This window comes from Populus alba, chromosome 13 (assembly GCF_005239225.2).
Source record: "Populus alba chromosome 13, ASM523922v2, whole genome shotgun sequence".
In the NCBI taxonomy this organism is placed as follows: Eukaryota; Viridiplantae; Streptophyta; class Magnoliopsida; order Malpighiales; family Salicaceae; genus Populus; species Populus alba.
The window spans coordinates 6,727,648-6,799,736 of record NC_133296.1 but is presented as its reverse complement, the minus strand read 5'-3'; the positions used below and the strand labels follow the sequence as shown (position 1 = coordinate 6,799,736).

General features: G+C 31.9%; 4 protein-coding genes across 5 annotated transcripts; all 4 read right to left on the bottom strand.

The window, feature by feature from the left end:
- Window positions 1-2,714: 2,714 nt before the first annotated feature.
- Window positions 2,715-11,419, bottom strand: LOC118047244 (mechanosensitive ion channel protein 10). Its single transcript, XM_035056487.2, has 5 exons — window positions 9,994-11,419; window positions 4,478-4,601; window positions 3,804-4,097; window positions 3,457-3,659; window positions 2,715-3,197 (listed from the first exon to the last, which is right to left on the bottom strand). Exons 1-5 carry the CDS (start codon window positions 11,250-11,252, stop codon window positions 2,930-2,932), a joined length of 2,148 nt encoding a protein of 715 aa, XP_034912378.1. The 5' UTR covers window positions 11,253-11,419; the 3' UTR covers window positions 2,715-2,929.
- Window positions 11,420-24,463: 13,044 nt separating this feature from the next.
- Window positions 24,464-28,852, bottom strand: LOC118047240 (uncharacterized). 2 transcript variants are annotated; one of them, XM_035056484.2, is made up of 6 exons: window positions 28,597-28,852; window positions 28,413-28,462; window positions 28,134-28,239; window positions 27,993-28,051; window positions 24,793-24,848; window positions 24,464-24,638 (listed from the first exon to the last, which is right to left on the bottom strand). In XM_035056484.2, the coding sequence occupies exons 1-5, from the start codon at window positions 28,717-28,719 to the stop codon at window positions 24,797-24,799; spliced, it is 390 nt and encodes a 129-aa protein (XP_034912375.1). In that variant the 5' UTR covers window positions 28,720-28,852; the 3' UTR covers window positions 24,464-24,638; window positions 24,793-24,796. The 2 variants fall into 2 exon arrangements, with proteins under 2 accessions (XP_034912375.1, XP_073259917.1); XM_073403816.1 differs by having other exon boundaries at window positions 24,464-24,848.
- A 7,564-nt stretch (window positions 28,853-36,416) lies between these two features.
- On the bottom strand, window positions 36,417-42,306 carry LOC118047239 (uncharacterized). Its single transcript, XM_035056483.2, has 10 exons — window positions 41,935-42,306; window positions 41,451-41,838; window positions 40,639-40,836; window positions 40,267-40,488; window positions 39,824-39,890; window positions 39,483-39,689; window positions 38,295-38,386; window positions 37,634-37,816; window positions 37,419-37,555; window positions 36,417-36,769 (listed from the first exon to the last, which is right to left on the bottom strand). Exons 1-10 carry the CDS (start codon window positions 42,069-42,071, stop codon window positions 36,538-36,540), a joined length of 1,863 nt encoding a protein of 620 aa, XP_034912374.1. The 5' UTR covers window positions 42,072-42,306; the 3' UTR covers window positions 36,417-36,537.
- Window positions 42,307-46,897: 4,591 nt separating this feature from the next.
- Window positions 46,898-49,246, bottom strand: LOC118047241 (flavonoid 3'-monooxygenase). The gene is made up of 3 exons (XM_035056485.2): window positions 48,745-49,246; window positions 47,943-48,413; window positions 46,898-47,706 (listed from the first exon to the last, which is right to left on the bottom strand). Exons 1-3 carry the CDS (start codon window positions 49,189-49,191, stop codon window positions 47,059-47,061), a joined length of 1,566 nt encoding a protein of 521 aa, XP_034912376.1. The 5' UTR covers window positions 49,192-49,246; the 3' UTR covers window positions 46,898-47,058.
- Window positions 49,247-72,089: the final 22,843 nt, after the last annotated feature.

Below are 72,089 nucleotides of genomic sequence, written 5' to 3'. Positions count from 1 at the left end.
TGATTTTTTCTTAGGTCATACTCTTAGTCATATCGGGATTCTCGACATTGTCCATTTCTGAATTAGATCAAGAGACCCTTTTTGATCAACCAGATTACTGCCAGATTCTGTTCTCTAAAATGATTTTATCTCACTTCAACTCCTTCATCAAAGCTGTTGTCCTGGACGCGTAGATAAATTTAGGATTTTTGAATCCCTTGATTTAGATATCAGAAGCTCTAGATATTCCTGTTTGAATATCTAACATGAAAGAAGAGAATTCTACTGCGAGAAGGATCCTGACCCGAGTTTTGCACTAAAAACTCTATTTCTGTCACAAATTTTATTGATTTGTTCTTAGGTCATACTCTCATTCATATCGTGATTCTCGGAATTGTCAGTTTCTGAATTAGATCGAAAGACCCTTTTTGATCAACCACATTCTATTCTCTAAAATGATTTTATCTCACTTGGACTCCTTCATCAAAGTTATAGTCCTGGATGCGTAGATAAATTTGGAATTTTTGAATCGCTTGATTTCGATATCAAAAGCTCAAGATATTCATGTTTGAATATCTAACATGAAAGAAGAGAATTCTACTACGAGAAGGATCCTGACCCGAGTTTTGCACTAAAAACTCTATTTCTGTCACAAATTTTATTGATTTGTTCTTAGGTCATACTCTCATTCATATCGTGATTCTCGGCATTGTCAGTTTCTGAATTAGATCGAAAGACCCTTTTTGATCAACTAGATTACTGCCAGATTCTGTTCTCTAAAACGATTTTATCTCACTTCGACTCCTGCATCAAAGTTATAGTCCTGGATGCGGAGATAAATTTGAAATTTTTGAATCACTTAATTTTGATATCAAAAGCTCAAGATATTCTCGTTTGAATATCCAACGTGAAAGTAGAGAATTCTGCCGCGAGAAGAATCCTGACCCGAGTTTTGCACTAAAAACTCTATTTCCATCACAAATTTTGTTGAGTTATTCTTAGGTCATACTCTCAGTCATATCGGGATTCTCGGCATTATCAGTTTCTGAATTAGATCAGGAGACCTTTTTTGATCAACCATATAACTGCCATATTTTGTTCTCTAAAAGGATTTTATCTCAGTTCGACTCCTTCATCAAAGCTATAGTCCTGGACGTGTAGATAAATTTGGGATTTTTGAATTGCTTGATTTTGATATTAGAAGCTCAAGATATTCCTATTTGAATATCTAACGTGAAAGTAGAGAATTTTACCGTGAGAAGGATCCTGACCTGAGCTTTGCACTAAAAACACTATTTCCGTCATAAATTTTGTTGATTTGTTCTTAGGTCATACTCTCATTCATATCGCGATATTCAACATTGTCAGTTTTTGAATTAGATCTGAAGACCCTTTTTCATCAACCAGATTAATGCTAGAATCTTTTATCTGAAACGATTTTATCTTGCTTCGACTCCTTCATCAAAGTTGTAGTCCTGGACGCGTAGATAAATTTAAGCTTTTGAATTGCTTGATTTTGATATCAAGAGCTCAAGATATTCCTGTTTGAATATCTAATGTGAAAGCAGAGATTCCTACCATGTGAAGGATTTTGTTTTTTGCCCGAGTTTGCAGGGACACAATTGCATGATGTTTAAAATTTAAAGACCAATTCTAGGCCAATTTGAAGCCCTTTTTTGGACCAAGTACCAATTGGAAAAGGTACTAAAATAAGAAAGTTCATAGAAGATAAAATTAGAAGTAATTTTACCGAAGGAAGATGTTGGCCATGTTTTTTTTTTGTCTGATTTCAAAGAGAGCAGCTAGTGCTTCATGGTCACAGCTATGGAAGGAAAGAAAGGAGCTATACCACTATTTGATCAATGGAAACTAATTGCTAAAATCAGAATAGGAATAAGAATATTTCAGTTTTTTTTGTGTGTTTTTGTTACTGCAAATTTGTAGGGATTTGCTTCCTAGAATTAATGCATTGAATCTTTTTTAAATAGAGATATATTAGACTATATATAAGCCGATAGAAAAAACGCGTCTTTGCTCCATTTTTCTGCAATTAAAATCTGCAGAAACAGGGAGATGAAAGTGCAGAAATCAGTAGAGAAAGTGACGAAGATGCAGAGGAAAGAAAGTGGCAAGAAGCAGATGCAAATACAGAATAGAATGAGCATAAATTACATTATCTTGTTGGTTGCTGATCTGAGGAGAGTTTGTTGCTACTAAAGTTTTGATTGTTGTTTATGGGATTTTGTCAGGCTCCAGCGTCTCTCCATAAATTACGTGCTGTTGTAGGTTGCTGAGCTGAGCAGGATTTGTTGCTCCTAGAATGTCATATATTGCTCGCTGTTGTAGGTTGCTGAGCTGAGCAGGATTTGTTGCTCCTAGAATGTCATATATTGCTCCTGCAATTTTGTCAGAGGCCAACATCTTGCCACAAATAATGTTGTCCTGGTTGTTGTGGTGGATGATGAACTCATCAGGTTTGCTGATAAAGCTCCTCTAGCTGAGCTGGTCTGAGCCGGGAAGAATGCTATATAGAACAATTATTCCAAGCGTCCCCTGCAAGCCAGACCGACTCGCTCGCAAACTTCTTTGATTCTCCCGTCTGAAAAGACTGACTATATCACGGTCAGAGAACGAAGTTTTCCCTACGCGAAATCATATTACCCTCGCAGAGCCAATTAACATGATCGATATATTCATATATAGTATTCACTACAAGGCTACTAATGTGATCGATATGAAATGAGAAAAGAATTTTATTAACTATAAAAGCACTCCCTATATATAATTTTTTCTTTTCCATCATTAATTCTCGCAGTAATTTAAGCTACAAAAAAGAAGTTAACAAAAGGAAAAGAAAACACATGCAATTAAGAGAATGGCTGGTATATGGCCATATTGAATGTGTGATAATTTTCTTTTCTCACTCCAAATAATTGCATTTGTATCAGGATTACATTGACATTCCCCCATTGCCGATCACATCTACATGTATAAGATGTACTTGTTGTGGAAGGAGATGGTACTTAATGCCAAGGTTGTCAAAAATCTTCTTTAGTTCAAAAACAAGCTCCGATCTTCGAGCGCTCTTTTCCCCGTAGTTTTGATGGTTCATGGTGTGTTGAACACATAGAGTAAGCTTCATCTTGTTTAGATTTTCTATCTCCTTCACCAGCAATGTATGCTTTGGGTTCCAGTGCTTTGGTTTGCTCTCAATGTATCTGCAGTATTCCATAATGGTATTTTCTTGAAAACTAATACTACTAATTATCAATTGACCAATCTCTAAAGCTTTTGCATTTTATCAGCATATTACCAATATATGTGTTACATAATATGCTAGATATATAGAGAAAAATTGTTAATAATTATTGATTTTTATTAGCAAAAAAAGTGTGATTTGGGCAAGCTAATTACTTTAAGAATTAATTATGTCTAACACTAGAAATATTTTAAATGCAAATGAGATTAATAACTTACAGTTGTATAGCTTTCTTGAGAGCATTGAAGTCATCAACAGAAGTGGAGACATCAATGGTGATGTCAATAGCATCCCCCATGTCTGGACTTCTTCTGAAATTACTGATAGGCTTTGTAAGAAGAACAGAATTGGGATAATATATCTTCTCCGCATCATACCGTAAGAACACAGTTGTCAAAATGTTCATCTCTTCCACAATCATCTGCAATATAATATATATATATATATATATATATATATATATATATATATATATATATATATATATATATATATTAAATTAGGTTCAACTATGTTGTGACTAGCTAGCTAGTTAGGGGCTTAATAATAATAAAAAAAAGTTTACCTGTACGCCATCGATAACACAACGATCGCCAACATCAAAAGGATGCATAACAAAGACGAAAATGATGGACTCAAAGATAGTTTTGCAAGTGTTTTGGAACATGAACCCCACGAGTAGCAGTTGAGATGTGAAAACAACCAAAACCTTGGTCGTCGCTAATCCCGTTACCAAAAGGGAGATCACAATTATAATTACAGTCACTATTGCACTTGCTAACTTGTGGAGTTGCTGGACAGCAGTCTTGGTATCATTCAAGGAATGTGCCAATGCTTTTCTCTCAACATAGGCATGCACCTAGCAATTGAAAACATAAACATAGCAAAGAAGAACATTATTTGTCTTTGAAAAGATTGTTGATGTTCTTTCCCATAATAAATATAGGAAAAAGTAAATGCCATTTTAGTCCTTAATTAGAGGGCTTAAAGGAGAGAAAATGGTACTATGTATGGAATCATGGAATCGAATCCACACCATATAGACTTGATCAGTTGGTGATGATGTAATAATTAATTAAGCATTAAATCTCTTTTTCAACTACACAATAAATTATTAATCCTAATTTGAAAGCAAGCATCTTTTGACGTAGGAGGACTTTTCATGTTCACTATATGTAAACATAATAAGGTGAGGCCTTTCAAACCAAAAATAAAGCAAGTGGGTTTTGGATTTTTTACCATCCAATTTCTGAAAGAAGATTTTGTGATTTTTCCAGTCTCAACAGCTCCTTCAAAAAGAGGAAATATGGTATAGACCTCCACGGTCTTCAAGAACCTTAGTAGATCTTCCTCTTCTATATACCTTAAAACATTCAAAAATGGGAAAAATATGTCAACAAATATAGGCATATATAGTGATCATAAAATGATCATTGTACATAACTTCTTCAACATATACTCTTTTTATCACTTACATTTAAACTTATGTTGGGGTATTAGAAGGATCCCAAAGCAACTTTAAATGTTTTGCTAAGAACTGAAACTAGTGAATTCATGCTCGAAAACATAAATTCATGGTCACAAAAATAAAAGAGAGATGGTTGTCAACGTTATGCATACATACCCCAACATGTTTCCTATATTTGTCTCATTGTGGGATTTATGACACATAGCACCCAATCACACTTTTTTAGTCCAGTTATATGCAGATTATTTACATTAAAACTTGAAAGATTTTATTAAACATCATTGATCAAATAACTAGCATTATTAAAAAAAAAATTGAAAAAAAAAACATATATTTGTCTCATGAATCACTATGGACAGCCGCAAAAGAATTTTTTTTTTTTTTCAAGTAAAAAGGATGTAAAAGCTATATATATATTTTTTTATTATTCAACAATACACATCTTCATGGGATAGAGGAGATAACAAGACAATTTTGACGACATACAAAAGGTTCGTATCGGGTCCTAGAGGAAAACATGTGCATCATCCAATCACAACAGCTTCTGTTATTTTTTAAAATTTGGTCCCTTATTTGTTTTTTATTTAGTCCCTAGTTCTTTGATAAATATTATATTTTTTTTATTTGATTCCTGATTATTTTATAGCTCTTTAATTTGATCCAAAACTCCATTCAACCTAAGCTCAATGAATTCTCAACCAGGAAGAAAGAAAGGCAAAGGAAATGATAGAAAAGTTTTTTTTTTTCATTTGTTCTTTGGTTCTCTAAAAACTATTGGGTTTTTTTTTTGTTTTTGTATTTTACTCCCTAGTTCTTTTGTGGCTCTATAGTTTAGTCTCAAACTTCATCTCACACAAGCTCAATAAAGGCCTAACCAAGAAGAAAGGGAACGAAAAGAGGTGGAAGAGACAATTAGCTAAACCAGGTTAGCTCATTATGATCATATCATGATCCTAGCCACACATTTAGCCGATTAGACCGTTACACCACATATTTGTCCCTCTATTAGAGGTGTTTCAGAAACATCTACGATAGAATAAATAGCTCTACGAGCGAAGGTCAATCTAATATGACATTGTCTTTTCAGTTTGCTCCCTAAACTTTCTTTTTTGCAAATTTTTCCTTTGACATTTTCTTGTTTCATCCTTGAGCTTGATCAAGTTAGATAGAGCTTTGAAATGGAAGCTTCCCGAAATTATTTTGGATCTATATCGAATTTTAAATGGTGCAACCGAGTCACAGTGGGGCCTTTTGATCAAATGACACTTTCCAAATCAACACCAACATGATTTGATTTGGAACCCAAACTATCAAATGGCCTACAACATGAGGGCAACACTAGATAAATAAAAAGCGAAGGAACTATGCTAGCAAGGTGTTTTGTTTTTTATTCAAATATTATTTTTTGCTCGCAAAACAAAATGACAAATAATTATATAAATATTATAAATAGCATGCTATATCATGGGATTATAATTCTTTATTTGCACCCATCGATTGATGTTTCAGTTCAGTTTTTAATTGTCATTAACTTTTTTTAGCATTTATTTACATATATAATTTTTTTAATAATTTTATTCAACATATTGATAAGGTTTCAATGCGTATTTTAGATTTTTTATTGTCAACTCAAAATTTAACATCATCCATGTATTTTCTTTATTTTCATTATTAAATCAACGTTTAATCTGGCCAGCAGCGTGGCATGGGCACCCTAATTAGCATCCTCTAATTAACCATGAATTTTACATGGCTCATGTTTTTCTTTACTTATTTTTTTTATTTTTTTTTCTTTTCTGATTAAGTGAAACTCGAAAGTTAGAGAATCAATTAATCTGAGATGATGATAACCAAATTAACCAATATGAAAACAAGTGTTTGTTTTTAGCATAGTAAAGAAAATAATAAAATAACACAGTGCAAAAAGTATTTAGAAACATAGCATAATTTAGAGAGTGGCAAATAACATTTGTGATTTGTGAGTCGTAAGTGTCATATGCAACTCTTTTAAATTAAAAATTTGTTGGACACAAGATTCAATAAAAATAAAAGGGGGAGAGAGAGTGAAAGAGAAACAAATGAAAGAAAAAAAGAAAAAAAAAACCCCTAGAGGCACAACAAAACTCCGATGATGACACTACTAATACTGTTGGAAAGATCATGATGAAAAAATTCAATGACACCTAGAAAGGTTATCAACGATAATCGGAGTGGGTCACACTGATAGCCTAAAGGAAAGTGAAAACTTTTGGACCGCTCGTGTGGCTGACGTCTTTGTTTATCGTTTATGACATTCTTTAGTATTGTTAGATTCATCTTGTTGAGATTTTTTATGATATCGATCGTATCATCATTGGAGCATTGGTGTGCTTCCAGATCATTTTTTTCATTCTTTATTTTTTTCTCTCTCATCTCTCCTCCTTGTAATTTGTGAAGACAGAAGATAGAGAAATAAAAATAAATAAAAAGATCTTGGGAGCGCACCGAAGCTTTGGTAATGATACCATTGGTACCATAAATAAAATCTTGACAAGATAAGTCCAACGACACTAAAGAAGGTCATAAATGGTAATCAAAGAAAGCCACATGAGCTTCCCTAAGGTGTCGAGGCTCACTTGTCTTTGGACCTCTCTTGTGACCCACTCAGGTCATTGTTAATGACCTTTCTTGGTGTCATTGGGTGTCATTGAACTCATCTTATCGAGATTTTTTCAATGGTGTTGGTGGTGTTGTCATTAAAATTTCGGCGTGCCTTTGAGGTCTTATATTTTTTTTTCCTTTTCTTTTTCTTCCATCTCTTCTTTTTTTTATTAAATTGTTTTCAGATTTAAGAGGGTTACAATTGACATTGCGACTCATGAATCACATACATATTATTTGTGACTCTCTAAACTATGCTATTTTTAAAAAATATTTTTTATATTGTATTATTTTATCAATTTTTTTTACTATGTTAGAGTCCAAAAAAACCTTTCGAAACAAAGTAGATTATTGGAACTTTGCCAGACAAATCAGCAAAGTTAGATTGGGGCTAAAAATGTACCAAAATGTTTTATTTTCCATCACCTTTAAATCGACCATAGATATTTCCATTGTTTCCCAATCTAATAAAGCAACTAGAGACTAAGATTGATTGATATACATTGAACTTTGAGAGTTTTTTTGTTTTTCAACCCAGTAAAAGAAATTGATAAAGTAACACAGTTGAAAAAACAATTAGGAATGTAGCATAGTTTCACAAGTCACATATGTCATCTGTGACTCACGTGTCGTAGATGTCACATGCGACTCATATTTCTTGGATGGCATTTGCGACTCATTTTGAATTAAAGATAAAGATAGACTTTTATTTCCCTTTCTCTTCTTCCCCCCCCCCCTCTCTCTCTCTCTCTCTCTCTCTCTCCACCACTAAAAACACCTCCATTAGCCCTTAAACAATAATTTCTCTCTACATCACCCATATCTATTTCTTGCTCCATACGTAGAAGCCTCCCTCTTTCTCTCTCTACCAACTGTTGGTTTGAAATTTTCCAGCCAAAACAATAATCACCGATTACCATCACCACTCACATTTCACTTTTAGAGGTATATTGAACACTTCTCCTCAATTAATTTGATATAATTTATGTTTAATTAGTGTTATTTTAATTTTATTGAATGTTATGGTTTTGAATTAGGAAATAGATTAATTAGAAGTCATTTAAGTTTTTAATTAGTAATTTTAGGTTGTTGTTAATTGTGAATTAACAAAATCATGTGTTTGAAATGCTAATGTTGATTTAGGTTAAATCATGGATTAGGTTAATTAGATATAGAAAATACTAATAAAATTAATTGATGTTTAAAATATAATAAACGTATTTTAAAAATAAAAAATAAAAGTATTTCAATAGCTTAAAGAAAGAAAAGAAAGATTAACTTTAAAGAATATACATGCTAAGAAATTGATGCTCCTGGGATAATTCTATTTTGCATGTATATTTGTTTTTTACAATAATGCCATAAGGGCACACATTATGAAGGCATTTTTTTTAATCTATCTATCAATGCAGTATTAAATCTAATTAATGAGCAATAGGCTTTCCTTCGTTTGATTACCAGCTGGGATTAAATTGTGCCCACCAAATGATTATAAAAACATCAATTAATAGATATAAAATAATTTTAATTAGATATAGAAAATACTAATAAAATTAATGGACAATAATTTTTCATTTCATTGTCCGCAACCCGTCCCATAATACGAGCATGTTCTTGCAGCCAGCTAGTTGTCCCCACCAAATGACCATGTTCGTATGTAGGGCTTATTTGGCAATGAAGTTGAACCATCATTTTGAATAATTTTTTAAGCAAAAGTAGTCTAAGGGTTTTCCAGGCTTGATTTAAAAAAAAAAAAAAAATGAACGTGCCTAGCCCAACACCACCGATGAATGCCACTGTCAGGAAATCGCCTAGGACGTAAATAATTTATGAGAAAAGTAGAAAGTCTTACAAAAAAAACAAACAAACAAAGAATAATTTATGAGAAAAATAAGTTAAATAACTTTAAGTTAAAAGGTACATTAGATATAAAACGGTTAAAAACAATTTATTTTGAAAAAACAAGTATAGATTAAAATCTTTAACATGCTATTAATTAGAACCAATTGTCTATAATAATAAAATTCAATTACAATATTTAATTTAAATTGAATTCATATATTTAAAAAATATAAAATTTAATTCATTTTATTTCATATATTACTACCATATATATCATCATCATCTTATTTATGGGTAGATATGTATTTTGGAAAGCTAATTTTAATATTATTTTTTCACTTTCTTTAATTAGTGTATCAAATCAGAAGTATAAATTAAAAATTAAATGTTTAAATTTACATTACCTGGATGCTTGGTGCTCTTATTAAATTAAGAGATTTTTTTTTCTTTTCTTTCTGGACATGAATCAACAGGAGAGATGTGATTTAGATGTTAGCTAGCTACCATAAGTCATAGACTTCGATTCATTTCAGTTTATGATATATATATAATTTGGTGCTAAATCTTGCTCACATTTTATAAATTAAAGATTAATAAAGAGATAATTATGTGTGTACGAAATTCAGTGAAAATAAACTAAAATTAGGATATTCAAGAAATTTTATAATAATTAACCGAGCAAGGTTAGCATAATTGATCAGATCGGTTAACTATCTCCACTGTATGGTACTCTCTTCTAAGGATTGTATAACATCAAATGTTCATATAATTAACCAGAAAGGCTAGCAGAAGAAATTGAACTTACTTGGCACCAGGTTTGGCGACATTCCTGAAAATTCTTTGAGAAGTGCCTCTAGCCTCCCATTCACTGTTGATCTCCGATTCTGCATTACCAAAACCATCGACCGTCCTCGAAATCGTTGACAGCCCTGAAGACTTAATGTAACTGACCAACCTCTTTATATTCCAAGCAGATGCCCGGCTCATCGTACTTAACTTCCTCAACCTCTCCATGTCGATGCTCCTCGACTCATGCCCCTTAGATCTCGATGCCCGCTCCCTCAGTTTCGCCGGCAATGTCTTGGAATGCCTTAGCGTCCGTCGACGAGGAGTTTCTCTCTCATCCTCATCTAATGGTGGACCAGAGAGTGTATCGAGAATGTAGTGGTGGAAGACGCTTTCTTTCATGCGGTCAAAGAAGGTAGCAACATGGAAAGATGAAGCAAGAACCTTGACAAGTAGAATCTTTAGTAACCATATTGTAGCTCCAATGAGGACAGCAATTAGAGCACGGAAAACCCTCTTCAAGACCTTGTTGGATTTGTGGACATCATGGAACATACTCATCCATGCAAGAAGAACCAGTCCTAGCCATGCACAATGCTGAAAACTCTTGCGCAAACCAAAAACAAAGTAGAGTACTTTTTCTCTGAGCATGAAATTGCGTTCTATGAGAAAAACAAGAAAACCTACAAGCCAAACCGACACAAGGCGGCCACAGAAGAGAACCAGGACCATAAGGCACCATTTCCATAAAACTAAACCCCACTGGACCTTGTTTTTTAGGGATTCAACTGTTAAAGAGAGAATTAAGCCGGTCATGATTATGAGAAACAATATGAACTCAATCAAGGCTCTCTTTTTTATCTTTCTTTTCCTTTTCGCTCGATACTTGGAATGTTTTTTGGCCTCTCCAGCATCAACTCCTTCTTCTTCGCTTTCAAACCATTCTTCATCATCGTCTTCATCTGTGGAGGTAGCGCTTTCGGGAGGGTTTAAGGGTTGGTATTCTTCGGATTCAGGGAAGGTTTTGGAATGGGGAGGGTAGTTAGTTTCAGTGAAACGAGATTTGGGTTTGGAGAAGTTGAGACGGCGGAGGGTTTTTGTTCTTGCTTGGGTTTTAGAGTCTTTAATGTCTGGTAGCTGTGGCGGTGGTGACTGTTCGAGTTTCGAATCTTCTTGCTGTGGTGGTGGCGACGACATTTTGGGTTTGGAGTCTGGTTGATCTATGAATAGAACCACTTGGTCTGTGTTGGGGCACTGATCTAGGTCTTGAACCTCCATGATCGATAGCCAGCTCCACCTACTTAACCACACAGAGAGATTTGAAGATTTAGAAGGGAAATGAGACAGGATATTTATAAGGACAAAGCTTGGTTATATTCACAACAGAGAGAAGTGATTGTGTAATTTTCGGAAAGAAAACTTTCAAGGAGCTAGAGAAATAATAATCTAGCGCAATTATTGTGATATATATATAAAAGGGAAAAGCTAGAAGCACTATCCTTTAGCTGCAAGTATATTTTGTAGAGAGAATGTCATGATGCAATCTGCATGCTGTCCACCAAATTTATTATGAAAGCAACTTCCTTTTAAATTTTGATTTTTCCTTTAAATACGTAGCATGATGAACTATTATTAAGTATAACGCTAAAAAATTATTTTTAATAAAGATTTCAGCCATTAAAATGATTAATTTAAGTATAATGTGTTTTAAGATTTCGGCAAAACGTGAGCCAATGGACTACTTAATAATATTTTTAATTTATTTATTTCAATTAACCTCAATTAAAATTTAATAACCTCTAGATCGGACATGCCATAACACATATTTCACTAATTTATTTTAATTAATACAAAAACAAACCAAGGGGGAAGAAGAAAGCTAAAAGTGAAAACAATGGGTCAAACGTCTAGCCATGTGGGGCTTAGTGAGCCTGCCCTAGTAAAAGGAAAGGCCACACGTGCGGGCCAGCATGACCACGCTCTTCGCCTTTTATTCTTTTAACTTTTCATCTGCTTTAGACGATGCACGCCTCTCTACCTAGTTTGGGACCATTAAAGAATAAAGACATGAATGAAAAATTAGGTTAATGTTTTCTTAGTACAAAATTTTTTTTTCAATCTAGTTTTACCTAAAACCATTTTATTAAATGTCCTTACAATATTAATAAATTAATTTATTAACTTAAATATCCATAAAAATTATCTAAAAACATAAAATGAAATTGAAAAATATCTTCTCTCAACCTCAATTTACTTTTCCCTACAAAATAAATGATATTTTTCATAACTAAAATATTTGCGGTTATTTTTTTAAAATATTTTTCACTGAAAAATATATCAAAATAATTTTTTAAAAATATATTTTTAATATCAACTCATCAAAATGATTTCAAAATATCAAAAGAATATTAATTTGAAGTAAATAAAAAATTTAAAAAATTTTTTAAAAAATACTTTTATAATATAAAAAAAAAAACATCACATCCTTAATAAAATTTTTCCAACACTATAATAACCACGAACAAAATAAATCAACATGCTTTCTCGTGCTAAAATATGAAAACAATATGCAATAAAATAAAAAAATTAGGCGCTGAACTAGAAAACATAAAGTATTATAAATAAATAAATAAAAAACTTTTTTCTGGTCCCCAGTGAGACTGTAATTGAGTGTAAGAATGCCATCCTTTTGATTCGATGGGAATGCGTAACAGCCTGAAAAGTCTTCTTCCACCAAAACATCATTTAATTCGGTGGCCATTTATGTCACGTGCTTTGCATTTATATTATTTTTTATATCGCAACAAAAAGGCATGTTACTTTAGTTCTGCACGTGACGGATTACGCAATATGAATTGGAGTGCACTTGATGGGGGCAGTCATGCTGAAAACATAAGTAATTTTAATTACTATAATTATTATTTTTTTGGTCCCCTGCTCTGCTCTGCATGATTGTAATTTATTTAGATTTATTGCTATCAACGACTTTTATTTGCCTAGCCAACAAAAATCATTTTTACTCACAAAAACACTATGTGTTTCATTGTTCATTACAATATTTTCTTCTTTTTTTTCGATCCTCATGTTTTATTTTATTTGACTTCACCCTTATATTTTATATTTATATTGATTTATTTATTAGGATTTGCTTTTATTTACATTTTAGTGCATGCTCAAGGTGTTGTATAGATGAATTACACATCGATTTTGAACTGTTGATTGGAAAAAGATTACAAAAAAAAAAAAAACAAGAACTAAATGACGCGGGACAACAAATAAAAAGAATTAAAGCAAGAAAAGAAAGAAGCTTTAGAGAAAGAAAGAAGCTAAGAAGAGGAAGAGAGGGGATTGGAGAGATGCAAAACTTGCAAATTTTCATTAATCATCAAAAGTTCCTTAACATTTAGAAAAGTAGGGTATTTATACTAAAACCCTAACTAGAATAAGCGATTGGGCTTATAGTCCACTAAATAAAATACTTAACATTAATTAAATCAAGCCCAACAAATAAAGCCAAATTAATAAAACCCATCTAAAAGTTCATATAAATTAAACCCAAAAACATAAGTTAAAGCCCAATTTCTCAATGGTTTGGACTATCCACCATCGTCGATGATCATATGCGTGCGTAAATAATATTTCCGGTTCGGTGTCCCCATCAATTCTCCCGGGGTTGGAAGAACTCGACCCCGTCGAGTATAGGTCAAGGCAGCTCCGATAATGCTCTCAAAGATAAGGATCAAGTTATTGTGATGTCTCTCTAATAATCCAAGTATAGTCTGAATCTGGTCGTCGATTCCATATGCTGGGATTTGCTGAAGTTCACCATCCCTGGTAAAAACAACTTGTGCATTCAAAGTAGCATTAATATGTTCCTTTTGTGCCAAAGATATGGATAATGAGGTAGGGGTATCAAAAGGAGCATCAAGGGTAGGCTGTATTGTATAAATATTGAGGTCTTTCATGTTTAAAATAGAGCTAATATCAAAGTTTAATGGCAATTTAATGACATAATTATTTGATTTAATCATTTGTAACACTTTGAATGGTCTAGCATTACTTACTTGCAATTTATGATCGGTTTTCAAAGGACACCGTTTAGATCTAATCTGTATCATGAAATAATCTCCAACATTAAGTGCATCATGATATTTAAGAAAATCAGCTCGAAATTTGTATTGTTCATTACTTGCTTGAATTTGTTTCATGATCTCAATATGCAAATTATGAACTCTACCTTGTAAAGACTCAGCTAACTTAGACATCCTATCATGAGGAGATATGGGAAGGTGATCTATCGGCTCCTCAAGTTTGTAACTATGAACACTAAATGATTGAGGGTGTGGAATGAGACAAACATTGTTTGAAACTTGTGTAGATATGGTATGGACACAATCAAGTAAACTAGGATTATCTTCATCTTCCTCATAACGTGTATGTGGTAAGGGGTCAAGAAGCTCAACATGTTGCTCTAAACTTATGATGTGCTGGACACCAAGCATGTGGGGTGAGGAATCAGATAATTCAGGAGGACTAATATCATGAGACTCTTCTAAGACCATACTTATCTCTATAGGTGATTACACTGAAGAGTTCCTTAAAATTTCCTCTACCATTAAAGCAGACATATCAGATTCTTCCTTAACCTCAACCTCAAGCTCATGTGGGCTCATTGTGTTAAGTTCCTCTTCTTGCACATCCTCGTCATCTAGGTCACTAAAATCCTCAAGATTAGGCTCATACACTTCAACACTACAATATTCCTCTTTACATAGATCCTTATATTTTTCGATGACTAAAGGTTTAGAGGTACAATCTAAAGAGATATGACCAAAACCTAGACAATTAGTACACTTAACCATAGAACTCACTTTAGACACTTCATTAACAACTCGTTTGCCTTTATCTTTCTTGTAAGGTTGTGAGTTACTAGGATTAGGTCTGTGGGGTGAAGCAACTAACAAAGAATCACTACTTCTGAATTGGGACCTAATAGGGATACTATAAGAGTCCTGGCGATTTTTCCACTGATTCTTTGTGACCAACTTGTAGTCTTTAGTTAAGGTATAAGCTTGGTCAAGGGTAGATACACCTTGAAATACAACTTCTCTTCTAAGATCATCATTTAAGCCTCTACAAAATCTACGCAAAGTCATGGCTTCATTCTCTCTTATGGCACATCTAATCATGTAATCATTAAATTGCGTTATATACTCATTGATAGACTTATTCCCTTGTCTTAGATTGTTCCATTGGTCTAAGAGTTTATTCCTATAAGACTGGGGTAGGTACTTTTCCTGAAGTTTTTGTTTCATTTTGATCCAATCAGTTATAGGAGGTTTACCTCTCATCTCTAAACAATCCTCAACATCTCTCCAATAAATTTTGGCTTTATCAATGAGTTTCATCTCAGCAAATCTAACTTTCCTATTATCAGACAAGTTATGTCACTCAAAGAATCTATCCATATCACGAATCCACATATCAAATATCCAAGAGTCATGACGACCGTCAAAAGTGGGGGCTTCTATTTTGTTAGGACTTAAGATTCGCTCATCAAAGTCATCGTGTTTAGAGTAACCTAAATGATAATCATACTGGTGGTGCTCAGAGTGAACTTGTCCATAATGATTGTTCTTGTGATATTCATTAGTCTTTGAGTGCTTTATTCGAAAACTCTCTTGGGGCTCAATTCTTCTAAACATGTTGATCACCTAAGTTTGCAATTCCCTTTAAATGGTCGTAAGAGTATAACTAAAGGTTGAGTCTACAGTAAGTGTAAACTTAAGCTTGAACACTAGATGATCATGACACAAATGCATGCAACACTAACTTAGAAATGAAATTGAGATCACAAGTGGTTCTTGCAAGCGAAGTCACAATACAAAAATAAAGCTAATTTAACTTCTTCTTTTTTTTTCTTAAATGTGGAGATTAATCAAGAACAAATTACACTAATAAAATTGTAAGCATGTAATACTAAATTCTTAAGTGTAAATGATTAATCAAACACGATGTCATAAGCAAGAATTCATAATTATCAAATAGAATAAGATATTAGCTATCACTGATGAAAGAGGTTGATGAACAAAAATTAACAATTAAAAATGCTGATGAGGATTTTTTTTTTTATGTTTTTTTTTTTTTTTGGCACAAAAAGAAATATTAATGATAATTTTGAATACTAAGTGCAATACCAAAGCAGTAAAATCAACAAATTAAAAGGTAGAGTAATTTACCGACCAACATTTAAATTGTCGAATTCAGTCGCGGATGGATCTCAGATGATGTGTCAGCTGACACGGCGATAGGGGATGATGTGGTGATGTTTGCTGACGTGGCGGCTGAGTGGCATGATGTGGCTCCGGAGTGATTACGTGGAGGATGACGTGGCCCCATAAAGTTGACGTGGCAGGGTTAATTAATTTCGCCTCAACTCTCTTCTTCTGTGCAACTCTTTTCTTCTGTGTTGCAATTGCTTTGTTGAGTTTCCTTTGTTGCTATTGCTGGCGGCGCGGCGTGATTGCTGAAGGCGAGGATAGTTGTAGTCTGTTGAAGGTGGTGGTTGCCGCCGGCCGGTTCTACTGCTCTGTCTGTGGCTGACGGTTGAGGGCGACGACACTGGGGCGGTGGCAGATGAAGATCTATTGATGGCGCGGAGAGGATGAAACTGGTTGAGGCGCTGCCACCGACGAGGATTTACTGCTGCTGGCGTGGGCGACCTGTTGTGGCTGCTGAAGGTGATGGCACTGTGGTCGGTCGCTGGCGCTGAAGAGGACGACACCGGCTGAGGCGCTGCCTTTGCTGCTGTGGTTCTGTGGAGGTGCCGCTGGCGTAGGGAGCGGCCTTCTGTAGGAGAATCTGCCGCCGTGGGTCTTGGTGTGACCGACGTTGAGGCAGAGTTTCCGATCGGCGTTGATGCACACAGTTTCGATGATGAACAGTGATTTTGAACAGTGAACAGTGATTTGAACAGTGAACAGTGGGTTTCTGAACAGGGAACCTCTTTTTTTTTTTGAACAGTACGTTTTTTTTTTTTTTTTTTTCAGATTTAATCTAGGGTTAAACATAACACATAGATCGATTAATTGTAAGAACAATTAAAAGCCGTGCTCTGATACCAAATTTGACGCGGGACAACAAATAAAAAGAATTAAAGCAAGAAAAGAAAGAAGCTTTAGAGAAAGAAAGAAGCTAAGAAGAGGAAGAGAGGGGATTGGAGAGATGCAAAACTTGCAAATTTTCATTAATCATCAAAAGTTCCTTAACATTTAGAAAAGTAGGGTATTTATACTAAAACCCTAACTAGAATAAGCGATTGGGCTTATAGTCCACTAAATAAAATACTTAACATTAATTAAATCAAGCCCAACAAATAAAGCCAAATTAATAAAACCCATCTAAAAGTTCATATAAATTAAACCCAAAAACATAAGTTAAAGCCCAATTTCTCAATGGTTTGGACTATCCACCATCGTCGATGATCATATGCGTGCGTAAATAATGTTTCCGGTTCGGTGTCCCCATCACTAAAATTAGAAAAACATAACGAGGCATTTCATTTTTTAGTATTCAATTGGCGCAGAAAACTTCAGCTTGATCCCTCGATTGTTAATTATCTTTTTACATTTTTTGTCCTTGTTGTTTGAGAGTTATATGTATAGTTATTAAACCCGGACCGATCCGGTTGATCGATCTAGTAGCTAGAGTAGTCTGAATTTGTTAAAAGACTAGCCGGTGTAACAACATGCCAAAACCCGGTTGACCCAAGACCCGGACGAGACCTAGTATTTTTTTTCAAATGTGATTTTTCTTCTATATCTCTCTTTTTTAATATTTTTTTTAGTTGATTATTAACACTTTTTAAAGTTCACTTTATAAATATTATAAAAATATTTTATTTTTTCAATGTCGGATTTAAAACCCTTTAGTATGTATGCTCTATTTTTCCGAAAAGAAAAGGTTATTTTTTTCAATGTGGGATAAAAAACTTTTTTGATTTAAATACTTCAACTTAAAAGGATAACATAGTATCTTTTCAATATGGGATACAAATATTTTAAAATATTTTTTTAAACTTCATTATTTACAACATGTATAGTCTTAATTCACATGATTTTTTTTTATTTTTTTCATATGAAATATTAAATTTTAAATATATTTTTTTATTTTTTCGGGTTGACCCATGGAACTCGAGACACGATCCCTTGACCAAGTTAACTCCCCGACCCGGCCCCTTGGCCAGGTTAACTCCCGAATTGGATTTGATAACTATGATTTTATGTTTAGATCCTAAATCTTATTTTGTTTGTGTTTTGATTTCTAGTGTTCAGAAATGAAAAAGAAAATCACTAGAAAAATGAGATTAGAGAACATTTGATCGGCCACATTTCAGCCAAAAAAAAAATATTTTGATATCAATGAGTTCATCTTAAAAAGTTTCATGGATTATTTTTTAGATGTTTTTTATTTAATGTATTTTTAGACCCTTAAAGTTAGAAATAATGAAATATAAATTATCCTTTTTTAGTTAAAAGTCTTTTTTTTTTCATTTAACTTGTTTTTTTAAATAATTTTTTAATTTAACTTCAAAATACATGTCTTTTTTTTTTTTAATTGTACACGCTCGTACTGTTTTTTCTTTTTAAATTTGTTTTAATTTAATGCAAAAGGAGACCCGCATACCTAGGGTGTAATTAAATTAAAAATAACTTTAAAAATAAAAGTTATTAATCTATTAGTATCTATAACTCGAATTACAAGTTTAATAGGTTGATAATGGTTCACTCGAACTTTTTTTTTAATAAAAAATTTAATTGAATATTTTTATTTTTTATTGTTAATATTGTTTTTTTAATTTTTTTTACTTAATGCATTTTTAGCCCCTTAAAGTTAAAACAAAAAAAAATCATCCTTTTTATTTGATTTAAAAAAAATCTATTTTTCATTTACCTTTTAAAAAATAAATCTTTTTTTTTTTCAGTCCCTCCTTTGTGCCTATCTCGTTTCTTCTTTTTAATTTTTTTTATTTGATACAAAAAATCTTATGTGTCAGGTTGCTGTGTAATTAAATGAAAAATTATTTAAAATATCTTATAATTTAATCTATTTTACATTTTACCTTTATTGTTTTGAAAATTACAAAAAAAACATAGTTAACTTTAAAAATTCATAATGGTTTACATGACACAAAAAAAATAATAATAAATGTTGAATTATTTGCTATAATATTCAATTTAATAACTAAAAAAAGTCTCTATTGCTTTAAAATAATGAAATTGCCTCTAAAAAAACCTCTTTCATCTCATTTCCAAACATGATATACTCTAGCCACCAATTTAAATTTTGTCAGATCATTTGTATCATGGCCTCCAGATACGTATCCAGCGCCAATGAACTTTGTTAACCCTAAACTAAGCAGAAATTGCAATTTATTCAGACCTCCTTGCAAACCTAGCAGCTGAACCAGCGTCGCCGGTAGCTCTTAGCGTCAGAGAAGCCTCCTTGTGAACAAAAAGCAGGTCGAGCCTGCCTTGGTGCATCTCTCTAGCTGCCACAATATCCATCAGAAACAAAGTCTTTTTTTACTCAAACTTTCATCAAAGGTAGCACCGTCAGCAGCATTATATTTAGTCACCATTGATGTTGCTAATTATATATGATGTCTCTCTTTTCCACCTCCCTTCACACATGACACATGGCTAATCTTCTCCTACAGTGAAAGAGACACTACAATATTTGATAGTATTATCGATGGATTTCTTCTATGGCATAAAATTACCATTTCATCCGTAAAAATTTTACCAACTAATTCACCGTTGAAACATGTCTGTTTTATAAATAAAAAATACATGTAAAAAAAAAAAAAAACTCCACTTCATTCTGTCGGTATTTCCCTCGGAAAATTGTCATATAACGAAAAAAAACTATATACAATTTCATCGGTGATTATTTAAAAATATTTTTTTAAAAAAATATATTTAACAAACTAGAAAAATAATTAAATTAATATAAATAAACACTCCATAATACTCATAATTGAGTTGCGTGGGAAAAAAAATCAACTCAAACAAATTGCAACAAAAAAATAAAACAACAACAACATTGATCTCATATAAAAAAAAAAAAAATCCTACAACAACATTCATATAATTATTAAGAACATAAAAAAAATAAAAAAAAATAAAAAAGAAGTACAAAAATCTTACCTTAATGTAATTGCGAGTGAAGTTGAGAAGAGAAAAATTAACAAATTCATAAAGTAAGTTAATTAAAAAAATCTAAGAAGAGAAAAGAAAAAAAAAAGAATAAGACATACCTGAGAATGGAGGAGAATAAGAGTTGAGGAGAGAAGAGAATATAAAAAAAAAGAAAGTGATGTTGTTGTTTTTTACAAGAGGAAAAGAAGAAGAAGGAGAAGAAAACGAAGAAAACCCGTTAAATAAAACCGAGGACTTTTCAATCCGTTGGTGATTTTGTCTGTAAAGAACAGTAATTAATAGTTCAATAGGAAAGTGAACAATTCAAGTGCTCTCTGAAAAATACCGACAGAATGTTCCGTTGATGATTCCCTCTATAATTGACATGATGAATAGTGTCAGGAAAAAGTGAACACTATACCAACGATTTTATTGACAATAATTATATTGGTATAAATGACATGTAATCATATTTTTTAGCTTTGTTTAAATTATTTTTTTTTCCACTGTAATTCCCTCAATATATATTGAGGGAATATTTTCAGGTAAAATTTACTGTAATTTATTGACAAAAATATCCTATTTGTATTTATTAATTTTCTATAGTGAGAAACAAGGATAATATAATTTTCTGCATTTAATGATTCTTGTTCAAGAAGTCATTCGACAACCATTTTAGCTCTTTGCTACATGACATCCTTCTTGTAAACCTACAAGTAATGTTCTCTAAATTACTGGATGTGGTGAGATGGGAAAAATCTCCACAAAATTGGGAGCCTCGTCCACGTGGCCTCCTCGACACAGTAAATTAACCATGCAACCATACTTTGATGGTTATATTCCTAGCTTTCCCGGATGCCGAAGAAATAGGTTTTGAAATCAATTTGATATTTAGGAATTTTGTTCTTTGGAGGACAGAAGCAATGAATTAGATTTTGATTTATTGAGTTTTTGTAGTGAATATAAATTTTTTATTATTTATGTTATATTATACATGAGGATAAATCTATATTTTTATTTAAAATTTAAAATTTTATTCACTTAAGATGTTTTCTATAATTTTCAAAATTAATAGAGCAAAATTGTAAAATAAAATAAACTATAAAATGTTTAAAGTAATTTTTTCTTTATGAAATAAAAGTTATTAAAACTAATATGCATGACCCGAATCGTGAGTTTAATAGGTTAACTTGGATTCACTCAGGTTTTTTTAAATTTTTTTAATTAAATATTTTTATTTCTAATTTTTCTTTTTTATGAGTCATGCATGTTGGTATGTCCATGCATCTTGCCTAACTGTTAGTTTTTTAGGAGAAAAAAAAATGTTATCTTTACTCAATGCATTTCATCTCCTTTCATGTTTTTTTTTAAGTCATCATTTGTTATTTTAAATGTCTTTTTTTTTATTTAACTTAAAAAAATCAATCTTTTTTTTTTAGTCTCCCACACCTATCATGTTTGTTCTTTTTTAAAAAATTGTTTATTTGATACCAAAAAAGTCACACTTGCCTGGTTGTTGTGTAATTAAATAAAAAATAAATTATTAAATCTAATGGGTTGTAGACCTAGATAGCAAGTTTAACAAATTGACCTTGATTTACTAGGGCTTTTTATAAAAAATTTAAGTAATTATCTTTTTAATTTCATTATTAAATATTGAATTTCTTTGTGATTGGATATCATTATTTGTTTTAAATTTTTTTTATAAGGTTGTCATAGTCGCATAACTTAGATTGCTAGCTTAGCTAATTAACCCGAATCAACTTAGCTTAATCTAATATATTGTTGTCTTCATATTTGAAAATTAAGTTCCAAAATGTCACCTTTTTAGTATTGAAAAAAGAAGTCATCTAATATGCATCAACTTTTCGGTTTATAATTATTATTTTTCTCTTAGAAAACACATTATCAATGCTTTGATATTTTCTTGCATTCAAAAAAAATAATTAGGCCTTGACATAGTATGGACCAATGAATTAATAAAAAAAAACTAAGTCTTGAGGTGAAAACATTGTACATGTGTGCATTATTCACTCTTTTACAATTCATTTTGAACTCTAGCAATAAATTTCTTTCATTTTGACCCTCAAACATTGTTTTTTATTATTATTATTATTATTATTATTATTATTATTATTATTATTTATTAAGCCCTTCTATTGTAAAATTCAAAACCAATTGCTTCTCGTTTGTTAACCAACAGCAAAATTGAAAGAAAGAGGACCAAAATAGAAAAAGTGCAAAAAATAGATGGTGGTTTTAAATTTTTATTGAAAAGTCCAATTTAGTCCTCCAATTTACCAAATGAACACTTTTTGATCCCTTGAGTTGTCTAACATGTAATTTGGTATAAAATTTTAATTTCTTTATTTTTAGACCCTAATTTGAGAAACGAGAGAGAGACTCGCCAGATAATCGATTTTGGTGTCACCGAGTTCTAAAAAAATGTGTTGGACATTGAAGTTTTAGGCAAAAAAAAAAAACTACCCCAATTCTTCGGTGATTGTCTAGTCATAGTATTCTAGGACTGCAGTCAACGTGTTATCTACATCTTTTTATTTTTAAAAAATTAAAAGGCCTAATGCATGGGCATGCTTTGTTTTCTTCTTCTTTGTTTTCCTATTTTTTAACCCACATCTTACACTCTAACCTCTTTGTTTATTTTTTTTTTCTTTTATGTTATTTAATGTATTTTAAGCCTATGAAATTAAAAAAAAAAATTATTTAATGATATATTTTTTTTAGTTTAACTTGACATAAAAAATTCTTTTTTTTTTTTGTTATTTAGATTAGAAGAATTAGACCTGTTTTTACTTTCTCAATCTCACAAGCCTATCATAATTGTGTTTTATTTGCTAGCTTAGAAGAATAAGGCCACAAGTTTGGTTGGTTGACCCGATTTTATAATTAAATATTATTTTTACTGATTTTATCATTTAATATTGAATTAATTGGGTATTGAATTACCTAATTTATTTTATTTTTTTATATATAATTATCATGGTTTCATAACCTAATATGCAGGTTTTGTTGATTAATCTAAATTGATTTAATTCAATTTAATAAATTATTATATTAATATTTAAAAAATATTATTACAAGTGTCACCATCTCAAATGTTTTTTTTTTTTTTTGAAAAATATCATAGTATACAATGAATTTTAAATTTATTGTCAAAATATCTTTTCTAAAACACACGATAGTAATTATTAAATATTTTTTAATTAAAAAAATTATCGGACCCCACAGGGCCGGAGGTCTAGTTCGTACTAATTTCAGTTTATCACAATCAAAATTAAAGTAAGGTAATTGGAATTGAAGGGGCCACGTAGAAAGCTTTCAGGGAAAGAAAGGATAGCAATCCAAATAAAAAATAATTACGGCCTTGTATAATAAGCTAATCTGACATGGGCCCACAGAACACCCCCAACAGTTTTGAGAAACATAATTAAAATAAAAACAAAATTACGTGGAAAAATCATTATAAATCTAGAAATATTTTAATAGTGTAATAACATTTTTATATTTTATATTTTATTTTATTTTATTATAAAACATTACTTTAATTATTTGTATTTTTTTTTAACAGCTAAAATGCATAATTATTTTTGTTTGTTTAGGTTAGATGAAGGTTGTCACACACGAGCATCTTGGTTCTGGTATATATACTAGACCCAAGATCTTTGGAATTGACAGGCACGTGAGTATTATATATATATTTTTTATTATTAATATAATTATTAATAAATTTAAAAAATATATATTATTATTATTGAAAAACAACTATAGATTTAATTTGAAAAGTAAAATTAAAAATAATAATAATAATTATTATTATTATTTTATTAAATTTTAAAAAAATATTATTACTATTGAAAAAACCATAATTTAATTTTAAAAAAAAATAAAAACTATAATAACTTGAGTCAAATAAATTTAATATATAATTTGAATCAATTTGATTAGGTCTCTTATTACTATCATATTCAAAAAAATTTTAAATATTTTCTATATTTTCAATATTTTTTTTATATTTTACAAAAAAACAAATATATTAACGCGCTATAAAAACACGAAACATAACCAAACAGATAAATCCTCTACGAATTTACAAGTGCTACCTTATGTCAGAATTTAGTAGAATGTTTTCATAATTTTGCTACTCCTTTTGGTCTTGGAAGTGATAAATTACAAAAATTAGCCTCCCATCTACAGTTGGCTGCTAATCTTCTTTAGCATAGCAAAATTGCCTTAAGTTGAAAGCATTTCTGTAATGCACTTTAAGAAAAATAACTATTAAACCATCATGAAAAACTAGAAAAAGAGCTGAATTATACAGGAGTTGTGGTGGGATTATCCATTACAGAAGTAACCTGGAATATGTTTTGGCAACACCAATTAAAGGATTGAAGGAGAGGAAGATAGTGTCTTGTCACACGAACACAGGTATTCACATGGATTTTCTCTGTGAAAACAATTAATATGCAGATTAGTCTACTTTTCTTTCTCCGTTCTTTCTTTTGGGTGCTTTTGAATGCGTAAATGGAATACAATTCTTGAAAGTTTTTCTTTGTTATGGAGAGGAAGAAATGATAGGCAGCAAATGTTACAGAACAGACCCATCTACATGTCAAAGGCTCCCTTAATACCCTCGAGGGACTCTCCCATTGATTTCCTGGAAAAAAAAAAAAAAAAAACAAAGAAAATTAAATAATCGCAACTTCTAAATAACAAGCAGGACATCAATTTGATTTTGAGGCTAATATGGAATTTCAAAATATAGGAAATGAAACAGACAAATATGTCTCAAGTTCACTATGAGAGCAAATACAATCTCTAATCAAGAACCAGACAATAACTTGAGGATATGACCTGCAGTCCGTGAGTAGGCAACTAGTTCATAACAAAGTCAAGAAAAAAATCCCAGGAGAAGTTGAAGAAAGAAGATTCAGAAAAGCATACAAATTAAGTGCTAGTCATAAAACACAGGACATTTTAGTATCACAAAAGTGAAGTGACCACTACACCGTATTACTGAAAAATGTGATCATAGAATCGAAATGAACTTTCAAGACTTTCTGTAGCATAACTTCATTGTTGAAGTTTCTTAGAATCACAATAGCGTGAAAATTTAGTTACTCACCCACATAATGCACCACAAGTTATCAAACAAACAACATGACAAGTCAGCGAGAGGATTATTTCAAACAGAGAAGAACAACAATAGAGCAACTATGATTGTGCCCTCAAGTTTGTAAGGTAGAGAAACAAAGATGCGTAACTCCACTCTATATGTTGGGTTTGTCTTAAATTGTGGGTTTAAGTGAGGAAAGAAATACCCATGTGCTTACTCCATATAAATTTTTTGTCATCTTTTAGGGCAAGACTTATTTATGAGTGATTTTATCATTGTACACTTGCTTGCTAGAGAAAAGAGAGAGAAAAGTGAGTGTTGAGATACTTTGAGACTTTGGGTGGGAGCATTTTTTGTGACATTATGTAATCTTCTACTTTCTTATAGTGAATTTCTTTTATCATCTCGTTCATGGAGTAGGACTAGGACTAAGTTACCGAACTACATAAATTTCTTTTGTGATTAATTGTGTTTGTCTTTTATATTTCTCTTCTTAGATTTGAGATTTTAGGGTTGTTTCCACTACACTATAATTAGGGAGCATGCTCTTGGTTTCACTTTCACTAAAGGTAAGCATTTCAATTGTTAAAATCACTCCTGTTATTTCCGGAAACAATGAGCAAAACCCTTTTTCACAGAATCAGCTGATTAAGTGTCTAGTAAACTCTTGGCACTCTCTCCCAAGTTTCTATCCTCTCTTTCTAAACAAATGTATGACGGCAGTGTCTCCAAACTAAATGATGGATCTGAAGGAGGTCCATGAATCAGGAAATAATATAACAGGAATTGAGAGAAGGCAAATCCTCAAGGAACCAGCCAATAACATGATGCCATGACAAACAAAAATGAGGGAAAAGATGGATTGCACAAATCAAGGAAGCACGAACAGAGAAAATAACCGTCAAAATTGAAAGAAATTAAAGCACTACCATTGTTCATGATATCTGATGTCATGAAATTCATTTTGTGAACCAGCACTCTAAAAACAAAAGGGGTACAATTTGACCAGACACAAGCAAGAAATTTGAGCACCATATAATATATTTCAGGTCTCAAAACCCAAATCAGTATATTCAATAACAAAGCCCCACCATACTGCCCTGTCCTGAAAGTCGATCTACTATTTTTGACAAAACATGTGATACATTTTTTTATGAAGTGTCATCATAAGTAATACATTTTTGTCAATCTATTATTTTTAACAAAATTTGTGATACATTAGCTAAACTATGTTTTTTAATGTTGTAGATGATGCAAGATGAAAACTTTGATAGGTCTTTTTTTGGCATGTACTTATAATTTAGGATCAGAGTAACTCAAACATAGCACCGAAAGCTAACACAATTAAAGGTCACGAGCCAGGTTGTAAAATGAGCCAAGAAAAACTTTTAAATAGATGAGAATAATAACCTAATATCTTGCAGTCAAAGGATCTTCTTCAGTATCCTACTTGTATATTTCATTTCAAATGCCTACAAACAAGGACAACAGTCTCTAGTTTGACAAAGTACCTCATAACAACTAAACAAGTATTTGAGCATAAAAGTTTGAACCAGCCAATTTTGCCACAATACTAGCATAAAATTCCTTAAGAGGACAAACAAATAAGAAAATCACCCCCCATGGCAAAAAAAAAAATAAAAGCAGATCAGAAATTGAACACGAGATTAAGTTCCATTGTATATTCCTCTCCAGCCAAAAAATGAAATATGCAGATCATCTGCTTTTCATGCTATGCCTCAATTCCACATACAGCTCGTAAACATGACAACCAACTGTCTTTTGTCCTACCTAGTATCTCAGGAGCACTGGCTTCATGACTATCAATATGGGGAAAGTCATAAGAACACCTACACTCAGTACCTTCTTTTCAAAAAAAAGGTTAAAATTAAGTATCTTCTTCAACTGGCCTTATCTCCGGAGCAGCAAGTTTCTCCTCAGTTCCCCAAAACCACTTCCACAAAGGTGTTATACACCATAGTACTTAACAGAAGACCAAGGTCCAAGAACACATTTCTCACCAAAATTCACTTCATCCTGCTTAGAAAGTGGTCATCAGGCTAACTTCAAATTCAACTATAGTACAACAAAGCATAACCCGCTTCATTACTATTGACGAAGTCATATGTTAAAGGCAACACTTGCATACACATAACTCTAACCAACTTAAACAGAAGCATGTCTCATGATGTTGGTTATTTTTTTAGGATAAGGGAGAACATGGGCAGAGGTAGAGGAAGTTTCATTTAAACCCAAATAGATGAATGGCTAGAAAATTCACTAGACAATAATGTGGGAATACCATCCACTAAGTACATCAAAAACCAACCAGATACCTCCAGATGTTTACATATTGATAATATAACCAACCCAATTAAAGGCCAGAAACTTATTCACACCAGAAATCTTGTTGTTATATTACACATAAATCTAATCACAAACACCCAACGCACTCCAAAGAATCATTGAAGATATAATTCATAAAAACAAATTGCTTCACCACAGCCACTCTTGATCTCCCCAATGAAGTTCATGACATTATAGCATATAACATAGAGATTCAACATCTCTAGACGATAACAAGTAGTAAAATTCCCAGAATGTCAGCATGATTCAGATAAGAAATATCAAAGATCTCAAACCAGCTGCATCACAACTAAAGCCATAAAAAGTTTTTAAACTTACTTATACATACAGTACTTGTACTCTTGACTTCTTGTGAAATCTTTCTCTCCTTCTTCGAGCTAAACAGAAAGCAATAAATATATAAAAACTTATAAACCAATCAAACCCAACTAAAGAAACCCACATTCAGACTTAACTCACCGGATCGCTCTCATATATAAGCTCATAACAAATTGGAGAAAGACACTTCAAAGCGCAATTCTCCTTTGCTGTCATCGAAGTTTTGCATTGTTGACCCCACAGCCCACTGTTTCCATCAAAAAATCACAACCCATCAAAGAAAAGACGCCGAGATATGTGTTTGTATCACTAATATCCTAATAGATTCACAACATGTTGTTTCATATAAATTTTCTCAAGAAACAAACTGAAAGCAAGAGAAAGAAAAGATACGTGTATATAAATAGTTTTTTAATTCACCTCTCTATATCAGCATAGCACTCATTCTTAATTTGCCTGACCTCAACATCCTGTAATCTCAATAAAAAAAAAAAATAATAAAAAAACAAGACGAAGAAGATCAAAATAAGAAATAAATAGATAAATAATTACATCCAAGAAGGCAATGAAAAGAGAGAGGGAGAGAAAAAAAAATTGGGTTTACTGTAATCGGGCGAGGAGACTTGGAGAGGACTGAAGAAGGGTTGATAAATAGTAATAACAATAGAAAGAAAAGGGTAAGAAAGGAATTTAGTCGAGACTTATCATCAAAGTAACAAGAAGCCATGTCTATCTCTACTCTGAATCTATCAGTGAATGAATGATTATTGAACTCGCTGTGATAGTGAACACAGGAAGAAGTAGAAGATAGAACTAACTAACTACAAGACTTTCTTTCGAGTCTTCTATCTAAGTATATGAAATACCATAGTTTTTTATTCGACCGCTATTAAAAAACATGGGTTATTACAAACTATTAATAATAATAACTGTTATAAACAATCGCTATTTTTATTAACGATCATAAATTATCAAATCTCAAACATATAATTCAAAATATAATATGTAACATCATTTTTATTTGTTATTTATAATTTCAAATTAATACATGTGTTTTTTAAATATTATTTTTATTTTTGCATTTTTTAAAGTTATTAATGAATAATTTAAAAATTTCAAACAACTTATTCATGTAATTATATATTTTTTGATGATATTAATCATGCTTATATAAACTAAATATGAAAATGCATAATATGTAAGATAATTTTAAAATTAACATGACAATTAACAAAAACAATATTACAAAACTAGTAATAATAAAAATAACTCTTAACTAAAAAAATAACACAGTATAATTACACATAACATAATAATTCACTTGAGCTCTATTTATGTCTTAGGTGACGACGAGTGGATGAACAACTTTATCAATAACACGACTTTCACCTATCTATATGGTTTCATCCTTCAAAACAACATTATATAGGCTCAATGTCTCTGATAACAGGTCAAGTGTGGTACGACATGTCTCGAGTCAAGAAGATGCTTAATAACGAGCAAGTCTATCATTATCATCGAGATCATGAAAATCAGCCATAACACGTCAACAATCATGTAGCAACTGTCAAACCTAATATGAAACAAATAGAAATTATTAATCCATAAATAAAATACAATGATTTTGTCAAATCCTATATAAAAAAAAGTAACAAATATTTACAGCATTTAGAATCCAACGTGCATGTGGCTCATAATCCATCTCCTCATATGAAGGAACTTGTGTTAGGTTAGCTGTAATGATTCAACTTGTTATATTTAGGTACCAACCCATCTAATCCTTTTTAGAAATTACAGGATGCACCTTTCTAAAAATAAAATTTATTTGTGCATCCCACATCGATATATGCTAAAGATGGTGGATCATCTAATTATAATCAACGTGTCTATTCGAACAACTAATGGAATGCAACTAATCACTTGTATCTATGTTAGACAAGATGTGTTGCTTAAAACCAAATTGTCGCGTCACACGGTCTACCAATGCAACTTAACAAGCACAAAAACTATAAGGGGGCAACTGATGTCTATAAAGTCATGGCCGATATGCATATAATAAGAGCAGCTATCATATCATCTGCTGAATAAGGTTTCCACACAACCAATTAAAATATCAACAATGTAATTATTTCTCATCATTTACAAACATTAACCTATGAAAAATTATCTCCAGACATTTATAAATATAAAAAAAATTCAACATTAACCTATGCAATAATTTCATAACATTTACCAATATCTAAAAATTAAACATTAAACATTAACGTAAATAATTAATTCTCATAATTTACCAACATTAACACACATAATTATTTTAACTGATTTACCAATATCCAAAAAATCAAACATCAATGCAAGTAATTAATTCTCATCATTTACTAACATCAACACACATAATTATTTTACTCTCATAGTGTACCAACATACCTGATTTGACTATTGTCTATCAAACTCGCTATAATAAAATGACAAAACATGGGTTGGATTATGTTCAAAATATATGCTCCCACACCATTTGTTAATAAATAAGCAATGAAATTTATTAAATAAGGTTTTGAGGAAAAATATTCTTAATCTAAACAATATGATTTATATATTCAATAACATATTACTTGCATCCTAATGGAAGTTGTAGATCAACCTTCAAAACCTAGATAAACATAACAGGTGTAGACTCAATTTATAACTGCCCCAATTATAAATGCCCCCACAACCATAGCTTTATATACAAAAAAACATACAGCAATTAGTAACCAACTCATATATACATAACAAACTTATTACATTTATTTTACCTGTAAAAGCAATAAACATCCTCCAACTTACTTTAATTTCTCCAAGCTAGCTTGACACGAATACATATACAAACATGCAAGGATGCCTGAACCCCAACTATATAATGAAATGGACTAGAAATCCTTTAGTGGTGCTAGGTAGAACAAGGACACATGCATCCCATTGAGATCTGTGAAAAATATATTATCAAACATGTAAAGTATATATGCTCTAGCATACTTGTACAATGTAATATCAAATTCAAATCTAATTATAGACAAATGAATATGATAATTGAACTATTAATATGCATTAACATACCATTGTAGGATTTCATCATCATAATTATTGGGTAACTCATAAAAGTTTTTCTAAAGCTATCTCATGGATAAAGCATTCCCCTTGAACATTTCAAAAAGGGGTACTCGTCCAAATACATGCTCGTATAAAGTTATCTTATTCTAGATACCCATGACAATACATGATTGCCTATCGATAAGCAAGCTAAATAGAACAGCAACATCCTGCAATGTAGGTGTCATCTCTCTAACATGAAGGTGGAACATATGAGTTTCTTGTCTCCATTTCTCAATGAGCGTTGTGAGCAAGTTATGATCCATTTTATGTGTTACAGACATGTGATGTAATAAAAACCCACCTGCATGATGTACGGAATCATCGAATCTGGAAGCAGGATCAACTTATAAAATCTGCAATAAATCTTACCCAAATCGTACATAATAAAAGAAAAAATTTTGATGTATTAACATGAATTATAGGGTCATTAGCACAACAATTAATCATCTTTGTCAAATGAAAAAAGTGGCGGTTTGGTTGGACACACAAGCTTGGCTGGCAGTTTGCAACAAAACAACAATAGAAATATTGTGGTGACAAGGGAAAGATAATTCAGGTGTTTTGATAGAGGATTAGACAATGTTTTGGGTAATATGGCGGCTGTTTTCTCTTGAATTTTTTTGGGTTCAAGGGGTTTTTTTTTTTTTTTTGGTCTTAGGAGTGGTAGCAATGAAGGAAAAGAATTGTAATTATATATATATATATTATATATATATATATATATATATATATATATATATATATATATATAATCGTGATTCTGAATCACAGTTTTGTTATAAAACCACTATTCTGAATCATGACTGTTAAATAACCATTATTCTAAATAACTGTTCTTTAACAACCATAAAAAGAGGATCTCTTATTTTATCAAAAAAGTATGTACCTCCCAATTTACTACTAAAATAATTTATTTTTCTATTATTGCAATCAATTTTTGCAATTTAATCTCAAATAACATGTCATTGAAATTTAGCAAAATCCATAAGAAAATAAAAAAAGAACCTTTTTAAAAAACTACTAGACCTATCGATTTTATTTGTTGAACTTCAAACATTGATGCTAGTAACACAAATAAGCCTTTTACAATTAACAATAAAATAAATAATAAGAAGAATATCTTTAGAAAATAAAAAAATTTTAATCCATAAAGACTTACCGAATGAATATTTATTGCTTAGTACGTTGATGCAAGCACTAATGCCAAAAGAAAAAAGTGTTGGCATAGTAATTAGTTTTACTAGTCCAAGTACCCGTTCTCCATTACAGACCATATTAGAAGTCAATTTTAATGTCAAAACAATATGTAGGTGTTATTTTAGAAAAAAAAATAAAGAAAGATTTAAAATCTGAATTAAATTTGTTGCATGTGTTTTGTCGCGTGTGAGCAATGTCGCGGTGATCGTCTTTCCAAAGCGAGGTTTAGAGTAAAAAGGGAAAGAACAAGGAATTATTGTTTCTTATTAGTTAAAAGGAAATAAAAGTTGCCACATAGTATTACGGTCACTAAAAAACATATTGGTTTGCGAGAGGCTGGATAGGGAACAAATTGTGAATAGGAAGGACGCATCACCACTAAAACACCTTACCTAAGATAACTTGTATTGTTGTTTGTTTGAAATGAACTAAAGTCGATGTGTTTTCTAACCGTTGGTCTATCTAAGATTTAAGAAAATACCTTCTCGGTAAGGAGGTTATTATCTTATCAAGTTAAAAACTTAGTCATTTTCTAGCCAAGACGCATAAAAATACAAAGAGCTATCCTTTTATTTAATATTGAGAATATATCTTATTTATAAGATGTTCTTGCGTTAAATTGTGCCTTAGATCATTGATTTAGGTGTCAATTTTGATCATTTGTTGGCTCTTACACATACAGACACTTTTTTTTTTTATCAATAATCTAAGATTCTAATGATCTAAAAACACTAAAATCATAACGTATAATCTCTATTTTTTTTCACTTTTATCTTTTGTGTAAAATAAATAATTATGAATTTTATTTTATTATTGTGAAGATCGAGCCTCAAAATCTTGCTTGGATGTTGATTTCACATATGTTTGTCTTTATTTTGACGTAATCTAGTCAGCTTTGGGAATTATGTTTTTGGGTTTATCTATTTTGTTCTTTGTCAAATTCAAGCCAAAAAATGTGTTTGATTTTAAAATAGTTGTTTTTTTATTTGGACTTTGTTTATAGGCTTGGACCTTTGGTTTGAGCTCATTTTCAATAAGACAATGTTTGGCATGTTTGGTTTTCATTAAAAGAAAAATGCAATATTTTGTCCTTAAGAGGTGTTTGCCAAACACAACCTTAAGACCTTTTCTAAGCCTCTAATTTTTAGTTAAACACGTGTTTGGCAAACACACCCCACTGATTTTCCAGCAATATTTATTTTCTCATTTTTTTGTGTTTTTGCCAAACAAGCCCTTAAATCATTTTTTAAAAAATTCTAAAAAGAATTAGGATCATTTTAAAATTATTTATGGGTACCTCACATGTTTTTTAAATCATTTCATTTAATATTTGAGTTATAGACTTACACTATAAGATATTGATCCGGTATTAAAAATATTTTTTTTTTCTTCCATTTTTTAAAAAAAAATACAAAAAAAAATAAAAAAAATTCTTATCTTTAGAAAATACAAAAAAAAAAAAATATGTTTTTATTTGTGTGCATATGGCTAAGTTTCTCAAAATAAATCATATTTGCATAATTTAGCCTACTAAAAATCACAAAAAAAATTGTCTTTTTTTTTTCATGCATTTTGGATTCAATAACTATTTTATTAAAGCCATAAGAACTTGGCTTACATTTCAAAAACACCAAAAATTAATTTTTTTCTTTTAATAAACGGGATTATAAACTTATATGGAAGACGTATTCCTGATATTGAATAAAAAGATAATTTTTTTCTCTTTTTTATGTTTTCACTCTAGAACAGCTAAGTTTTTAACCTGATAAGATAAGGACTTCCTTATCGAGAAAGACTTTTCTTAAACCTTAAACATATAAACAATTAGAAAATATAACAATAACTTATTTATACCAAACAAATAAATAATGCAGCTTATCATAGGTAAGGTGCACCGAGAATGATGAGTCTTCTTCATGCATAACTAATTCATTTACTCAAACTTTCATAGACTATTAGGGTTTTTAGTGACCATAATACTATATTGCGACTCTTAAACCCTTTAAATCATATTTTTTTATGATTTTTCAATAATATCCAAAACCCTTTTTGATCGAGGAGCCTCATCCATCATTCGATATCGTGCATGTCATGAAAACTTATATATTCAACAATTGATGGTTGTGTTTGCATGCATGAATATGGGTGGGTGAAAATGATATTATGTTTGACGATTGTGATTTTTTTTCCTAGCTGTTTATTTAATTATCCAAAAAGTACTAACGTTTAGCTAAAATTATTTTTCTTTGTTTCCCTAAATGAATTGTTATATTGTCCAAGCTCTTAAAACTACTAAATTCTTAGTTGTTGTTTGCTTCTTCTGTTCTTGTATCATTTTCCAATGGCTAGGGTGTCTCAGTTGCCGTATAAGCAACATTTTATTACTATTATCTATTACTACTTCCTCTCTGCTCTGGAATTCATTATGTGTGATCTTTGTCTCATTATCCTTAGCCATCTTAACTTCCTTTACACAATTGCATTCTAAGGCATTTTCTAAACTTTCCATAACGCACGAATCGAGTGATGTTTTTGTTATTTGTATTTACTATTATTTTGTTGGTTCATCATCATGCTTCAATTCAATGGTATTTCTGCCAAGTCTGTATGTAGATATAATTTTTAGCATTTTAAATTAAACAACCACAAATGTACAAATATATAATTTTATTAAATATATGATTGGGTACAATCTCTATCTAAAATATTCTTTTAAAAGAATAAGATAATCCTCTGATTCTTTCTTTGGATTTGATATATGGTGACTTGATTTATTTTAGAAATCAAGTCAAGATTTGTGCTTTGCAATAACGTGAATTTGGGCGTGTATTGCAAAGCGAAGATTTGGTGATTTGATACTTTAAAGAGTATCTTTGATTTGTCTTTAAAGTGTTGTTGAATAACTTTTATAGGACGTTTAGGTTTGATCCAATAGACCTTTGTTCTTTATAGACTTTAAGCGTAGATAAAGAAGACTTGAGAACTTTTGAGAGAACTTCCTTACTTTAAGAGCTTGTCTTGAAGAAAATTTGTATCTCCAAGAATTTCTTCTCCTTTTTCTCTAAGTTGAGGCCCTCTATTCATAGAGGTTTGCAAGGACTTCCAAGTTTTTTTTCCAATGCCACATGACATTATTATATTAGTTGATCATATATTTTATGAAAAGAAATCTTGAATATCTCATCCATAATTAAATATATTGATGGGATCTTGCTTTCATGATAAGATATATTGAATATCTCATCCCAAGTGTCAACTTTTCATTAGCTAAGAAATATGTGGAGGCTCATTTAATTTTCATGTCATTTATTTTATTTTTATTTTTATCCTTTAATAAAAAAATAAAATAAAAATAAAATATAGTGAAATTTGATTAGTAGAATTTTATTTTATTTTTTGTTTCTACATATGCCCCCTTGAGACAAGTTTTACTTTGGAAAACAAGTGGACATGTCTTGAAAATATGGTTGAGATGATTTTGTACTTTAAATATATTTTCAACTAAAATTCAATTTAATCATATGAAATTTTCACAATAAATAGATATATCTTATTATAAAAATAAAATATAATAGTCAAAATTGGAAATTTGTGGAACAATTCTGAATCATATTTGTCAAAACAAATAATAGAATACTTTATTTGAAACAATTGCATATTCAAGGACCAAATAAAATTTATCTTTATATAAGGATTGTAACTAGCACCTTTGACTGGCCAGCATTCTTTCACAAGAAATGGTTGACATCTTATTGTTCTGAATTCAACTATATGATCCATTTATAATTCCAACTAGCAGTTAATGAATTATCACATGCTAAGATTTTGATTCCTTTTACATTTCTTCTCTTGATATGCTTGCACCCATATCCGTGTACCTGTTTCAAACAAGGAAATGAATTGCTTTTTTTTTTTTTTTTTTTCTTGCCGACTTTGCTCTCACAGAATACTAAAGATTTATTGCCGACATGGCTTTCATGACAATGACTCAACCTTGGGTATGTTGGTCCATCTATTCATTTGCTGAAGACAGGCGAGAATATAGTGTCGGTGCTACTTTCTACAGATGTTCTAGTGGATTAGGAATACGCTTGATGATGAAAAACAGCAGCAGCATCCGTAATGACAAATCCAAAACCCTGTATTCAATCAAACAGATAACGATGCATAAAAATTACATTTGTCAAATCCCCGTTTCCGAAACATGAACACATTTTTACGAGGACGATGCCATCTCTACATCACTGTGCGCAGGAAGTACAATGCCTTCTGAGAAAATGAATTTCTTTGTTGCACCAAAGACGGTGGCCATCTGCAGAACCACGGTTTGACATGCGGAGGCGTTGGGCTGGAGAGATGTCGGAAGAGATGGCATGCACTCAGGATGAAATTCCTTCTTCCCAGAGGATGGTGCAAATAGAGTCAACACTGCCCGGCAAAATAAGAATCTGCAAACGGAAACAGAAACTTAATCGCATAATCAACTGTCAGGTAATTCGAGTTTCTCCTGTTATCTGACACATCCATAATGGGAAATCTTTGGAGGGCAAGCTCTATTTCCATGCAATAAACTAGAGGGGCCATCAAAGGGGAATGAATTTTGTCAGCTCCAAACCCCTGGGAATACAGTTGATTCTCTCTCTAATGGACTTGTCAAATCATTGTTGCCACTTAATAATGAAGGGAAACAAAATCTATAAATCACTCGAGTCCTAAGGAAATACTAGATTTAGAGTCAAAACACTTTTAGGTTGGATATGACAACGCAAGCAACAAGCTATTGATTTTTGTTGTGGTTGTGGTTGTGGTTATAGCAGTGACTCTGGCTATGGTGGTGACCTTGGAGAGGGTTTGGTAACATGTGCTCTTAAAATATCTTTTCAAAATCTTGGACTTCATACTTCTCAATAATTGAGAAAGCTTGAGAATATCCCTCCATTAACTCACAGGAACCAGCAGCTGAAGTGCCTTTATTTTTCATGTCAGTACATGTGATGTCATCGCTTGGACAAGCTTGTCAGTGCCTATCAAATATGCAACTGTACAAGGACCAAAAGTTTTAACCTAGCAGGACCCATAGGAACAATTGAATGGTACCTCAAAAGAAGACGCCTAAGAAATGGGTCGCCTAAAATCTGTGCCCAAACAGGATCGAGCATGTCTGATGTTGCCAGAGTCAAACCCCAGGCATTCAATGATGAAGAAAGCAGCTTCTCAGCCTTGTTATATGTATCCTGAAACCCATTTAATCAATTAGTTAAACAACAGAAATTAAATCACCACGATTGAATTAGAATGGGGTTAAATCCTACCATTTCGACATCAGGTCCTGACAAACCAATTAACAGACAAAAAGCCTGCAGAGGAGTTGACAGAAACATGGTGAGCAGACTACCACTGTGATGACGAGAAGAATCAGCTGTGGTAAGAGGAATTGAACAGCTTGGTGATAGGATGATAGCAGCTGGCTCTCCTTTCTCAGCTCCACTTATAGCCTACAAAAGTAAAGATCGTGACATGACCCAAGTTAAGGTAGTTGGCATTCTCAAATTGATGGCCATATCCTCTCAAGTAAAGAAGATGATCCAGGCCAAAACTCGTTATGCTTAATTTAAAGGATAAATTAAAATGCATCTCCCCTTTCCTTTTAAAATAACAATAATAACGAAAGCAATTGAAGCTTTTAGCCAAGTTTACAGAACGAAGTTCGGGCACCTTGCTAGTTAGCTTCTCCATGTTATTCAAAGTATTAAAGAATTTTCTCCGCTGTCTACCACAAATGTACTATTCAGTTGTCACCTTTTCAAATCCACTTACATGAATAGATAAGACTTTTGAAATGATCAACTTTAGATCATCCATTTTGATCATCATTGCACGTGAAAACCTTTACATGTAAAACCATGAGCCTTATAACAAAGTCAAGGAAAAACATCTACAAGTTTTACAAAGCTTAAGAAAAGACATACTTGCCTTGAATGCTTCGCTGCTATCACTGTCAATGACTATAAAAAGTGGCCTTCTCGTAAACGGGATTAAGTCAGTGGGATAAATGCTGTTTAATCCTGGAAAAGGATTAGTTTAATGTCAGAATAGCTCTCCAGAAATATTATCCAGTAGTGTAATGGCCAGGTTTAGTTCATCGATTGATGAGATTTAGATCATACACTTTTTTCTGTTAACATAAGTGACCATTATGCATTATTTACCAGTCTCATTGTACAAACAGATATGAAAACTTCTCTCAAGTCCCAAGCAGTGCCCTTTAATGGTGAGAGGAGCTGCAATATAAGTCCTTTGAAAAAAACTTTGCACAGTAGTTGAGCCTCTTTAATCATCTTATGTTCCTTTTCCCAGTCTGACATGTGATGCTTTTTCAATATTCATTCCATTCAGTTATGCCTAGAGTAGTGTTCAAGCTGATGATGTGCTGTGAGGGGTGATATCATTGTAGGAGAATGGCATCACTTTGAAATTTGTAATTTTGAGCAAGGAATTCTTAAGACTTTGAAGGAGCAGATTGACTTATGTTAGGTGTGAAGACTAAGGTTTTGAAGAGCTTGTTCACTTTAGTTTTCAATTTTAATGGAAGCTATTTCTTGTGATCCTTTCTAAAGTTCTTGAAATTTTTCTTTTTCTTTTTCTTTTTCTTTTTCTTTTTTTCTTTTTCTTTTTCTTCTATTGTATTTTGCCTCTGGTGCTGTCTTGTAAAGAATATTTCTATTGTATCATGTTAAATCCTTTTTTCAATGAAATTAATTTTCAGAAATGCATTAACAATTTAAGCAAATCAGAAAGAATCATTCAAAAAACCCATTTGGGTAGTCATGCATAAAGATTTGGCTTGTAGATAGTTCTTTTTACTCCGTCATGCTAAGCTAACATCCTGCTTGGTAAAAGGAGAAGTATATTTGTCGAGAAAATATCACATGCAAGGAATGACCAATAAAGGTGTACGAATATGAGGGGGGAAATGCAGTATATAAATGGGAATAGCAGGGTAGAAAAACAATGGACAGGTAGAATTACTAATTTATTTCCTTAACTTTGCACCAAATAATTGATTAAGCTATCACATGGGGAGCAAAACAGAAAACTGGTTATTTTTGCATCAAAATAGGTGCATTAAGCTGGCAAAGTTCATGATATTGTAAATAGTACCTCCATTCCCACGTGTACCAAAATGCAAGCAGTCCGATTTACTTTGCCTTGAAGAAGGATTTGGAATATTACTTGATGAGCTAAATGGAGAAATGGTGACTGCATCCAAGTACATGGCATGAGACTGAAAGTTTCTCACTGTGTTCTCTGTAGTGTTGATAGAAGTTCCAGCACCTGAGGGAGGTGAAATAGTGTGTCCAACTCTTCCTGAAACAATTTAAATGATGTAAGAGGCAAGCCAACCTCGCATTTCCTTAAATAGAGGAAAAGGGCGGGCTTTGAGCTCTGAGATAAAGCAAAAGTACATGGCAAAGGTCTGAGATAAAGCAAAAGTACACAACCTGAAGCAGACAAATATATCAAGATAACTCCATCAGGGGCTAGCTCCTCACAAATTGTGCCCAGAACCTACCCAGAGAAAGCACAAGTCCATCATGAAAGTTTTCAACACGACAGTCCCACAATTTGGCAATTAATGACATCAATTATCTGCTTCATGAAAGTTTCGAGGCATGAGACCCTTAATTCCCCTAGTGTTGCACATCACAGTTTTTACATTTCAACCAATCGCTTTAATCCTGAACTCATAAATTTAACAATGGACCATCCAAAAGCAGACATTTCAGTCAGTTATTTGACTAGGATAACAACATGAAACAATCTTCATTTGAATGACACATGTCTTGACTTGGATATTGCATGACAACACAAGTCAACAGAGAAAGGACAGATTATTGGAGCTCAAGCAATGATGGTAGGAGCTGATACATTACACCATACTCACTGCTAAAAAATGAGTTACGGAGGGTCGATACAGGACAGCTTTCCTTGGGTTTAGTGGCAACGTAGGATCAGCTATATCCTGGGCATGGTTAATGCGACTGGACCCTGAACCCCCATTCTGACCAATTTTAGCGCTGCTGGACTGATAAAATGAACCACTTGGTTCCCACTCCAGGCACTGAAGCATCCTGAATGTGTCTACTGTCAGCTCTGAAAACTTGACCTGATAAAGAAGCAAAACAGTAACAGTTTATGCATGCCATATAACACCATTTGGATAATACAAATCAACAAAACATCTCAGTTCAAATCATACACACAAGATCCTTCTGTCGATATGGACAGAAAGGGAGAAAGAAACTTAATACCTAACCTCATTATGATGGTAGCTGCTCAATATTGCATCTCGTAATTTTAAGCTTCTTCTAGTTGCAACACGTGGTAGTGAATCTGGATGAAGATCCAGTACAAGACTATATCTTAAAGGCCTGATATTCATAAAAGCGGTGTCAGCTTTCAAAAATCTGCTTATTTCCTGAACCACCAGCTTCCATTCTTTAAAATCAGTTTCCTGGAAACAAGATCAAAAGAAGGTCATCATTCACCACTCAATCCATGTCAAAGCAAAAGCAGGATAGTGATATTTTGTTGTCATTCATGACTTGGTAATGTTTTGTACACTAATTACAGCAAGCGTCCATCATGTAGGATGAATATTTGCATAAAAAGTCACATGAGTTAACAATTTACACAACTGACAGTATATCATTATCTTAATCTTAAAAGGAAAAAACACAACTATTTCATGACAATGTACAAGATGAGAAGCAGTGCTAGTTACACGCTTAAAGCATATCATCTGTTTAAGATAGCACAACACTGACATCACTTCACTATTGAGCCTTAGCTAATTTGAAACATGTTGATTAATGATTTTCATCTCCATGACAAATTCATAAACATCAAGATCAAGACATGATATTTCAAAACTTAAGTATCAAGACATCTGATCAAAATCAGAACGTAGAAAATAAACAACATAAGCTATAAAACACACAAAATCTCCCTATCAAGCTCCAATTCTCAAATGTACATAAACTCAATGAAACAAAAAAAAAAAAGGTGAAGCAAAGAGCATTCATAATTCATTGAAACCAAGACAACAGACAAGAAAAAAAGAATGACCTGGAATGCCTTCCTACATTCATCAACCAAGATTTTGAGTAGATTAACCAACTGGTGAACCATTTCGCGGCGGTTCCAAACCAAAGAAACCATCAGAAAACGAGCAAAAAACCTGAGTTGTTTATTGGCCAGATTAAGATCCTGAAACAATCCATCTTTGAAATACTCCCTACTCAAAATTGCTTCATAAAAAACATAGGATTCAGACAGATAGCTGGAATCACTCGTCCTCATATACTGCCCGTAATAAAGCTGAGCAATCCGCGATGCAATCTCCCCTATCTCCCATCGTTTTAACCCCGCTTCTACCAGTTTCTGCCGATTTTCCTGTTGAAATTTCCACAATTGCGTGTATACCTTGAATACCTTGTAAAAATACGTATCATACCTAACAGCACCACCAGCACCACAACCCAAAATAAAACCATAATTAATTAATTAAAAGATACAAAAAGTTAAAGAAGAAAAAGAAGCGAGGAAGAACCTGTTGCGTTCATAGTAAGGCAGGTCTCTTATTTTGGAGAACTTTTTATCGGCTTTATCGACGAGAGACCAATACACTTCGCTCACCGGAATATTACTGTTGGTATTGTTGTTCATAATTTGTTGTTGTTCCGTCATTTGTTTTTTCTAGGGTTTCTAATTGACTCACATAATCATAATCGATTTTCAGATGATCTGATCGTATAACAAAAAAGTGGTGGTGGAGAGGATTGACCTGTTACAGGAAACTTCCGGCGGAGAAAGGAGGAGGGGAGTTAAGAGGGCCGTTCCCTTCAGCATTAGCGAGCTCGAAAGTGGAGATGGATCTCTGTTCAAACTTTAACTACACAATACGTCCCTCGGTTTTTTGTTTGCTTACGCTTTAGCCCTAAAGGTTAAACTAATTTTGAGAGAATGAGCTCAACTTGTCCTTATATTGAATGACTAGTCTCCAATCTGTCCTTGTATTCTAATTGCTCCCAGTATATCCTTATATTATATGCTATTCTCTAATTTAACCTTCAAACAAATATTTTTATGTAAAATATAAGGACAGTTTAACTTTATTCTCCTCAATTTTTAATGAGTATTATATGCTTTAAGCTTCTTTGGTATTATGTTTTTTATCTGTATTTTAAAAGTGTTTAGAATAAAAGAAATATTAAATTGATGTTTTATTTATTATTTTTTAACAATTTTAATGTGTTAATATAAAAATAAAAATATAAAAAAATACTTTACAACCACGTACCAGACATACATTTAGCCCCATGATCAAAGAGGTTTGCTTCTTTTCTTGACTTCCACTTAAAAATAATGAATAAAAAAGAGGTTATTAGCTGATTATATTCTAACAACAAAGAAAAATTTCTCGAGTTCATTAATAGATTTTACTAGTTCCGTGATCATGCGGGTTAATATTTTTTACATAAAAAATATTAAAAAAAATTAAAATTTAAAAAGTGTTAGGTTTTTTTATAAAATTATACCTAAAAGTCTTGGATTTAACTGCAACGTCTAATCTAAGAGTAATATTTATAATATTAATAATAACATTAAATTTGTCTTACTCAAGTTTAAGTGGGTCTGACTGTAATTTCATACCCAATAGTCTTTGATGTAATTATGGCTGCAAGATCGTGCTATAAAAATGTGATAATTAAATAAATTAATAAAAAAAAACCAACAGAAAGAAAAAAAAAACTAATGAAGAAAAAAAATATATGAATTAACTGGGTTAACCCTTCAAATCAGGTTAACCCGTCAAACCTTGGATTCGTGTCGTGAAAGTTTAATAACTAAATAGAAAAAAAAAATTGACAGGTTGACCTAGAATTAATTGGGATGACCCATCAAACCATGTTAACCCGTCAAACCCGGAATCCGTATCATGAAAGTTTGATAATTAAATACAAAAAAATTGAATATTAACAAACTAAATTAAACAAAAAAAATTAATTACAAAGAAAAAAAAAAACAAACAAAAAGCATCAGCCTTTTCACTGTTCACTGCAATATGCAGTCTACAGTCAAAAGCATAAAAACAGCAAAAAGACAAAAAGAAAAAAAAAACTAAAGGCATCAACCGATAACTAAATAGAAAAATAAATTAATATTGATGAACTAAATTAAATTAAAAAATATATTAAATAAAAAGAAAAAATAAAAGAAAAAAAAACTCATAAGAAGAAAAAAAAACTAATAAAGAAAAAAGAAAAAAAAATCTAAATTAACTGGGTTAACTCGTCAACCCTGAGATCCATGTTCTAAAAATCTGATAATTAAATAGAAAAAAATTTAATATCACCAAACTAAATAAAAAAATTAATTTTTTTAAAAAAAGCATCAGCCTTTTCACCGTGGACTGCACTGTGCAATCCATAGTAAAAGACATAAAAAAAAAAAAAAAAGGCATAAGCCTTTTAACTGTAGATTACATACAATATTAAAAGATGAAATCAAAAGAACAAAACTAATGAGGAAAAAGAAAAAAAATCTGAATCAACTGGGTTAACTCGCCAAATCAGGTTAACCCGTCAAACATGGGAGTCATGTCATAAAAGTGTGATAACTAAATAGAAAAAATATTTAATATTAATGAACTAAATTAAAAAAAAAATTAATTAAAAAGGAAAAAGCAAAGAGAGAGAAAAGCCTACATGATGAAAAAAACTAATGAAGAAAAAGAAAAAAAAAATCTGAATAATTGGGTTAACCTGTCAAACCTAGAATCTGTGTCATGAAAGTCTAATAATTAAACATAAAAAATTTAACATTAAGAAACTAAATTAAAAAAAATTAATTAAAAAACAAAAAAAAAAAACTAAAGGCATCAGCTTTTTATACTGTACAATCCACGATAAAAGGCTTAAAAAAAAAAAAAAGCATACGTAACAGGTTAATATTTTTTTTTCTTGAATAATAATAAAAAAACTAAGATCTAAGAGTGTTAGGTCTTTCTGCAAAGATATACCTAAGAGTCTTTGGTCTAGCTGCAACGCTTCACCCAAGAGTAATATTTATAATGTTAATAATAATATTAAACTTGCATGACTCAAGTTTAAGTGAGTCTGGCTGCAACACCGAATCCAAGAGCCTTGGATGTGGGTCTGGCTATAAGGTCGTGTCATAAAAGTGTGATAATTAAATAGATTAATTAAAAAACAAAGAAAAAAAACATCAGGAAAAAAAAAACTAATGAAGAAAAAGAAAAAAAAACTGAATTAACTGGGTTAACCCTTCAAACCAGGTTAACTCATCAAACATGGGATTCACGTCATGAAAGTTTGATAACTAAATAGAAAAAATAATGATGGGTTAACCCAGAATTAATTGGGTTAACCCGTTAAGTCCGGGATACGTGTCATGAAAGTCTAATAATTAAATACAAAGAAATTTAACATTAACAAACTAAACTAAACTAAACGAAAAAAAACTAATTAAAAAGAAAAAAGCAAAAAAAAAAAATTCAGGCTAATTCGTCAAACCCAGGATTCGTGTCATAAAATTCTGATAACTAAATAAAAAAAATTAATATTAACAAACTAAATTAAACAAAAAAAATCATGAAAAGAAAAAAACACAAAAAAACCCATAAAGGCATAAAAAATGAAAAAAATATAAGGAAAAAAAACAAAAAAAAATATAGCTCAGCGTTTCACCGTGGACTGCACCATGCAGTGCACAGTGAAAACATAGAGCAATTTTAGTATATATTATAATAAATACAATCTAGTTTTTCATAATATTCAGAAAAATAAAAATGTTTTTATTTCCTTTAAATTAATGGAAATTTATGTTTTACAAATAAATACAATCTAGTTTTTCTTATATTTAATATTAAAAAAATAAAAATATTTTTATTTCCTTTAGATTCTTTTTGTATCTTCCATTGTTGTTGCTCGAAAATAAAACACATATTTTTAGGAGGAGGTTCAAATGCTAAAGATTTAAAGCTATAATGATATATATACACATATCATGAATTCCCCTAAACAATTGTTTTTAATATATATATATATATATATATATATATATATAGCTATAGCCAACCCTTTAAAAAGCAATCAATCACACCAATCACATCAACTTACGAACAAAACCCCTCAATGCTTGGTAGTTGGTGCATCCCAATGCAAAACTGTAACAAACAAAACTTGAAGTTTCAATCAAGCTGCAAGTACAGAGAAGAAAGCCAGTAAGGACATCAAATCACGTGAGAAGAAAGGAGAGAATAAGGAGATTATAACGAAAAATAATGTTTAAATTTACAGTGGATTCACTCACATGTTACAGTGTTTTCCTAAGCCCTTTTAATTTTTTTTTTATTTACTTTTTTGGTCTAACTAAAAATAGTTAAAGTTAATAGTTTAAATTTTTGTTTTTAATCCATTTTTAGATGATAAATAAGTTTATTCATACATTAATAATATCTATATGGTGTTATTAAAATAAAAAATATAAAATCTATTCAGGAATGTTACTGTGATTATTTTTAAAGTACTTTTTATTAAAAAAATTAAAATTATATATTTTTTATTTTTTAAAAATTATTTTTGATATTAGTGCATCAAAATGATATAAAAATATCAAAAAATATTAATTTAAAATAAATTAAATTAAAATTAAATTTTTTTTTTTTTAAAAAAAAATCCTTCTACGATGGAAATTTAGGCACGTAGATGATGTGCCACCTACTTTTTTTTTTTTGTCATAAAAAAAGGGTGGACATCTCTTTAAAAAAACAATTAATGCTAGCTGCGCAGACCAGCTTTATGTGGGGTCCAGGCTTCCTTTGTGTATATACTGGGTTTTGATTTACATGAAATATAAAACAATTGTCACGATAGCTGCTGACTGCGTAGACCCGCTTTATGTGGGGTCCACCTACTTTTGTTTGCTAGCATCTTTAATGCTAGATTGAAGACCCGCTTTATGTGGGGTCCACCTACTTTTGTTTGCTAGCATCTTTAATGCTAGATTGATAAAATGATTTTTTAAATAGTATAAATATAGTTTTTTTTTTTTTTTTTGTGTATTTAATTGTAAAAATTCATTTAAAAAAAAATTAATTAGATTTTAATATGTTTTATATTAAATTAATTTTAATATAATTATATAACTAATTTCGTTATTTTTTATATAATATAGTCATGGTGTTATTAATTATATGAGTAATATAAGTACTCTATAATATGAGTAATTAAGTTGAGGCACAAGGCAGGTTTATTTTTTTCTTTTGGTTTTATTTTTGAAAAGGGAAACAAATGAAAGAGACATACGGATATATGTACTTTCTATTATTTTTTGTTTTTCTACATAGAAATATAGAAATAACAGTCTAGAGGAAGAAAAAGCATTTTAACTATTTATATAGCCATCCTCGGGTCAAATTGTAAAAAAAATAAAATAAAAAAACTTATATTATCTATTTACCAATTAATAAAAAATATTAAGTGATGAAATTAGAAAAAAAAAACAATTTATTTTGCATTTAGTTATACAACATTGAAAATCCTCAGACAACTCATACGGCAAAGTCTGATTTTTTTTGACATATCAAACACAGATAAATAGAAACGCAAGCATCATGATTATCCTCTTTTTTTTTTCTTTTTTTTTTTTTTTAATTTGGTGCCCGGTAGACTTTGGGGGATAACCTTGGCCTAGGGTGCACCATTAAGGGGGCGGCACGCTGTAAAGTCAGACCATATGCCTCGTCCATGTTCAGTTTCTCCGGCACCAACCCATCGGCCAAATCCCAGTCAAAGGCGTGGATCAAAGTTGCAGTCAATAGCTGAACCATACGCAGCCCGAGACTCATCCCTGCACAAATCCTACGCCCAGCACCGAATGGTATAAGCTCAAAATCATTTCCCTTAACGTCAACATCAGCCTTTTCCCCCCCGGGAAGAAACCTTTCTGGCCGAAACTCAAGCGGCTTAGTCCATACATCGGGGTCGCGAGCTATGGCCCATACATTCACCAAAACAGTCGAGCCCTTCGGAATGTGGTAGCCGCCAATCTCGCAGCTTTCCGCGGCAATGCGTGGAAGAGACAACGGTGTTGAAGGGTGGAGCCGGAAGGTTTCCTTGACCACGGCTTGGAGGTAGGTGAGTTGCGCCAAGTCCAATTCAGTCACCAGACGGTCTCGACCGACGACGGAGTCGAGCTCTTGTTGGACCTGGGCCAGGATGTCTGGGTGCCGGATAAGCTCTGCAATAGCCCATTCCACTGTGCTCGACGATGTGTCGGTGCCAGCTGTGAACATATTCTGCAACCGCAAGTCAGCTCTGTTATTGAGGTTGCAAGGTGCTTTTCCAAGGTTGATTTATTATTTTTATTGTTCATTCTTAATGATTTAGCTGATATCAACAATCAAAAGGCAAAAGACTTGGTTTTTATATTTTCCAAAATAAATCACGCATTGATTGAAATTAAATGTTTTTTTTAATGATTTTAAGAGCATATGTACTAAAGTAGTGCTAAGAAGGCATCAGAAATAAATACCAAAAGCAGTGCTTTGATTTCAGTGTCAGTGAGCTTCCCTTCCTCACCATCAACATCCTGCTGCTCCTTCAGAGCAATCAACGTGCTCAACATGTCATGGTGCTTCTCTGATCTAACAGAAGCAGTGCTGCTGTTGGTTTTATGCTCCTCTACAATGTTAGTCAAGAAAGCATCAAATCTCTTATGAAGCTTCTTCATTTTAGCTGCTACACCCTGCAAGTCAAGCCACTCCAAAGCAGGAACAAAGTCACCGATGTTAAACACACCAGCCAGCACCATTACCTCCACCACCATTGACTTGAATTCATCTGCCTTCGGGTCACCATCACCACTGCCGTCGCCGAACACGCGCCTCCCTAACATCACCCTCCCAAGAGCGTTAGCTGTGCAAACATTGAGCAATTGACCCAAGTTCACTGGTGTAGTTGGACCTGATCTTGTCAGTGCCCCTGTAAGCACTGCCACTTCTTCCTGCACGCAGTGTGTATATACATGGTAAATAAACACACCAAATAATAATAAAAAAACCATGTCAACGAAGTGATATTATTCAAACAAAAAAAAAACCATTTTAGTGTACAAGCCAATCTAAACAAAATAAAAAAAACGTTACATACATACATACGTGTATGGTTTGTTTGGTTACTTTTTTATTAGGAAACCAAACAGGCTTATTACTGGACCAAGGCTCTGCCAAGGGGCAAGTGCAATTAATAAATCATGCAAGCGCAGGCGCAGTGCTGTTCAGATCAAGATATATCACAAGCGTTAATTAAGAAATATGGGATGAAATGAACTTAACCTGTCTAATATGTCTAAAATCATCCAAGGACTTAGCCGAGAAGAGATGGACGGAGCTGATCTTCCGAAGCATGCGCCACCGTGGCCCATAGGGTGCAAACACAAGGTCTTGGTAATTATACGCAATATGTTTGGCACCGGAGTTTGGTGGCCTGCTAGAGAAGTTGGAATCATGTACTTTCAAAAACTGAGTAGCCACGGAAGCCGATGCCGCCACCACCACGTCGACGAAGCCGAACCGGAGGTGCATGAGAGGTCCATAAGTCTTTGCCAGGGCTGCCATGGAGTGGTGAGGCATAGGCCCCAAATGGGGTAGGTTTCCAACTAGGGGCCATGGTTTTGGGCCTGGTGGAAGGGGTTTGCCGTGACGGTCACGAAGGCTTCGCAGCTGAAGAAGGCAATAGACGAAGATGGCCAATAGTGCCGAGTAAAGTATTAGAGGAGACATGATTATCTCTTGTTTAGTGTATTAACTTGGAGAAAAACTGCTTAGGAATGTGAGATTTATAATTCCTATATAGGAGGGGAAGACGGAGACTGAGAGATGGTTGTGGTAGGTCGCAACGTGTGGAGAGTAGAGGCGCACGTGACAGGTTGTTTCTTATGTTAGCTACGTGTTCCTTGACTTTAGAGAGATATGTTTTCTACAATAAAATATAATATTGCCTGCGGCGAATAATGCCGACTGCAAGGCTCAATGCTATTAAATTAATAAATAAAAAATTATTTGTATTAATAAATAAATAAATAAATATTAATAATATTTCAAAATAAAACTTGAAAAATTAGAAATAAGTATAGATTAAGATATTAAATCTTAAAAAAATAAAATTTTAAATAAAAATAACATGTAAGACTACACATATTAAAAATATTATCTTAAAATAAATATTTTTTATTTTCAAAAATATAAATTATCTATATAAAAGATAAAAACAAAACAATAGATGTATCACAAAAAACACTCTAAAAATTAAATACATAATAAAAAAATAATATATTTTCAAAGAGGCCCCTAGATAAAATAAAAGAGAGAAAGTTTTGTCTATTTTTTTATGTAGTTTTTTAACCAGATATGTCAGTTTATTTCTTCTCAATTGTATTTCTTAAAGTTATATTTTCATGCCAATCATATTTATCAAACTCGATCTAGGGGTTGACCCTGCCAAGGGACTGGGTCCCGGGTTATACGAGTTGACTCAGGTTAACCCAAAAAAAATTTTAAAAAATATTTGAGGTTTTAATGTTTTATATGAAAAAATTAAGAAACAATCCATATAGATATAAGCTATATACATATTGTAAACAATTAAGTTTAAAAGATTGTTTCAATAAGTTTTTTATCCCACATTAGAAAGATACTATTTTATTCTTCTAAGTTGAAGTATTTAAATAAAAAAAAAGTTTATTATCCCACATTAAAAAAACATAACTTTTTTCTTGTGAACATAGAGTATATATAATAAAGGGCTTCAAATTCCATATTGAAAAAATAAAACATTCTTCTAGTATTTGTATAGTGATTTTTGAAATGAGTTAGTAACCAATTGAAAAATATGAAGAAAAAAAAAAAGTCTCTAAATAGAAGAAAAAACAAATATATAAAAAAAAAGTCTCTACAAGGATTTTGCCGAATCACCCGAGTTCTAGGTTGACCTAACAAGTCAACCGGTTTACTTAGGACCAATTACAAGGCTGGATTTTTAATGAGACGACCAAGGCCCCAGGTCACCCAAAAAAATGAAAAAAAGATATTTGATGTTTTATTATTTTATATGGAAAATTTAAGAAACAATTCATGTGCATATAAACTATGCATGTTATAAACAATCAAGTTTAAAAGATTGTTTTAAAAGGCTTTTCATTCCACATTGAAATAAACATGATGTTTTTCTTGTAAACGTAGATTATATATACTAAAGGGATTCAAATCTCACATTGAAAAAATAAAATATTCTTTTAGTATTTATGTAGTGAACTTTGAAATGAGTTAATAACAAACTGAAAAATATATATAAAAAAGAGGTCTCTAGGTAGGGGAAAAAAACATATTTAAAAAAAAAAAGGTCTTTACCAAGTCACTAGAGGTTCGGGTTGACCTGACAGGTCTACCGGTTTACTCCGGGCTAATTACAGACCTAAATTTTGAATGAAACATATCTGGATAAGGCCCTGGATTACCTGAAAAACTTAAGAAGATATTTGATATTTTGATATTTTATATGAAAAAATTAAGAAACAATTCATATGGATATAGGCTATACATTTTGTAAATAATTAGTTTAAAAGATTATTTTAAAAGGTTTTTTATCCTACATTTGAAAGATATTATCTTATTTTTCTATGTTGAAGTATTTAAACAAAAAAAAAAATTATTATCCCAAATTAAAAAAAAAAACATAATTTTTTTTCGTGTGAACATAGAATATATATACTAAAGAGCTTTAAACCAATTGAAAAATATGAAAAAAAAAGGGTTTCTAGGAGGAGAAAAAACACATTTGAAAAAAAAAAAGATCTCAACGGGGTTTATGCATAGTCACCCGAATTCCAAGTTGACCTGATGGGTCAACTGGTTTACTCCGAGCCAATTGTATGCTTGAATCTTAAATGAAACAGACCCAACCAACACTATTAGGTCTTGGTAGGCAGCAAAGCTTAATGCTATTAGATTCTGCTGGACATCAAGGCCTAGAATTATTAGATCCTGGTGGGCAACTGGGCCCAGCATGCTATTAGATATTGGTGGCAGTTGGGTCCAGCGTACAAGCAAACCTATATGGATAACAGGGTCCATCATGCTATTATGCCCGACTAGGCAGCAGGGCCTAGTGCTAGTGGTTTTGTTGGGCAGTAGGACCCAACGCTATTGGGTTTGGTGGTCAAGCCAGATCCAATGCTCTAAGTTCGGTTGTTCAACCAAATCTAGTAGTATTAGGTCTAGTTGCCCAACCTGACTCTACAATAATTTTTTACTAAACAAAGAAAGGACAACACCTCCCATAGCGCTACAATATTGTTTACAATGCAAACACTCTATGTTAAAAAAATATATTGAGATAATATTTTTTTTAGTTTTTTTTAAAATTTATTTTTTATATCATCACATCAAAATAATACAAAACAATTAATAAATATATTAATTTTGATGTAAAGAAAAAAATTCAAATTTCTTTAATGTCATTTTTTAAATGTAAAAACAAACATGCTTTAATAAGAAAATTCAACCAAAACCTGAAATGAAAAAAAAATTATTATTACTTAACTTTGTATGATATAAAAAAGTCACATCAATTTATTTTCACTTATTATAAAAAAAAATTCAATAAGAGAAAAGAAAAAAAAATTTGAAGAGGAAAAAAATAAAATTAGAAATATCTTGAAAAGAAAAGAAAATAAAGGGAAAGAAAGTTATTGCTGGTATATTAGACACTGCTCTACTATGTGTTATTCATGGTACTATTGTAGAAAATACTTTATTTGAAGATGGTGATGGTGTAAATGCATTTTGTGCTTTTAACCTAAATCAAGCATTGTTACATTTGAAAAAAAATTGTTATTGATCTGCTTTAGAGCGCAGACTCATATGCTAGTTATTATATTATTATGTAATTGATTATTTTTTAAAATATTGTTTTTAAAAAAAATATATTGAGATAAATATATATTTTTTTAATTTTTAAAATTGATTTTTTTATATCATCAAATCAAAATAAATACAAAAAACATCAAAACATATTAATTGATTTTTTATTTTTTTATTTTTTTGTTTACTCAATCTCCTTTAGATCTAGCTGCCCAATGGCATAGCCAGAGAATACAATTTTTTTTTTGACTAAAACAGGAAAGATAACGCCTCCCATTTGTGCTACAATGTTCTTCATAGTACAAATACTCTATATTTACAGTGTGGTTTACAGTGCAATGAGTCTATATCCGCAGTAAATACAAAGTGTTTTTCCCATGCTTTTTAAAGTATTTTTTATTGATCCATTTTTCTTGGATCTGGCTACTATTGGATCCAGCTGCCCAGCCAGATCCAACAACAATTTTTGACTAAAAACAGAAAAGACAACACTTCCAAAGCGCTATAGTGTCGTACATAGTGCAAAAACTTTATATCTATAATTTGGTCCATGGTGCAATAAATCTATATCCATAGTAAATGCATAATGTTTCTCCCACACATTTAAAAATATAGTATATAATAATAATAATGCCTTTTCTTTTCAACCTTATCTTTAAAAAAGCAATAGTTCTTGGTTCAAAATCAATAGCATATTTGTAAACTCAATTGAATGTTGAGCACAAAATTAGTGATTTATAATCTTGAAAGGGTATTGATTTATTTTCATTTCTTTTATCCAAAGATAGGCCTTATCTATGTAACAAGAGTAGCTTTACATTATATTTAAATCTCACATTTAGGATTTGAACTTAAAACTTTCCTTCTGAAAATTTTGAATGTCCCAATTTAAAATAAGCTATTGAATATGTTTGGTTTTTAAGCACCTTCTTGTGTTGTCGGAAAAATCAAAACAAGAATTTTTTATGTTGTCTTTTAGCAAGGTTTTCATGACCATTTTGTTTTTTTTTTTTAAAATCAATTAAGGAGCATGATCGGTCGTTAAGATCTCTCTTTCAATAGTTAAAATAACTTGAAAAAACAACAACAAAATCATAAATAATATAGATATTGATTACCATATATATTAGTATTGTTATTTATAGTGAACCTGAGCATTTCAGGATTAAGTATATATAACTATGTGTAAGTACCAAATCCATAATAAACATCATTATTATAAAAGGAACAACATTTTCCTTTAATAATAAATTTAAATATATTAAGAAATGGATATAATATTTCTAGAAGTGCTAGAATAAAATAACAATTATCAAGTTTTAATATTAGCTTACTTCGCAAAGTTAATGCAGCAATCCTTGCTTCATTGTCATCTTGTAGATCTATTTTACCTTTACTTAATTATAAACACACCTAAAGTAAAAGCTTCAATAAGCTTCTTTATCTCTCATTGTTGCAAGATAATTTTAACAATTCCTTCTATAGTGACTTTCCTTATCACAATGATGAAAAGTTTCTTTATCATTCTTGACGGCCCAAGTGGGCTTTTATGTTTAAACTGTAAGACCAAGTCAATGCTTAACTTATAGTTTATAACAAAACCCAATTAGCCTAATTTCTTAAAATAGTCAATCATCCTCAACACATGAGTGTTCACCTAGGAACCCTCTGTCATGTTACAGAGAAACAATTTCTTATAGTTCTCATACCTCTCAATCCTTCTAGTTGTACCAAAGGACTCTTTGAGATGTTTAATTATTATATAGACATCCATATTTTCATGTTATGTTTGAAGTTCAAGTGACATGCTGGCTAACATCACACGTGTCGTGTAATCATTATTATCATCAATATGATGTTGATATTCAGACCTAACTTCATTATCAGTTTCCTCGTTAAGAATATGAGGAATTAGATTTTCAAGAACATATAACATTTTTTTCTAGTTTCAATTCTCACATTTTGGTATCAATCTAAAAAGTTAAGTTCAACCAATTTATTAGCATCAAACATACTACGTAGGGATATATTTATTTTTACTCATGGTAATCTATCAATAGGTTGATGTAAAGATAACGAGTATTGGTTTCAGGCATAAATATTTATAACCAAATATAAATAAGATCTTTAATCATAATTTGGTCTTCCACTATTTTCCTACAAATTAATAGCCCTCACTATTAATTCGAGAAATCTTACTTAGATCTCCTAATGGGCTAGGATCTCGTTCAATTTATATGACCTTAAGTTACTCAACAAAATAAAATAATTAAATTAGGTACATAACATAACTTATTAATTACATCTTTATGTGATTTCTAAATAAGTTAGGTGACAACTCTTTACCTAACCATATCATATATGTTTGTCCTAACTAGTACTTATAATCTTATATGATTATAAGTATTTCATTCAAATCATATAAGTTAGTTAAGGAATGTAATATCCCATATCAACGGGTGAGGGTTTGGTAACTGATCTTATTTGTAATGCTGGTTGCTAACATGTTGTACGCGTTTTAAGACATTAGTCTTAGAAGCGGGCTCGCGTCACCAAGAACAAAACCGTGAGGGAAGTAGGCCCAAAATAGATAATAGACGACATGTTGGGTCGGGTTGTTACATTTGATATCAGAGCCGACCTCACTGATGTCTGGTTGTGTCAATGGGGTCATCGGGCTCCTTAAGAGGGGTGAATTGTAATATCCCACATCGACGAATGAGAGTTTGGCAGCTGACTTTATTAGTAGTGCTGGTTGCTAACATGTTGTACGTGTTTTGGAGGGTCAGCCTCAGAAGTGAGCTCACGTCACTAAGAACAAAACTATAAGGATGGTAAGGCCCAAAACAGACAATATACAACATGTTGGGCCGGGCTGTTATATTTGGTATCAGAGCTGACCTCACTAGCTGTTTGATTGTGCCGACAGGGTCGTCGGGCTCCTTAAGGGGGGTGGATTATAATATTCCACATTGGCGGGCAAGAGTTTGGTAGCTGACCTTATTAGTAGTGTTGGTTGCTAACATGTTGTACACGTTTTGGGGCGTCAAGCTCAGAAGTAGACTCGTGTCACCAAGAACAAAACCATGAGAGTAGTAAGGCCCAAAGCGGACAATATACAACATATAGGGTCGAGCTGTTACAAAGAATACCTAATTTTATAGCATTAAACATATTCAGTTAATGGTAAACTTGAGTAGCTCAATAAGTTATCCAGGAATATAACTCTAGTTTATGCATATAAATTTAGAAGGCAACAAATAATATTCTTAACATGTACGTAATATATTAATGAGTGATTTTAACTAGGTCTCATTTCTTGGCATAATTGATATATAAATATTAAATTTATATTAACATACATCTCTAGCATGCCATTTTAATTCGATGATTATGGATATTGATTAGTACTTAAAAGTGCATGTTTATCAACGTTTTATATCATCATTTTACACTTGAAGTATCAATAACTCCTTAACTAAAACATGTTTTATAATAACAAGTTTGATACTATAAGATACCTTAATTTATGGTAAATGCTCATCTTAAATGCAGGCCTATCACATAAATAAAAGGACTGATTGATGATTTTAAGTATTGAAAGTGAAAGGACAAAGAGATGGCCGAACTTAGAAAAGAGATGCCGGTGCAGTCCAAACCGAAACATTGCTCGGTAATTGGATCATATCTGGAGCTCTAGATCTCGGATTTAGGTCCATTTTATATGGATGGAAAGGTAAGACAAAGGCCTACAAATTTCATGGGAGCCCAAGATTTAAAAAGGCCGTTTTGAAGTCCAAACTGAAGGAACAACGAAGAAGTCCGAAGCTGTCCTGCAGCCCAGACACTATTTAGTGTTCAGCCCATATCTTGAGTTCTAGAAGTCCAAATGACCTCATCTTTTTTTTTTTGGAAAGCTGAGACAATTTTCTAGAACATTCCTAAGGATTCTGGGCAAATTATGATGTTAACAATGATGTCCTGTTCAGACAAGAAGATAAGGATTGTCACCAAGTCAAGATGTGGCCACCCACTCATCAATTAATTAACAAATCAATAGTTCCAAATTTTGGCCTATAAAAGGAGGCACTTACCATGTATTGACGCATCTTGGTTTCCAGATCAAGATCATGCTCTTGCTTTCTCTCTTTGTATTGCTTATGTTTTGCTTTCATTAATATCAAGTTTATGCACTTAATTTCCTTTCCTTTACTTAGTTAACTTCTTTCTCATTTATGTTCTTATCTTGTTCATCTATGTTTCTTTCTTTCATTATGTTTAGCTAAGTTAATTATGTCAAGGTGAAAAGGGTACACTAATGGTGTAAGAATAAGTATAATATAAACTTAACATGGACCTTAACGTTGGATACTAACATGTTTTATATTTGTTATCTTGTTCACTTTTAATACTTTGCTTGTTAAATGGTTAATCTAGATTTATGTTCTATAACACTTGGTACAACAAATACTTGGTACTTTCATAGCCCATACTGTATGGTATAACCGACACCTGAGCTATGAAAGGAACTTGATTTGTTGTTAACATAAGTTATAATCATGAATGCCTGCCAACATTTACAAGTATTAGCTTTATTCGAATAAGATAACTAATGTGATCATGTTAACAATTTTTAATTTGATTGAAACCTCCTTTATGTGTGGTTTCCAATTGAGTAATAAGAGTTTATACTATACTTGTTTGAAGTACTATTAGTGGATCCTCTAACCTTGACATTTATTTTTATTGTTGTTTAATCCTTACATTAATCTTTCAACTCAAAGTTCTCATTAACTTCTTCCTTCTCTTCTTTATTATTGTTGTTGTTGTTATTATTATTATTATTATTATTATATCTATTCATAAACTCAGTATATAAGCTGGAAACTTGTTGACCCGATCTTTTAGATCATTCTCAGGTATAACAACGCCACGTACTGAGTATTATTATTATTATTATTACTATTACTAGTACTACTATTGTTATTATTATCGTTATTATTGTTATTGTTGCGTTGTTATTTATAATTTATACAATTAACCTCTTTTTGGTTCGACCGCCGGTCTTGCCGGGTTATTTATTACTTCGACACTCCTGCACTTGAGAGAAGACATCAAGCTTTTGGTCGTGTCAAGTTTTTGGCGCCCGTTGCCGGGGAGGTAATTTCTTGTATAAATTATAATATTTAATTTATTTTTATCTTTTCACTTTTCATTTTATCTAACTTTTGTTTTCTTTGTTTTGTTTTGTTTCTTTTTCTTCTATTCTCTTTTCTTCCTTTTATTGTCTTCTTACACGTGTATGAGAGTTTGGTCACGTACATTAAATGGTCGACTTTGTAGGGCATCCTCATCATTTTCAGAAAATATGGCCGAAGAAGATCATCAATCACTTCATAATGAGAATAATGAGAATAACCGTATGAGAACACTTAGAGACCACATGAATCCCACAAGAACAAGTGCACTCTCATGCATAGTTTTCCCTCCTGATGCATCTCATTTTAATTTTAAGCCAGACATTATTCAACTTTTACCATCTTTTCATGGCTTAGACTTAGAAAATCCAAACTTGCATTTAAGGGAATTTGAGGAGGTCTGTAATACATATAATGACTCAAATTGTAGCATGAACACCATTCGATTAAAGCTTTTTCTTTTTTCATTAAAAGATAAAGCTAAAACATGGCTACAAAATTTGAGACCAGGATCCATTCGTGCTTGGGATGAAATGCAACAACAATTTTTAAAGAAGTTTTTCCCGTCTCACAGAACAAACTCTTTCAAAAGACAAATCATCACTTTCACTCAAAAACCAGGAGAAACATTTTACCAATGTTGGGATAGGTATTGAGACTTGCTTAATACTTGCCCACATCATGGTTTTAAAACATGGAGATTGGTTTCATATTTTTATGAAGGTTTAACACTTAGAGATATGCAAATGATTGAATTGATGTGCAATGGAACCTTCGAAGATAAAGACCCTAATGAAGCAATGGAGTACCTAGACTTGCTAGCCGAAAATGCTCAAAATTAGGACAGCACAGGTACTTATGAGGCACCAAGTAAAACTCAACCTCATACATCTAGTGGAGGTATGCACAATCTTAGGGAATATCATGACCTCCAAGCCAAGTTTGCATCTTTAGCTAGAAAAGTCGAAGCACTTGAATTGAAAAAGAGTGGTAAATTAAAATCTGTTCAAGACATTGTGTGTCAAATCTGTGAAACCAAGGAACACTCAACAAATGATTGTCCAACTTTGCCTTCTTTTAAGGAATGCCTCCATGAACAAGCTCATGCTTTAAACAGTTTTCAAAGACCCAACCATAACCCATACTCCCAAACGTATAACCCTGGTTGGAGAAATCACCCAAATTTCAGTTGGAAGAGTGATAGCAACAATGCACAAACTTCACAGCCACCGTTTCAAGCACACCATAATTTTCAAAATTCTCATGGATATGCACCTCCTTATGCTCCACCTCCTAGAAGAAATTTTGAGGAAACATTGCATGCATTCATTGAAAAGCAGGAGACAATCAACACTCAACTTGCTCAAAGCATGACAGATTTTAAAGATGCTCTTGCAAAATTAACATCTGCTCTCAGTTTCCAAGAGAAAGGTAAGTTTCCATCTCAACCACAACAAAATCCAAAGGGGCAATACAATGCAAATGCAAGTGGTTCTGGAAGCCAACACATGGATCAAGTCAAATCAGTCATCACTCTTCGTAGTGGTAAGGTTATTGAAAAACCCATTCTTGAACCTTGTGAGAAAGATGATGAGTCTATCTCTGAGGGTAAGGAAGGGGTTGAACCTGAACATTGCAAAGAAAAGACTGATTCCCCGCCAGCACTTCCATTTCCTCATGCCATGACCAAACAAAGGAAAGTCAATCACAACCCTGAAATCTTTGAAATTTTCAAACAGGTAAGGATCAATATACCTTTGTTGGATGCTATTAAACAGGTTCCTTCCTATGCTAAATTTTTGAAAGATTTGTGCACTGTGAAGAGAAAACTGAATGTGAAAAAGAAAGCCTTTTTAGCTGAAGAAGTAAGTGCCATTCTTCAGAACAATAATGCTTTGAAATATAAAGACCCTGGTTGTCCTACAATTTCTTGCTTTATTGGAGAACATAAAATTGAAAGAGCCTTACTTGATCTTGGAGCTAGTGTGAATTTACTTCCATATTCAGTCTTTCAAAGTCTCAATCTAGGTGAGTTAAAACCAACCTCTGTAACTCTTTTACTTGCCGATAGATCTGTAAAAGTGCCTAGAGAAATAGTTGAGGATGTGTTAGTACAAGTTGATAAATTCATTTATCCTGTGGATTTTGTTGTCTTGGATACACAACCTGTTGAAGCATGTAATTCAATTCCTGTCATTTTAGGACGTCCATTTCTTGCCACTTCTAATGCATTGATTAATTGTAGGAATGGACTGATGAAGCTATCATTTGGAAACATGACATTGGAGATGAATATTTTCAACATTTACAAGCAACCTGAAGATGATAATGATTTACAGGAAGTGGACTTTATTGAAAAATTAGTTCATGATCAATTTCAAACCACTTCCAGTGAAACTGAGATTGATGAATCTGATGATTTGCAAATGGTCTACTTTCAGGAATCAAAGGCATGCAATTGGAGACCACAAATTGAAGAATTGCCACCACGATCAATTGAGCCCATACCTTCAAGTGTTCAACCACCAAAACCTGAATTGAAGCCGTTACCATTTAATCTCAAATACTCATTTTTGGGAGAAAATGAAACTTTTCCGGTAATAATCTCTTCCAAACTTAATGCACATCAAGAAGGTAAGTTATTATAGATTTTGAAAATGCACAAAAATGCATTAGGATGGACCATAGCTGACATAAAAGGAATTAGCCCTTTGATTTGCACACACAGGATTTATTTGGAGGAAAATGCTAAACCCTCTAGAGAAATGCAACGAAGGCTTAATCCTAATATGAAAGAAGTAGTGAAAAATGAAGTCATTAAGCTTCTAGATAATGGAATCATTTATCCTATTTCTGACAGCAAATGGGTAAGTCCTACCCAAGTTGTACCCAAAAAGTCTGGAGTCACTGTGATAACGAATGAGAAAAATGAGTTAATTCCAACTAGGACTGTTACTGGTTGGCGCATGTGCATTGACTATAGGAAACTTAATTCTATGACTAGAAAAGATCATTTCCCTTTACCTTTCATGGATCAAATCCTAGAAAGAGTTGCAGGTCATGAATTTTATTGTTTCCTAGATGGCTATTCAGGTTACAATCAAATTGAAATTGTATTGGAAGATCAAGAGAAGACTACTTTCACATGTCCATTTGGTACTTTTGCATATCGAAGGATGCCTTTTGGATTATGTAATGCACCAGCCACGTTTCAAAGATGCATGCTTAGCATATTCAGTGATATGGTTGAACGTTTTTTTGAAATTTTTATGGATGATTTTTTTGTTTTTGGTGATTCATTTGATGATTGTTTGACTAACTTAGAAAAGGTTTTGAGCAGGTGTGAAGAGAAGAATCTTGTATTGAATTGGGAAAAATGTCACTTTATGGTAACAAACGGCATTGTACTTGGTCACATTGTTTCATCGAAAGGAATTGAGGTTGACAAATCTAAAATCGAGTTAATTGCCAACTTACCAACACCAAAATCTGTTAAAGATGTTAGATCATTCTTAGGACATGCTGGTTTTTACAGAAGGTTCATCAAAGATTTTAGTGTAATATCTAAGCCCTTGAGTAACCTTCTAACAAAGGATAATATGTTTGAATGGACTGAACATTGTGAAGAAGCCTTTGTTAAACTTAAAAAACTTGCTTACTTCTGCTCCTGTCATTCAACCTCCTGATTGGTCATTACCTTTTGAAATAATGTGTGACGCTAGTGATTATGCCGTGGGTGCTGTCTTGGGACAAAAGAAAAGATAAGAAACCTTATGTGATTTACTATGCAAGTAAAACTTTAAATAGTGCTCAAATGAATTACACCACCACTGAAAAAGAATTACTTGCAGTAGTATTTGCTTGTGATAAATTCAGATCTTATCTTGTTGGCTCACCTGTTGTTGTTTTTAGTGATCATGCAACATTGAAATATCTTCTTTCTAAGAAAGATTCTAAGGCTAGATTGGTGCGGTGGATTTTGTTACTTCAAGAATTTGATATCACAATCAAAGACAAGAAAGGCACCGAAAATGTTGTTGCAGATCATTTGTCAAGATTGACAACAGATTCGAAATCTGACATCACACCAATCGATGACTACTTTCCCGATGAATCTTTATTTTCCGTTTCTACGATGCCTTGGTTTGCTAATATTGTTAATTTTCTTGTTTCAGGACAATTGCCAGCTCATTGGAGTATCCAAGACAAAAGAAAGTTCTTGAACGAAGTGAAGAACTTTTATTGGGATGACCCTTATTTATTCAAATATTGTCCTGATCAAATATTTCGAAGATGCATTCCTGACAATGAGGTAAGTAGTGTCATTAAATTTTGTCATTCTGAGGCATGTGGGGGTCATTTCTCATCAAGAAAGACAACTGCAAAAATCTTACAAAGTGGATTTTATTGGCCCACCATGTTCAAAGACTCACATGCATTCTGCAAGACTTGTGAAAATTGTCAAAAGTTGGGATCTATTTCAAAACGTCACATGATGCCTTTAAATCCTATTCTTGTCATTGAGATCTTTGACTGTTGGGGTATAGATTTCATGGGTCCATTTCCTCCATCATTTGGTTTCGTGTACATATTAGTCGCAGTAGATTATGTTTCAAAATGGATAGAGGCAATTCCAAGTCGAAACAATGATCACAAAACAGTGATAAAGTTTTTAAAAGACAATATTTTGAGTCGATTTGGAATTCCTCGAGCCATAATAAGTGATGGTGGAACACATTTCTGCAACAAGCCATTTGCTTCTTTAATGAAGAAATATGGAATCACACACAAAGTTGCCACCCCTTATCACCCTCAGACAAGTGGACAAGTAGAGCTTGCTAATAGGGAGATCAAACAGATCTTGGAGAAAACGGTGAACCCTAATTGGAAAGACTGGTCTTTAAGACTTAATAATGCACTTTGGGCTTATCGAACTGCATATAAAACATCATTAGGTATGTCACCTTATAGACTAGTCTATGGAAAACCTTGTCACTTGCCTGTGGAAATTGAACATAAAGCTTATTGGGCTATTAAAGCTTTCAATTCAAACATTGATGATGCTAGTCAGCTGCGAAAATTGCAAATAAATAAGCTTGAGGAAATTAGAAATGATGCATATGACAATTCAAGAATTCATAAAGCAAGACTCAAAGAGTTTCATGACAAGAAAATACTGAGAAAAACATTCAATGTTGGTCAAAAAGTCTTGCTTTATAATTCTCGACTCCATTTATTTCCTGGAAAACTAAGATCAAGATGGAGCGGTCCTTTTATTGTGAAACATGTGTATCCATATGGGGCCTGTGATATTGAGAATCCAAAGAATGGCAATGTTTTCAAGGTAAATGGGCATCGGTTGAAAGTTTATTTTGATAATTTTTCAGTTGAAAATGACTCTACTGAATTGAGTGATCCTGTATATAAAGATTGATTCTTTTTCTCACATTGTTTTGTGTTTGTGTATCTTTTGTTTTGCTAGTTTCTCTCACCCCGGTCAAATGGCGGATAACGGTACTCCGTGACTCTTAAGTCGGTTCTTTCAGTTTCTCATGATAACTGATATTTGTGTATATAATTGTGCAATTCTCTGCTCTTTCTTCTTTCTTTGAATCTCCCATCCAATTCTCATTTGAAAATGGACACCACTCTTGAAAAATTGAAAAAGTATTTTCCTGCTCTGCCTCAGAATGCGATTACAAAAATTTACCGTGCTAGGTGTGAAAGATTGAGGTTGTTAATGAACCATGGAATTCCTGAAGATATTCGTTGGCTGATTGAAGCAAAGGTCCGATTATCAGGTGAGTCCTCCAATTCTTTCATTTCACACATGCCTGGAACATGTAAAAGCACTTTTGCAAAGAAACGTCGTGCAAAACGATTGAAAGTCTGTCACAGATGTGCCAGATGGACTTGTAATGCGACATGTCATTCTTTAGGAATGGTATCTGTAAACCGTGAAGATAAGATACAATTCATTAAGGATGGCCTGAGTAAGGGGTCTTTAGATAATCTTTTGTTGACCCTTGAGACGCATCCCAGTGGAGATGTGCATCGTGTAATTCATGATTTATGGCCACAATTCCATAAAGAACATGATTGACTTAGTCTTGGGAATCTGACTAAAAAAGACCCTGTTTGCCAGTTTTTAAGAAAATTGGATGGGAAGCTTATCCCCGACCCATAGAGGGCGTTTAAGCCGTTCTTGGACGTAAAACCAAGGGAAGATGTGAGCCACAATCACAACTACCTGTACATACATGCTTTGTCAAAATAAATAAATAAAGAGAGAGAGTGTGAGACTACAGCTGGCCTACATGTAGGTGGTATGATTACATTTTCACTTTTTCATTTATAAATTCTTCTCTTCCTTCCCTTCATTTCTACTCATCCCATACATTCATCAAATATAGAAGTGTGTAGAAATGGCAGGTTCCTCAAGTCATCACATAAAAAATATTTGTGTTTTCGGTGTATCCAGCCCTAGGAAAGAAAAAAAGTTTTTAGAATCAGCAAATCATCTTGGTCAAGTACTAGCTGAGAGAAAGATTCATTTAGTGTATGGGGGAGGCAGCCTTGGGTTAATGGGAGGTGTTTCAATGGCTGTATTTTTAGGAGGCAGTCAAGTTTTGGGGGTTGTCCCCAAAGCTTTAGCAAATGAAGACATCATTGGAAAAACAATTGGAGAGGAACTACAGGTCCCAACAATGTCTGACCGACTGAATACCATGTTTAACCATGCTGATGCCTTCATTGCCTTACCAGGTGGTCTGGGCACATTGAAAGAGATCTTTCATATTTCATCTTAGGCCTAACTGCACATTCACTATAAACCTATAGGTTTGTTAAATGTTAATGGTTTTTATGATAAGTTGCTATCTTTCCTTGATCAAGCTGTGGAACATGAATTTCTAACATCTTCGGCACGACAAATCATAATCTCTGCTGCTACTGCTGAACAATTGATTGACCAACTACAATCTTTCATCCTAGTCATTGATCCTTGCATGAGTCGCCTAGATTGGTCAGCTAAGGAAAGCCGTAAAAAGCTTAGATTAGATTTGAGCCTTCATCTGTGAAACCTTGTGTCTTTTGTGTTATTAATAGCATATTATTTTGTTTTGTTACTTCTTATATTTGTTTAAGTGTGTTTCAGGTTTGTCATTGTTCGCTGTTTCAGGTGATGTCTTCTATACTCTATCTTTCTACCTTAGGACATTGAGGACAATGTCTTGTTTTGGTTAGGGGGTGTGATTAGTACTTAAAAGTGCATGTTTATCAAGGTTTTATATCATCATTTTGCACTTGAAGTATCAATAACTCCTTAACTAAAGCATGTTTTATAATAACAAGTTTGATACTATAAGATACCTTAATTTATGGTAAATGCTCATCTTAAATGCAGGCCTATCACATAAATAAAAGTATTGATTGATGAGTTTAAGTATTGAAAGTGAAAGGACAAAGAGATGGCCAAACTTAGAAAAGAGATGCCGGTGCAGTCCAAACCGGAACATTGCTCGGTAATTGGATCATATCTGGAGCTCTAGATCTCGGATTTAGGTCCATTTTATATGGATGGAAAGGTAAGACAAAGGCTTACAACTTTCATGGGAGCCCAAGATTTAAAAAGACCGTTTTGAAGTCCAAACTGAAGGAACAACGAAGAAGTCCGAAGCTGTCCTGCAGCCCAGACACTATTTAGTGTTCAACCCATATCTTGAGTTCTAGAAGTCCAAATGACCTCATCTTTTTTTTTTTTGGAAAGCTGAGACAATTTCCTAGAACATTCCAGAGTATTCCGGGTAAATTATGATGTTAGCAATGACGTCTTGTTCAACAAGAAGATAAGGAGTGTCACCAAGTCAAGATGTGGCCACCCACTCATCAATTAATTAACAAATCAATAGTTCTAAATTTTGGCCTATAAAAGGAGGCACTTACCATGTATTGAGGCATCTTGGTTTCCAGATCAAGATCATGCTCTTGCTTTCTCTCTTTGTATTGCTTATGTTTTGCTTTCATTAATATCAAGTTTATGCACTTAATTTCCTTTCCTTTACTTAGTTAACTTCTTTCTCATTTATGTTCTTATCTTGTTCATCTATGTTTCTTTCTTTCATTATGTTTAGCTAAGTTAATTATATCAAGGTGAAAAGGGTATACTAATGGTATAAGAATAAGTATAATATAAACTTAACATGGACCTTAACGTTGGATACTAACATGTTTTATATTTGTTATCTTGTTCACTTTTAATACTTTGCTTGTTAAATGGTTAATCTAGATTTATGTTGTATAACACTTGGTACAACAAATACTTGGTACTTTCATAGCCCATACTGTATGGTATAACCGACACCTGAGCTATGAAAGGAACTTGATTTGTTGTTAACATAAGTTATAATCATGAATGCCTGCCAACATTTACAAGTATTAGCTTTATTCGAATAAGATAACTAATGTGATCATGTTAACAATTTTTAATATGATTGAAACCTCCTTTATGTGTGTTTTCCAATTGAGTAATAAGAGTTTATACTATACTTGTTTGAAGTACCATTAGTGGATCCTCTAACCTTGACATTTATTTTTATCGTTGTTTAATCCTTACATTAATCTTTCAACTCAAAGTTCTCATTAATTTCTTCATTCTCTTCTTTATTATTGTTTTTGTTGTTATTATTATTATTATTATCTGTTCATAAACTTAGTATATAGGCTGGAAACTTGTGACCCAATCTTTTAGATCATTCTCAGGTATAACAACGCCACGTACTGAGTATTATTATTATTATTATTATTATTATTACTATTACTAGTACTACTATTGTTATTATTATCATTATTATTGTTATTGTTGCGTTGTTATTTATAATTTATACAATTAACCTCTTTGTGGTTCGACCCCGGTCTTGCCGGGTTATTTATTACTTCGACACTCCTGCACTTGGGAGAAGACATCAAGCTTTTTGGTCGTATCAGATATATCTAAATTAATTCCATCGAGCCATCAAAGGGAATTAGTTGGTAAGAAACTAGGTAGCTAATTACAAATTTTCACAAGTCATTTACTAACATCGTGGCTGTACTTTTTTTTATTTTTTCTTTGTCTTGGATTGCAAAATAGATTTTCTATTTGAATTCCTACATTTTTAAATTACATAAAATTTATAAAATTATATAAAAAAACCTTCACTTACATTTGAGGGGAACTATATAAGAAAATAATTTTATAAAAAAAAGAAAGATACTCAGGCCCTATTTAATATTACAACCATTCAACTATAAAAACACAATAATAGTGGTCTTTAAATGTCCATAATCATCCATCATACATTAGAACATATTAATATGCATAATTATATACATTGCATGCTTCAATTCTAATTATTGGCTTTATGTGAAATTTTAAAATAATATTTCTAACACTTAGAAATATTAAATCAAATCCAATTTGATAAATTTCCCAAACATAATAAATCATAGTAAAACTCTTATTAATATCCCAAACTATTTTAAGATCAATTAGATAAATATTTTTGCTTTAAGAAAATTTCTTTATTTTAGAAAACCTATTTTTCATATGTTATTTAATTAAAATTTTGTATTAAATTTAAAGTCTATTAGGATATTACAAAACTCAAAAATTTTGAATTAACAATTTTAATTCAATCCTAATCCAATTAGGAAGATTAATTCTACAACAAATTTAATTTAGGTTTCAATTTTAAAATATAAAACCAATATTTTATAAATATATATAGGGGTAGAATTGTAATTTTATTTCATATATCATATTATAAGAAGGAATAAATTGCATAGGTAAATTTATAAATTAAATCTCGAAAGCCCTATTGTAATAAGTTATAAGATGCAGGGTTAACTTTAAAAACCTAAAAGTAAAATAATAAAATATGCAAGGGTAGAATTGTAATTTTGTCAATCATGTTCTTATCAATTGTTACATTTGGTTGTGGGTTCACTGCTGCAAGAAGCTCCTTGGCGGCGACAACCACGATTCTGTTAGCCATCCTTTGCACTAATAGCCATGCTGTCGTTGTCGACAACATCCATCATCTGCCAAGCATCAACTCGCACATCAACCTCACCAGCAATGTCTAGTGTTGTTGTGGCAAGATAATAGCTTATTGCCTTATTACCAACGACTTGTTAGTTGTGCACAAAACGCTAGATTTCAATAAATTTTACTTGTTTTTTTCTTATAAATTTCAGTCAAAATAGCATATTTTGACAAGATTTAAATAATCTGGCTAGATTTGGTTGGAATAATAGTCAATTTTTTTTTTTTTTGAAAAATCATGAGAGAAAAAAATTAGGAAAATTTTTTTGCAAACAAATTTAATTCATGATTAATGCCAATAAAAATTATAACACACAATTAACAACTCTAATTTTCTAACAATGACTCTAGTATAACTTTTGGGTTTCCTAAAATACATACATACAATGGAAATGATAAATTGAAAATTTTTTCAAGAGTCCCAAGGATCTCATTAGATATATCTAGGTTGTTTAGGGTTTATATGAAAAATTTCCTAAAATTAAATGTTCTTTTCAATTTTTGAATAATTATTTCAAGGCTGGGTTGTCACAAACCATAAGTCGTTCAAGTGTCCAGCCTCTAACGGTAATCTGTATAAACCACCAGTGAGAAATCTAATAAATCCTTTTTAGAAGAGAGAGATTGTTATGCCTTTGAGTGATAGCTCTTTTCTTTTATGTTTTCATGTGTTCGATAACTTCTGTAATTTATGTACAATTTACTATACAGAAAATAAAAGACATAACATTCTATTTATAAAGAAACCTAAAAACCTTATAAATAGTAAAACATAAATTTGCCCCTTGAATAACATCATATATATTATTTCAAGATAATTTTAGAAATTTATTTATTCAAGTCCCAACTTATTTTTTTTAGTCTAGAATTATAATTCCTTATATAAATTACATTTTAGTCCTTAATTTCTAAAACTTATTTACAATCAAGTCATACTTGATTAATCATCTCATTTTAATTTCTGATCACTGGTTTTTATTTGTGTGACCAATTAGGTTTCCTAATAAGTTCGTCCAAACATAAATTATAATCCTAAATAAAATATGGTTAAATAAATCTATTTATCATCAAGTTAATAACTGATTGATTTATATTTTAATATCAGGTACAATATTTAGCAAACTGTCATGGTTCTCCAAATATTAGAAAAGTTAGAAGTGATATGACTTAACTTTTTAATGACTAGTTTCTGAGTATAATTATTATTCTTTCATCAACAACATTTCAATTTAGATATAATAGCATGGAGTGTCTCCTATGTCAAATATTGTTTGTTCTCAACACCATAGCCATTGATTATTTAAATAGAATTTAAAACTTTCTTCAAATCTCATTCCACTTTACATAAGGACTTACAATACTATTTCAGCACAGCTAGAACATTTTTCTTAATTTCACATAAGGTGATGAATTATCTCTTAATTACTTAAATACCTTTTATATAGTTCATGTTATACCTAATATATGCACATTTGTTACCCTTTATTAGGATAACATATAATAGGATTAAAACATAACACTTTCTATATAAGATAACTTGGTAATCCCAAGTCTAAAGATCATTTACACAACTATCACATGAACCTTTCCATAGACACATGTGATCTCCCCATATAAGATTATCACCATAGTTATTAAATCTGATCCAGGGTTGACCTGGCCAAGGGGTCGAGTCCTGGGTCACAAGGGTTGACCCTGGTCAACTCGAGAAAAAATATATTTTTTTGAGATTTTAATATCTCACATGCAAAAGTTAAGAAACATTGCACATGAAAATATTAAGAAACATTCCATATAAATGGAGGCTATATATAAAGTTATTCCATGTGGAAAAGTTAAGAAATATTTTTTGTAGATGGAAGCTATAAATATAACTATCACACATTGGAAAGTGAAGAAACATTTAATAGGTATGTAGGCTATAAAACAAATATGTGAGGCCAAGTATTCACAAATTAATTTTATATTTTTAGGGTTTATTAAAAAAAATATATAACAAATTCGGGTCTCACCCAAGTTACGCCAAGTCACTTAGGTTTTATTGGGCTAATTACAAGCCCAAGTTTAGACCATTTAAAACTCGTCCAAGGCCCTAGGTCCCAATTCAACCTGTCGGGCCGAGTTTTATATATATGATTCTCATGCAGGTCAATTCAATGTACATATTATTTGACAAACACCTATATATTAGTTGTAAGTATTTTTTATACCTCAGCTTATAAAAACAACTGCTTTCTTTCATAAATAAAATAATATAATATGTATCAATCTCGACATCTCTAATTAATATACAGTCTTAATAAAGTATTGACTTGGAATATTTTAAGAATAATGCTTTGATGCAATATAAATCTTAAAATTATAACTTTATTATTTTCTTTACAAAATATTTTTGTCCCAAGTATTTTATCTTTACTCTAGATTCATTAATAAAATATTTGATGAATATTAAAGATAAATAAGTCTTTATTAATAAATTAAATATATTTATATGAATAAAATCAATATAACATGTAACCAACTGATTGACTACATGAAATATACAATAATATTTTTTCCTCTAGCAAATTGAGTTTTAATCTTGAGATCAGATCTTGAATCTACTTTCATTATTTTATTTGGTGTGGTGGTTGAAATGTCACAAATCTAGCTTTTAACTTTGAGATTAGACCTTGAATCTAGTTTCATTATTTTTATGTGATATGGCAGGTTGATATGTTGCAAATCAAGCTTTGACTTTGATATACTATCATAGCCCATGTCATTATTTTATTAGACTTTATGTAATTGAGTTTAAACTTTTATTATATATTTGTTTCACAAGTTGATATGAGTTGAAAGTATAAAATTAATTTGATTATATAGTTGTTTGAAAGTATTGTTGTAATTGTTTTTTAAAGTATTTTTCATATTGAAAAAAATCAAAATGATGTTTTTTTTATTTTTTTAAAAAATTATTTTTAAGATCGGTGTATCAAAACGATTTAAAACATATAAAAAAAATTAATTTTTAGCAAAAAAAACAAAATTAAATTTAAAAAAAACACGGTACATCTACGTTTCCAAACTCTCTATTAACTTTGCAACACTAACCTTTTACTTGCCTGTTAGGTAGAGTGTCCTAATTTCAATTTAGGTGAGATGTTGACCCTCTCTTTCAATCTCCAAATCACCTCTTTTAAGATTAATTAGAAAATCCCAACAATGAACACACAAGTTAGGATACCTACAGACAATTAACAGAAATTATTAGATATGTCAGTTGGTTGTAATTCTCTCTCACATAAACAAGAATTTTATCCCAAAAAAAAATCACAAATCCTACTTTTATGTGAAAAAAATACAATTTCTGATATAGATGTTGAATAATTTCTCGGAACTTGGATGCTCAGTTGTGGTGGGCTTCTCTGCGGGTCATGTTTGAGCATTTCCCCCTTCAATGCTATGAATCCTTCCGTAACTGATGCACTTAAAGAAATGACCATCACAGTCCCATGCTCTCATTTCCTAGTATTGAAAGGCACGTAAGAGCCCCTGGCACCAGGGATCTAGTCGAGTTCCCAAGCCGTAGGTGGAACCTATTCTTCATCCCCGTTAGATCTTTCAAAGATTTCATATTGTCAGAGAACCATCTCAATCTAATAACTTAAACTATTAGATAAGGTCCCATGATATGATTTATATTATTCTCTAACACACCCTCTTAAATAAAAGCCATTTGAGCTTGAAACTTGCACAGACTCATATTACCTTGTGCTTAATTTTTATCAAATAAATGAGGATGGTGAGATTCGAACTCATGACCGCTTGGTTATAAAGCTCTGATACCATGTCAAAGGACCATTTCAACCCAATAGCTTAAGCTATTAAGTGAGGTCCCAGGATATGATTTATATTATTCTCTAACACATGTATTCCACAGTTACTACAGCCTTGGTATCCCTGATCAACTCTAGAGCATATTTTAGTAATATATTTTTAAGTTAATATTTAAAAAAATAATATTTTTATTATTATTATTTTATAAAATAAGAGTAAATGAATATAATTTAATAAATGGTACACATAAATCAAGAAAGTCTTCGATATTATTAAAATCATTGAATAAAATGAATCACACTTGAATTGCATGTTTTAAATATGCGGTGAAAGGGATAGGTGCTTGATCTGCACGTGTAAGGAGTTAAATTAAACTGTTGTATTTTAGAAGTAGGTAGATCATATTTTTCAAACCAGCTTCACACACTAAAACTAATTAAAATATTTAACCAGGATTTGATCTAGATGCTATAGTATAGCATCTCCACGCGCATGCACTCAATACTTCAAGGGCTGTATAAGGACTTAAATGAGAAGGAATCATTGTGCCGGGTTGGATGGTTCTCTTGGGCTAATAAAGAAACTGGCGATGGGCCATGCCATCGAACTGGCGGATGTTATGACAGCATCATCTTAGTCATTAATTACTTCTTTTTCTT

What these genes read in the sequence shown, in the direction of transcription:
- LOC118047244 (XM_035056487.2), bottom strand. Translation starts at nt 11,252, where the DNA reads ATGGAGGTTCAAGACCTAGATCAGTGCCCCAACACAGACCAAGTGGTT. An exon ending in CTTCTTTCAGAAATTGGATG is followed by an intron (nt 4,098 to 4,477) that starts GTAAAAAATCCA and finishes TTCAATTGCTAG; the next exon opens with GTGCATGCCTATGTTGAGAG. An exon ending in CTCAAGAAAGCTATACAACT is followed by an intron (nt 3,198 to 3,456) that starts GTAAGTTATTAA and finishes GGAATACTGCAG; the next exon opens with ATACATTGAGAGCAAACCAA.
- LOC118047240 (XM_073403816.1), bottom strand. Translation starts at nt 28,719, where the DNA reads ATGGCTTCTTGTTACTTTGATGATAAGTCTCGACTAAATTCCTTTCTT. An exon ending in AGTCTCCTCGCCCGATTACA is followed by an intron (nt 28,463 to 28,596) that starts GTAAACCCAATT and finishes TTGAGATTACAG; the next exon opens with GATGTTGAGGTCAGGCAAAT. An exon ending in TGCTATGCTGATATAGAGAG is followed by an intron (nt 28,240 to 28,412) that starts GTGAATTAAAAA and finishes TGATGGAAACAG; the next exon opens with TGGGCTGTGGGGTCAACAAT.
- LOC118047239 (XM_035056483.2), bottom strand. Translation starts at nt 42,071, where the DNA reads ATGACGGAACAACAACAAATTATGAACAACAATACCAACAGTAATATT. An exon ending in TGGTACACGTGGGAATGGAG is followed by an intron (nt 38,387 to 39,482) that starts GTACTATTTACA and finishes ATCCTTTTCCAG; the next exon opens with GATTAAACAGCATTTATCCC. An exon ending in CTTAGGCGTCTTCTTTTGAG is followed by an intron (nt 36,770 to 37,418) that starts GTACCATTCAAT and finishes TTCCGTTTGCAG; the next exon opens with ATTCTTATTTTGCCGGGCAG.
- LOC118047241 (XM_035056485.2), bottom strand. Translation starts at nt 49,191, where the DNA reads ATGTCTCCTCTAATACTTTACTCGGCACTATTGGCCATCTTCGTCTAT. An exon ending in ATTTTAGACATATTAGACAG is followed by an intron (nt 48,414 to 48,744) that starts GTTAAGTTCATT and finishes CACTGCGTGCAG; the next exon opens with GAAGAAGTGGCAGTGCTTAC. An exon ending in AAATCAAAGCACTGCTTTTG is followed by an intron (nt 47,707 to 47,942) that starts GTATTTATTTCT and finishes TTGCGGTTGCAG; the next exon opens with AATATGTTCACAGCTGGCAC.